The sequence below is a fragment of the Triturus cristatus genome, chromosome 12, assembly GCF_964204655.1.
Source record: "Triturus cristatus chromosome 12, aTriCri1.1, whole genome shotgun sequence".
Taxonomy (NCBI): domain Eukaryota; kingdom Metazoa; phylum Chordata; class Amphibia; order Caudata; family Salamandridae; genus Triturus; species Triturus cristatus.
Window position 1 is genome coordinate 506197813 of NC_140595.1, and position 72089 is coordinate 506269901.

Genomic DNA, 72089 nt, shown 5'->3' on the forward strand with positions numbered 1-72089 from the left:
TACCCTGCTACTCTCTAAATCCTGTCTGGGTAGGGTGGAAACAGTTATTGGTTTCCAAAAAACAAGAGAGGATGGAATTCACATACCTCTCAGCTATTTTACCTACTCCAGGTAACAGGGATATAGGGCGATAGTTTGCCAACTCCTCTGGATCCAAATTGGATTTTTTTAGGAGGGCTTTAACCATCGCTTGCTTCCAGGCAGGCGGGACAATTCCTGTCCGCAGTGAAGCATTAATTAAGTCCAGTATCACTGGGGAAACCAAAGCATTAGCTTGTTTTAATATAGAGGGTGGGACAGGGTCTAGAGGGGGACCGGATTTTAAACGGTCCAGGATACCCTGAAAGGACAACATATCCAAAGGGGGGAATTCTACCAATGAACCTGGTTGGATTGAAATAGTGGCGTCCATCATAAAATCCATCTCAGGGACTATATTCTGTGGGAAGGACGTATAAATCACTTGTATTTTATTTAAAAAGAAGTCTGCCAATTGACTACATCGAAGTTGAGTGTTCTCTGAGGTGTTAGGGGGAGTGACCAAAGCTTTGGCGATCTGAAATATTTCACGGGGGGAATTTGCTGCAGATGTAATCCTATCTTGATAGTATAGCGTTTGAGCGCTTTTTATTTCGACTTTATAAAGTTTAATTGCAGCTCTATAATACATTTTTTTGGAGGCCAAATAGCCCGTTCTCTAGCTCCTTTCCAATGTCTTACAAGCTTGTTTAATGTACCATGCATTTTTTTTTATTCCTGAGTAAGTGTTTTTGGAAGGACAGAATTTAGAGATGACTCGAGCCAATTGTTGAAATTATCATTGGCTATAACAGGGTCCGAGTCCAACATGGGCACACTATCTTCAAGGATAGCCACCCTCGAATTCAAAGGAAGTCATTGCGCTTTAAATACAGAAAAATATATTCCGCTTTAAATATAGAAAAATATATTCCAGAAGTGTGTTTAAAATATAATTTAGCCATTTCATATTTTTGAGTGAGGCACCATTTAATTAGAAATGGGTGCTGTTTTCTGTTTTCTCATTTACCCAATTCTGGCTTACTACCCCTTCCAATCAGAGACCCTCTGCAATCTTTCTGTCCTCATAGTATACGTGGACATTGCAGGTGTAACGTCAATTATATTTTTCCCAAATTTTAAATATCACAGTTTACCATCAAAAGGGTTAATTCCTGCTCTGGGGGTTTTCTGCCTCTGGTCAATTAGATCTTTGCCGTTTTTTAGAGAAGAAAGCAATACATCATATAAATTATCATCACAAGCATGTATCTAATTCTAGTCAATAAAGGGAGTTGATGTAAGTTTAAAGGGTTTTATTAATCAAATCTTTTAGTACATCATCTTTATTTGAAATCACAAGTTAATTCAATAGTTAATAAATAACAGAATTATAAAATAAATATTGTCTAATCAAACCATATAATAAATGCTTTCAAAAGTACTTTCCACAGAGGAAAGAATCCGTATTCTTAGAATCATGGAAACTGGAGTTAGTCAGAACCCATAAAGAGTTCTAGTTCGAAAGTGTGAGAGAAAAGCATAAAGCTTCAGCATTTAAATCAGCTCAAATAGATCAAAAGTTTCGTAGCAATGAACTTCGCATAAACAGAGGTTCATAAAACTGAGCAGAGTCTTAAGCAAAATGACATAGAGTCTGGGTATGGGTAAAATGGTTCTGGAAAGTGAGCAAAAAGGAGTGTGGAAGAGTGTCTGAAAAGTGTTAACCTTAGCTAGGAACACACACTTTTATAGACTACAAATTTTGCAAAGCTTTTGCAAAATGTTGCTCTTCTCATCTCCCATCAGCCTATAAGCATTGATGCTCTACTGGGAAAAGGGTTGTTCCTGATCTTTTCACACAAATGCAATATTTCTCAGATGACAATGTTACATTTTCAACTATTTTATAACAACTACGGACTCAATTGGGGTTCGCCTTGCTCAGGCTTATGTTCCCACATATTTCCTACATTTTCAACCTTCTAATTTCTAACTTTTAGACAATAGTCCATGTGGAAATTAAAACATCTATATTAATGAAAAATGAAAATATTTCGCAATATATCACCATTCAATGGGAAAAACAAGTAGGTTGGAAAGTCAAGTTCACATTTTAAACTCAGTGTTTCAATGAATATACTCTTCATTACCCAATTAAATGACAAAAATGTATCATGTATAAAACAGTGATCTCTGTATACGTAGATACATTCTGTGGAAATACTTGAATCTACAAAAGCAACTTATTAATTTTAACCAAACATGATCATTCAGAGGTCAGGAAACAAACTTTGTATGCCTGCTCAGCATTTTCTTTTCAAGCTTGCAATCAAGCAGTTTTCAAGCAGTGCTGCTTTAATAATTTTGAGGCCTAGTAAAAGCTTATAGTTTCATGCATTCTGAGTGCATTATTTTTCATGTAAGTTGCATGTGATCTCTGCATGTTGAATTCAAACCAGCGTTATTTTCTTGTTAACTATAAAACTATTACAGTACTAAAGGCCTGATTACGATGTCGTTTGGAAATTGTCCCAAACGAATTGGTTCGGGAATAGTTTCCAAACGAATCGGGTCCTGTGAGTCCGGATGATTGATTACGATGCTTTACAACATCGTTCGGTCGGACTCACATTGATTTCAATGGGAGCCTGTGTTCCGAACTAGAACATGGGCTCCCTTTGAAAAAAGGGGTATTTGGGGAAAACCGTGCACCCTGTGGGAGGCACCCCATGGTGCCTGCCACATTGTGCAAGGTTGGAAAGAGGGGTCCCTTGGATACCCCCACAGGCCCCATTTGAACACCTGGTGAAGAGGGGCCTGAAATGGGCCCATGACAGATTCCAGCAGCCGTTTCATCTCAGGTAAACTGAATCAGAACGGCTGTCCGAATCGGTCATCGTAATCGCTTGTCCGGAAACTGTGTCCATAGAGCTGTACAAATCGGCTCTGAAAGACACGGGCTGTCTGGATGCCTTTCAGAACCGATTCGGACTGCTCAGATGGTTTCCAGGCATTGTAATCAGTCGTTGGAAAATCTGTACAATTCGGTAGGAAAGAAAGGCTCTGAATCGGATTCTGCAAAACAGAATCCCATCTATAGCCTTTCCTAATGACATTACAATCGGCCCTTAAGAATTCATATTTTTTAATGCTGTTCAATCTGATTTGCTCAAAGTGAGCTAACCATGATTATGCCATGCTGAATATGCAGTTTTGATAACAGTTGATGCATAAATTGTATATAAAAGCCCGTGGTTTTAGGGATCAGGGGGTGACTTCTCATTTTACTCCTGAAACTCTGTCCAATCCTAGTGATGGTTTCCTTGCTTAGAATGCTGTCAGAACTCTTTACAAGTATGACATTTAAACACAGTGAATAACTATTTACTAGGATTATTATTTCTGATGATGATTTTGCATTTCTGTTACTGAGTCTTCATAATAATTTCTACTATATGTTCTGTATGGAGATTTCTCGTAATAAATCTTTCAAATGTATTTCTGATCTAGAACACAATTATTGAGTGGTCCCAGTCACTATTTGGTTGTACTGTTTCTACTCTGGTAATTGGAATGGGTTTAAGGAAAGAGGGAAGTTTCTCTAGGTGCTAGATCAACTGGATTGCACGTGCTGAGCTGCCAAGGTAATATCTGAGGTGTTTGAAATATTGGGGTTTATTTAATTATTGGGGCTCAAACCCAACACAAGTATGATTCTTTCTAAATTGTGTTGTGACATTTAGCAGCTCAGGACTCAATGGCCTTTCCATCTTTCATCAGGTGTCTGAGCGCTGGAATCCTTGTGGTAGGTAAAAGGGCTAAGCAGTCATCCAGGGTACTAGGAAAAGGAGGATGTCAAATCCCCTCTAAAAGAATATGTATGATCTCATTGTCTAGGGATAGGGATATAACATCTCTTCTCACTCAGAGCAGCAAATAGCCTTGCAAAATCTATGATCAAATGGTGAGAAGATGAATGATGCTTCTGAACAATAAAGCAGCACAAAAAGATGATGGATGGAATGCTGAACATTGTTAAACACTCAACCCCAGTCACAGATCTCGGTAAAATCCATGTTTTTTGTTGACCATCCACCTAGTTTGCACCCAGCCATATTCAAAACATTCTTGACCCTTGCGTCACAGTGGATGGGTGACTGTGTTGGTACTAGGCTGCCAAAACAGAGGTAGTGTAGGAGAAAAGACAGGAATGTGCTCTATTGCCTCTTAAATACGGCACATTCCTAACCGTTCCCTGTCATGGAGTGCAGTGCAGCAAGGTAACTTGCTGTGCTACACTGCATGACTTTCCTGTAAATGAGCCATAAAATACTCATCTTTTTGATATCGTACCACAGAACACTTGGTAATAATTTACTGTGCCTAAATATGGTAATGTAGTTTTCACTTACTGAATGCCAATTTCATTTACTGTGCCACTGAATAAATTCTTTTTGTCTAATTTCCATTTCTACCTCTCCTTCTTTCCCACTTTCTTTCTTCCTGTACTTCTCTTCCTTACATTTTGCCTTTTCATCTTACTTTCCTTTTTTACTGTCTCTCTTTAAATATACTCTAGCTCCTTCACTCAACACACTCTAATAAACCCTCCTTTTCATACATCCGAATAGTCTTACTTTTAATCTCCCTCACCATTACACCCTCTCTCTTCCTTAATAATGTTATGTCATTCACTGTGTTTGTTATTCTCATAGCCTCTCCTATTCATACTCTCAAACAGGCTTACTTCCAGTCTCCCATACCATCACACTCTCTCTCTCGCCTAATAATGTTACATCATCCACTGTGTTGGTTTCTCTCATACCCTCTCATTTTCATACACTGGAACGGTGTTATTGTCAGTCTCCCTCATCATCACACTCTCTCTTGCGTAAAAAACCCACTGTGTTTGTTACTCTCCCTGACTCAATCAATTCCACTACCTCCTACCTTTCTGAAATGGAGCATATAACATATATTTATATAGCACATAACACATATACATAACAGGGGTAGTGTTCTTAACCTCATCCTTACAGACGAGAATTATACTGCTTGCATTTCTAAATCTGGCCATTTCATGTTTCTTTCTGCAATCCTTCACCACCCCTCATTAAAAGTCCAAGAACCCCCCCCCCCCCCCCCCCTGACATCCTAGTCACTCTAGAGAAATGCCCTATCAGAAATGAAATGCTATGTAATGCAACTGGGCAAAACTGTCACATGGTCATTCACTAATTGCAACATAAAAGAACAAACCAGTATATGTATGCTTTATTCGATCAAAAGTATGATCATTTACATTGTAAAAAACAGTATATCATGATTAAAACAATTAATATTACGTTAAAAGAATGTGCTTTAAAATATCCAATAAAATGCAATGTTATAGGCCACTTAAAAACATAATGACCAGGATCAAACATGGAAGCAAGAAGAGCAAAAAAGGTGCAACGATGTTCAGAGACTGCTTAACACATTGTGATATCCTCCACCAGGTAAATAGAAGGATCTCGAAATAACAAACACCAGCCATCTTGTGGTATCTGATTTAAAGATGTGTGTGGCTTCCAAAGGGCACCTAATGGAAAGCATACGACAGACAGGAGCTATCCAGGTTCTTCTAAAATCAGCATAGGAGGGACAACAAAAAAGAAAGTGCTCAAGTGTCTCGGGAGCACTGTGGCAAGAAGGGCACATTGGATTGGCCAGCACATTACCCCAGCAACTTCTCCTTGCATTTAAGGGAATAGTTCCATATCTAAGTTGGGTATACAGTGTGCATGCCTGTTGTGGTTCAATATCGTCCAGGAAAGTTTCAAAGCCAAAACTATCTTTATCAATAAAAAACCTCACGGTTAAAGTGCCATGAGTAGTGCATTCTATATTTTCCAGAGCCATCAGTCCCCAGAACCTTTTTTTGACAAGGGGGGCCATAGATTTAATAATGGTCCCAGTTTCCTCCCAGAGCTGTCCCAGCCCTAGTTTAATGAACCACGCCTTGATCTTGTTGAACAACTTAATTCGATCTGTTTGCTTGTGCAGGGCAACAAACCAGTATCTTACTATCAGTGAAGAACACTTCATTCAAAATGTTAGTGCAAAAAAAAAGCCAACAGTGGTACACCAAGGCTCTTTATATGAAAAGGAGAGATTGATGCAAACCAGGAAATGTGTTGAGAAAAATATAGTCAACCATACTGCATGCCAAGGAAAAACTCTTCAAAAAGAATGCAGGTAACTGATTTCCCCCCAGGACCAACTGAGTACCATAATAAGAATCACTTTTACCAACCCAACCACAACATTATTTACTTATATCCATGCATGTGAAGCATCACACATCACTATAAATTAGAACCATTTTATCTCTTACTTTATTGGAATAATAAAGTCCATCAGAGAGAATGGTTGACCCAATAACAACAAATTGCCCTCCCCAACGCCACAAAAATATTGGGGATCTCTCTATCTCATGAACAGAGAAGAACTTTCCTTGGTCATAAAACAATTTAAACCCACCAATTACTAACTTGATAGGCTATCAATCAATACTGTAAAAATTAAAGTTCACCTATTTGATCCATCTTGAGTGATATAGTCAATTATCCAACTCTCCAAAGGCTTTTTAGCAGCACAGGTATACATTGGTTAAATCACACTAATTCTTAAAGAATAATGTCAATCAAACCATACTATCCAATTATTAAGCAGTCTCTCACCTAACATGTTCCAGGAAAAAAACTGAAAGTGTATTGTCAGTTAATTCATTCATCAGCAAAAATGGGCTTCCAACACTCTATGTATGTCATGGAAGAATGTGAGTCCTGTTTCCTTATCATCTTTGACAGCCTTTTGACAGTACTGTCCAGCAGAAGCTTATTTCCATCCTGAAGCACTATATGGTCTTTTGAGGACAAGTTCTATGGTGATCTGCTTTTATCACATCCAACCATTATCATAGTGTAAAAACTAGGAATTATAGCTTGCAGACAGCACACATATTTGAAAATGTCCTAATTTAATGATCTACTGATAGTTTACTCGAGCTCTAAATTTAGATATTGAATAACTTCCTGCTGCTAAATTCACAGAAATGTGAATAATTATTAATGATCGCGCCAAGGCACAAAATATATTTGATCTCTCACTTATAAATTATTTAAATGTTTATTGCTTCTTCCTCTCCATCTTACCTTCAGTAGAACATTTGGGTTTTACTCTTTAATGCACAATGAAACTAGACCCACAGGGCAACAATAAAGCCAAACCAGTCTTTTTTTCACCTTCATTCACTAATAAGGTTCCACACGTAATCTCTCTCACCCACTTCAAAAGAGCAGCACCCAATCATGTCCTTTAATGTCACAGTCTTGATAACACCAGGAAAGCAGCATTTTATGTAATGTATATTTGTAGAACTTGCTTTAACCAGTGGGGGTATCCTGAGCAGGTGTGTGTGCCTCATCTATCCAATGGCGGGGGATGATTCAAAAAGCCAGGTGTTCAGCTTCTTGCGGAAATCAATAAGGGAGGAGTAGGCTCTGATGTGAAGAAGTAAGTCATTTCCAGCTTTAAGAGCAATGTATGAGAAGGTGCAACCTCCATGCTTGATTCTGTAGATGCAGGAGATGTGCGCGAGTAGGAGTCCATCAGAGCGGAGGTGCCTGGGTGGTTGATGGAAGGAGGTGTGGCTGTTCAGGTAAGAGGGCGTTTGTTGTATAGTACTTTGAATGTGTGAATGAGTAGTTTGAACTGAGCACATTTGTGTATCAGTAGTCTGTGTATCTCCCTCCGGTGAGGTGTGAAGTGTGTCCTGATTGGGAGGGTGAGTCTTGCTGCAGAGTTATAGATGGTTTGTAGTCTTCTGGTGAGTTGTTTTGTGATGCTGGAATAGAGGGTGTTTCCATAGTTCAACTTTCTGGTGATTAGAGCATGAGTGACGGTTTTTCTGGTGTTACTTGGGAGCAATATGAAGGTTCCTTGCGTGGTACCTTGGGGTTGGTGTGGATACAAAGTTGGTGGGCCACCAGGGGAATCCCATTGCAAGCAGCCTACTGAATGAAGAGACTATTACCATCTAAATATGACCACATTTCACCTTTATTAAGAACATTACATCGACTAACTGTAGAAGCAGGAAAAGATTGAGATGGTGTTAGAAGTAATGTCTCGCATGCCTATTTATTATAACTAAGATGCCTTTTAGATTGCCTCACTTGTAGTTTTCTAAGGCACGTTCACACCATTGGCTCATCAGTGTTCTAGAAATCAATTAAATATATACGTTTAAATTTGCACCTTCTTAACTAGTCACTCTATCACAATCCTTCTCATTCACTGTCAGTGCCTGTTATTCACTCTTGTTTTGGCTCAGATATTATCTTACTCACCCCTCAGTATCTCTCTTTATTGATCCCTTTTCCTACCTCTTTAATGGTCACTATCTCTGAAATGCTCATTGTTCACTCGGTCACTTTCTCAGTCTCAAATATTCTTTTACACTTTAACCCTGACACTTTCCTGATTTACATGGGTGGCTGCTGACATTTAAAAGTGATGGAGAGTAAATGCCTGTCCTAAATTCCTTGTAGAGAGTGAGCCCAGTTCTTCCAATTGTGGGGGTCAAATAGTGGTCTTTGCAGCAGGGACAATAACACAGTGAACTACTTTAACGATAAGGGTCAGATACACATTTTTTTAAATAAAACAACTAGATATTTGTGCCCGGCAGCCAAAAAATAAATAACAAGGTTTGCTGTCATTTATCAACATATAAGAGTGGTAGACAGCACAAACCAAAGATTTGGGGCCATATGTAGGTAGCTAAATACCGGTCGGTAACGGCCGAAATTCGGTAAACATCCCGTTACCGACCGGTATTTAGGCATTTGAGATGTAGGAGGCATGATTTAAGGATTCGGTAATTTACCGAATCGGTAATGGATCGGTAAAATACCGAATCGGTAAAATACAGATTCGGTAAATTACCGAATCCTTAAATCATATGTAGGGAGCGCTCAAGTGAATGTTTTATTTAATTCAGGATTCGGTATTTACCACCAAATACAGGTTGGTGATAAATATCGAATACCTTTCAAAAATCTATTTTTTGCTGTTTTGACAGTGCCATGTGGCAGACATACATGCCCTTAGGGCATGCATGTGCGCCACATGTGCACACATGCACGATTCAGGGGTGCAACAGGGTGTCAATGTGACACCCTGTCACCCTTGAATATGCTCCCCCTATTACGGATTCGGTATTTACTGAATCGGTAATGGTGAATGGCTTCCCAGTGATTCCTATGGGCCTCCAGGCCCATAGGAATCAATGGGAAGGTATGCCTCATTACCGATTCGGTACATACCGAATCAGTAATACCGAATCGGTAAAATTTATTGATTTTTTACCTACATACTATTTACCGATTCTTAAATACCGAATCGGTAAAATTCGGTATTTATGAATCAGTAAATAGTATGTTACCTACATATGGCCCTTAATCTTTAAAAAATCTGGATATCTTTTATTAAACACAAAAGAGATCCTCAGATTCAGCAGCAGAAACCCTCACTTTGACCTTTTTAAAAAGAGTTTAATGTAGTTGTTGTGTAAATAAAAATAACTCAAAATTTGTGCTGCTTTTTTTATCACTTCCCATTTACAAAGCGGGTCTGCACAAACCTTGATGGATTTAATGATAAAGGAGGCAGTCTCCTGGTCACAGACATGTAACTGTACTTCATAAATACAAGAAATGAACAGTGCAATTTATCAAAGTCAACTATTTTATCGTATTTCAACTTCTGCTACAGTGGCTCCAAAGTATGGCCTGTTCATCATTGTTACCTTTCATCTAGTTAACATTTGGAAAAGACTCCATGCATCTACAGTCATCCACTGTGCAACTGCTGTTAGACCTGACAGCCTTAGGATGGTCTTCCTCCCAAACTTTTGCCTACCTCCTCCACTTTTGTGACCTTGTTTTTTCTGACTTTGGGACTCTATGCACTTTGCCACTGCTAAGCAGTGCTAAAGTGCTTGTTCTCTCTACCGTAAACATGGTAACATGGGTTCATTCCTAACTGGCATATTGACTTTACTTATAAGTCCCTACTAAAGTGGTATCCCCTGTACACAGGGTTTGTAAATTAAATGACTAGTGGGCCTGCAGCACTGATTGTGCCACCCACTGAAGTATCTCCTTAACCATGTCTCAGGCCAGCCACTGCAAATCCTGCATGTGCACTTTTAAACTGCCATGGCGACCTGGCAAAATAAGTCTTTTGTTTGCCCAAACCTTCCCATTTTTATACATATAAGTCACCCCTGAGGTAGGCCCTGGACAGCCCAGAGGGCAGGGTGCAATGTACTTAAAAGGCAGGATATGTACTTTTACGTTTTACATGTCCTGGTGTTGAAAAACTGGCAAAGTTGATTATCACTACTGCAAGGCCTATCTCTCTCATGGGATATCATGTATTTTGTGTTTTCAAAACTAAGTGTTGCCTTTGAGACATGCCTTAATGAAGAAAACATTTTTTTGAAAAAGAAAAAAACAAAAGTGAAATAGACCACAAGGGCTAATGAAATCAGAACATTAGTACCTTTATTTTTAAATAAATTAACAAATTTAGTAAATAGATACCTTGTTATTTTACACTTTTAGAAAGCTAACATTTTTTTACTTTAGCCATTTGGTGCCTGCTGCCTATCTCTGATACAAGTCTGGGAATGGGTATTACTGGGGGTTGTGTATTTCCCCATGACAGTCACACACAGAGGGGGGCGAGGTGTGACTTGATTGGCCATCCTGGCAGGATGGGAGGGATGAGCTGGACCCAGCCTCACTATTACCTGAATAGGCTGTGTTCTGTTTCCACCCAAATGGCTGTATACCCCCCTGTAGTGAGTCTAGTGCCAGGGCAGGAAGGGAGGACCTCTGTGCACTCCAAAGACCTGTGTTTGGAGTCTCCTCCATTTCAAAGGAACAACTGGGTATAAGTGCTGGACCTCTGACACCACCATTTTAGTATACTTCTGTATCAGGAAGAAGGACTGGACCTGCATCACTTGAACTCAAAGTGACTCCAAAGGCGGGGGGCGCTAGAGGGCACCAAGCAAGATGGCCGCACTTACGTGAGGCTCCTGCAGCTCGGGACACAATCCATCTGCCATCCTCCTCGATCCTTGTCCTACACACTCGAAAAACTGATGATGGAGTAGCGTATGCCACCTGCTACCTGCTGCTGGGAGAATATTATCGCAAAACACACCGTAGACTGAAAGGACTGCCTCCTTCTCCCCCTAGCCTTGCTGAACTTAAAATGGCGGCCGCGGGGAGTGCAGCCCCTTGAACTCATCGACACGGCGCTGTCTGCTGACTTCCCCTGACCCACTTACCCGCCTGTGCCAACTGCCGACCCCGGAACCTCTGTGGCTTGTGAAGCGAGGCCGCAATGCCTGCTGACTGGATGCCTGGGGAGCCTGCGGCTGTCTTTGCGGCTGGCTGTGCAGGCAGCTTCCCCTTGATCACCAAGCGGCCCTCGCTCTTGCTGTCTGCGGGAGTGTTTGCTGCCTGCGCTCTTCCTCGGCGCCTGCCTGCCCTGAGGATTCTGCACAGGGGGTGATCAGCGGAGGCCGCGCGGGCTGTGCTGGCACCGACCTGCAGGCTGGGGGCTCTGCTGCTGCTGCGGGTCTGGCGGAGGCCTGGGGAGCCCTGACCCAGTGCGACGCCCGCTGGCCCTGCTGAGAGACTGGAGGCCGGCACTGCCCCCTGGCTACATGCGGATGCTGACTGGCTCGACCACGCTGGCTGATCTGACACACTGCACCCGCCAGAGCTGGTGAGTTTGTGCTTAGCGCCCACCGCCCTCCTTTGCCGCCCCATGCCTGCAGGGACATTCAGCATCGCCCGCCTGCAGATGCCTTTCCTTCGGCTGCCCCTCCGTACTCGTGGAGCACCGCCTCACGGCTGGGGGACGCTGCTGGGCCTGCTCACTGCATCCCCTTGACGGTCCTCTCTCCCTGACGGAGGACCTGTACCACACTGGGACCTCTGGACTCCACGCAGCCTCGCGTGGGCCCCTCCCGCCTGCCGTTGGGATCGCTTTCCAGCTGCGGCCTGTCCAGCCTGAGGACTTCCGTACCTGTCCGGCATACCAGCACCCCTAGCCATCCCATTTCATCAATAAATGACCCTTAGGGGCCCATCTGGTCTCGCACCACGCCAGCCTGATTCTATTATCTGTCTTTCTGTACTGATTGGCAGGTTGAGGGGATAAGGACAACAGGCCAATACAGCCACTGTTCTTCGCCACCCCCCTCTCCCGCCGCCACCAGCGAGACCCTACAACACCTTCACCCGAGCTTAATACGGCCTCAGGCCATTGCGGCGACTAATCAGTGCCTGCACACCACCTGACATTTATGCCCCCCTGGGCTAATCCGCGCTACCACATCTCCCACTCCCTTCCCCAGGAGTACCAGCCTTTAAATCAGGGGACATTTCACCGCCTGCTCCCTCCTAACTGGCAGCCTCCACCATGGGCAAAACAGATGGCAAACAACCTAAACTTACCTTTGAAGCCCTTAAGTCAGCACAAATACAGGCGGAGGCAGATGGAGACCAACCCGGAGCCACCGCTCCTGACTCATCCACTATCGAGGAACTGAAAGAACTCCTTCTGGTCATGCAATCCAGCCTGACGTCCATTAAGTCCAAAATGGACGTGATGAATGCACGCATGGACACTCTCACACACAAGAGCGAACGCCACAAAGAACGGCTCAATGAAACGGAGCGCCGCATATCTGATCTGGAGGACACCTCTACCACGACCGTTGACAAAGCACTCGACATGGAAAAAGTCCTGAGGGTGATCACCGTGAAGAACGAAGATTTAGAAACCCGCTCAAGGCGAAACAACCTGCGAATACTAGGAGTGCCAGAATCTGCCACCACGAGAAAAATGGAGGACTATGTGGAACGTATGCTCATTGCGACCTTTGACAGAGAGGCCTTCTCACCGGTTTTCATCATTGAGCGTGCGCACAGGTCCCTTATCCCCTGCCCCATACCCGGTGCCCCCACTCGCCCTATCATCACGAGGGTCCTAAATTACAGGGATCGTGATGCTGCACTATGGCTCGCACAGGAACACGGCAAGTTGCACTTCGATGGGGTGGAGGTGTCATTATATCCGGACTTCACCATGGCCGTTCAGAAGGCACGCAGAAAATACCTCCAGATGAAGAAGAATCTCCAGCAACTGAATATAGCCTATGCCATGCTCTTTCCAGCGCACCTCAAGGTCACGTATCAGGGGAAGCAACATATCTTCACCAATCCCCAACACTTTCAGGCCTTTATAAAAACTCTGCCCAAGCCGAACGCAGGCCGTGCCTCCCCTTCTGATCGCTCTTCCGATACTGGGGGCATCTCAGATATCGAGTAGCGCGCTAGCCCCCCTGTGAGCACTATACTGCGCATTAAATTTGCATCTCCAACTGCCTTCCAGCCGCTTAGCCCATCGCTCGTTATGATGCACTCTCAATCGAAATTCCCATACCAAATACCTACTGTGCCCCGCTTGCGGGTATGATGGCCGCTACTCCACCTAAGAATGACATTGCTTGAACTCAGAACACGTTGAGACTTTTCATTGTCCTCTTCCCGAGCACCCTCACTGTTGCGATGCGTTTCTGGTTTTGCCCTCTGGTAGCTACCCACTCAGGGAATCCCTATTTTACTCTGGTTCCACAAGTTAAGGGCCTTGCATCCACCCACCCCTGCATGGAATGTATGACATTGGGGAAAAGTGGGTGGGCATCTTATCACAGCCGGATTGGGCTGCTGATGTGGGTGGGGGAGGGGAGAAATTTGTTTACTTCCACTTATCAACACTCTGTGACATTATGAACGACGCACATGACTCACCCATACATTAGCTGATACTCACCAGACCGCTCATGATCTGTTCCCGTGGAGACCTGCCCTAGCCCCCCTCAATACAACTTCCTGACCTCAAATGTGAGAGGCCTGGGGGACCCTCGCAAATGTTGTCACATACTTGTGTACCAGGACCGCCACAATATACACTGCGCTCTGCTCCAGGAGACACATCTAAGCCCCACAACCCCATCCTCATTCGCTGCCCGGTGGGCATCCTGTCGGTGCTTTTCCTCCTACTCTACCTACACATGGGGCATGGTTGTTCTGATCAAACACATGCTTCCTTTCACCCTTATGGGAATTCTCACTGACCCACAAGGCAGATACAGCATACTATGGGGCAGATTGGCAGCTCAGTCCATCACGCTTGTCTCTTGCTATGGCCCGAACACTGATGACCCCAAATTCTTCCGGGTCCTCCGGGGAAAGATACTAGATTTAGGATCGACACATGTGGCATGGGAGGAGACTTCAACGTCACCTTAGATCCATCGCTAGACCGGTCTCACCCTCATTCCCATCATTATTCTAATGCTCACAATGCTCTCAACCATATTGTGACAGACCATGGCCTTGTGGATGCATGGCTTAGCATGCCCCCGCTACATAAACAAGGCACCTGTTTTTCCACTGTCCGGTCCCGGATAGACAAATGGCTCATTTCCAGAGGCCTCACCCCGTGGCTGCTCAGCACCTTCCACTTGCCGCGCACCTACTCTGATCACTCTCCCGTTTTGATTACACTAGCACCCCCTCACATATACTCCCCATATCTATCTTGGTGCCTCCAAGTTCTGCTAGACCCTGTATTTAAAGCCGAGCTCGAACAAGAAATCGAAGATTTCTTCCCCCGCAATGAGAACTCGGTCATACAATACTCCACGATCTGGGAAGCCTTCAAAGACACCGTGCGCGGTATTTGCATCGCCAAAAGTGTGGGATTTTAAGGGACATTCGCTCCACACTCCGTAAATTAGAGGGTGAACTCAAACATTCCGAGAGCCGGATAAAAGACACACCTACCCCTAAGCTGCAAAGTCATCTACATGAACTCCTCATGGACTACCAGGAGACAGCTAAAGGGGAATGCCAATTTAGAGGGAAATATTTTCAAGCTCGCTGTTATGGAGAGGGGGAACGACAGGGCAAAGCTATTGCATCTCTGGTCTGTCCCCCGAGACTTTCCAACACTGTACTAGAAATTTCTGATGAAGATGGGCATATTCACAGGGACACATCCGACATAGCTCCTATATTCCAAAGATTTTGCAAAACACTGTATACCTCACACAGAACACACCCTGTAGACGTCACCCCTTTCTTTGATGACACTGCCATCGCCTGGCTAGGGGACAACCAGAGGGAGTTTCTCCTCATGCATCACGAGGACAACGAGATTATCACCGCCATAATGCAATTACAGTCCGGCAAGGCCCCTGGCCCGGACGCCCTCCCCGCTGAATTTTACAAAACCTTTGGCAACATACTTATCCCTGTTCTGCACCACGTCTATGAAGAGAGACAGGTATACTCCCCTGATCAATTAGAGAGGCACTAATAATTTCCTTACCTAAACCGGACAAACCTCCTGCACAATAAGACTCCTACAGGCCCCTCTCCCTCATTAATGTAGGCACTAATATATCAGCAAAACTAATTGCAAATCGCATCAGCCCCCTTATGACCGTCTTGGTCCTCCCCGACTAGTCAGGGTTCATACCTAGTAGAGGCACCTCTCATAACCTCCGGACCCTTTTCGACATGTTTCAAAATATTGATCCCGACATGAACGCGGTGGCTGTCTTTCTCAACGCCACCAAGGCGTTTGACTCCCTCAAATGGGATTATTTGGCATTTGTCCATCAGCGCATGGGCTTCCCCGTCCCCTTCCTGGCATGGATTAACCTACTTTACACAGGCCTGCAGGCCAGTGTACTAATTAACAGGACCAGGTCCTCCCCCTTCTCCATAGCCAGAGGCACCAGACAGGGATGCCCACTGTCCCCTATCCTTTTCGCCCTCGCCATCGAACCCCTGGCTGCTAAGGTCCACCAACATTATCGTGAACATGCCCTCATTTACCCTGAGCGACAGCTGCTAATCTCCCTGTACGCCGATGACCTCACCTTTTCTACGGCTGCTTATCCTCTTTGGACACCTTTCAGGTGTCAACATCAACTGGGGGAAGTCCCAAATCTTCCCTCTAACTGACACAATTTACTGCAGACTACCCCCTTGCATGGTGTAAAGACACAATCAAGTACCTGGGTATAATAGTCACACACGACCAAACCGCTTTGATGGCGACGAATTATGGGTGCACCTTAGACCTCCTCACCGATAAAATCACAAGATGGATTGCTATGCCCCTTTCCATGGCCAGGAGAGCCTCACTCATAAAGATGGTAAACCTGCCAAAATTGCTTTACCTCTTCACCAACATCCCCTATGCCCCCAGTAGACACTTCTCTCAAGCCCTCAAAACCCAACTCATTCGTCTCACCTGGGGAGGGAAACAAGCTGGACTATGCTGGGACACTCTCACAAGGCCCTTCAGCGAGGGAAGTTTTGAGATCCCGGATCTGGAGCTGTATTTCAGTTGTGCCCTGGCCCATTTTGCTGTATATTGGTTGGACCCCCCCCTCCATGCCCCTCTTAGCAATTGAGGACGGATACATGTCCCCAACCTCTTCCTCCACATACCTAAGTGCACCTGCTAAACCGCGTCGACTTGCTTCCTCTACTGTAGATTGCACCACTAGTGCTAGGCATGACTTGGCCCGCCGCCTCCACATCACTACACTACACTTCCCCTTGCTGCCTCTTCGAGGCGGGCTGGACCTTCTAGTCACGCATGAGGGTGGATTCTGTCAACTCCTCCACATGGGGTCAGTTATACACGACAGGCATCTTTCGCACTAGTGAGGAATTCTTTGGCACCACAATGCCCACTCCCCTAGAACGCTTTTACTATATTAGGCTGTAACAGGATATTTAGGACCCTCATCCAGTGCTTCCCACAGGAACCTCCTACACTTACTCCACTGCATAATCTCCTTCAGACGGATACCCCCGTGCATGCCATTTCAATGCTCTACCGCACCACCCAAAAAGACTGCATATATGATCCACTTCCAGCTAGAACTCGTTGGAAAGAAGACCTAGACTCCCCCATCACTAACAACCAGTGGTCATTCTGCTGCCAGCAAACCAGAAAAATATCTGCTAATAGTGGGCTATGCATCATTCACTATCATTACCTACACTGCCTCTACTTTACCCCCGCGCTCATGATGCACCTCCACCTCCGTGACACCGATCGCTGCAACCGCTGTGGGAGGGAAGGGGCTGACTTCAGACACCTGGCTTGAGACTGTCCCCCCATCCGAAGATATTGGACGGAGGTATTGGGTGCACTTGACCGCATGACTGGACTGCAAATCCCTGCGGACCCTCTAATTACACTACTAGGCTACACTGAAGCACTGACCACCTTGTTGCGGAAATACATCTCTCTGGCACTTCTGCTTGCCAAGCGAAGGGTAGCTTGCAGAGGGGGACGTGGGAGGGCGCCCACATTTAAAACATGGCTGTACGACCTAGTATATTGTCAAGAACAGCTAACTACATATGCTGAACTCCTCCCACCATCCTCCCGCCCTCGAGATATCTGGGCCCCCCTTCGGACATATCTCCTAGAGCAGGCCAATATTGCCGACACAGACGCAGAACGTTCCACGGCCAACTGACGCGGTCCAGAGGCGATGGATATGACACACCATTACACATCCCAATATGGTCCTTCAGATCGTACTTAAAGTGGTCAAACTTGTAAGAATCAGGTCAAACATGATACACCACTCAGAATGTGTCTTGTATTGTAGTGCTGGTCAATTTGCAATGCCAATGTATTAAGTGGAACTAGTTAATTGTGACTATTGTAATCTGTGCTGAAAAAACAATAAAGACATTTTCAACAAAAAAAAGTGACTCCAAGGGCTAGCTGGCTGGCCTCCCGAGCTGAAGTCTCAGGGACATAAAAGACTTCCAACTTTCCTTCTTCTGCAGCTGGACTCTCCCATATGTGAGTCTGCCCTGCCACCTCAGTCCTGGATCCTTGGAAGTAAGGCCTAAGGTGCTTGCTTCAGCAAAACAAATGCATCATCTTTAGAACCAATGCATCGGTTCCATTGTGTGGATCAGAACTAGCATATATTGCCCCTTTTCATGGATCGTAACCGGTGCTTCACTTCTGTTGAGTGGATCGTCACCAGGACATCACTCCTGTTGCATGATCAAAACTGGCACATCGTCTCTGCTGCATGGATTGGCTCAACACATCGCCTTCGCAACCACCACTGCACAAGCATCCTTGACAATCATGAATCTCCACATTACATTTCTTTGCTCAGCGTAGGCAACTCATTGCCTCTGCTGCACGGTTCAGGACCGTCACATTGCCCTCACGGTGTGGATTGACACCGACGCGTGGTTTCAGCTGTGGCCCGCATCCTCAACATTGACACAGCCAGGATCAAGGTATTTTTGAAAAGCGGGCCTCATTATGTCCCTTTATCTGGCCTGCACTCCATCGTGGTCAGCCTGAACTTTTGACTTTGTCCCGGTCCAGCTAAATCAGATGTCCAAAATACGTGCTCATTGCTTCTAAGCACTATTTTACAGTTTATTCTTAACAAATTCATATATTAAGTTCTCCTTATTGGATGTTTGTCATCTTAGTCTTGTTTTATTCATTATGTGAAGTGCTATTTTTCAACGGTGGTGTGGAATCTTTTTTTGGGGTGTTTTCAGTGTTATACTGTTTGAAGATTTGCACAAATACTTTACACATTCCCGATAAGTTACCTCTGACTCCTCTGTGCCAAGCTACCAGAGGGTGTGCACAGGTTAATTTAGGAATTTTCTGATTCTTACCCTGAGTAGGGTTGTCATTCTGCTTGACTAAGGTTCTGCTTAGCAGGTCCTCCTGCAATGATCATGCCACTTTGTTGTCACCCTGGCTCTAGACCTTTCCCTTCTCAGAGCCCCATTAGAGCTGCATACTATTCCACCAGCCCCGTGCGACATGCCACTTAGTCTAGTGGACTTTGATTTCTGTCCGCTCAGCCCAGCCAATCCCAACACTGCTTTTTAAAATACATAGTATTAGATTTTCATAATAGTGCATGAGAACAGCACTGTTATTGGTTTGAGCAGGGCTACCCAGTGCTCCACCGAACACAAGCGAATTGCAGCCTCCGTTCCTCAGGTTCTCTGTAACAGTGTGGGTTCAGAGGGCTTTAAAGTGTGCATGTCAGATTGGGCTCACCCCAGCTCTTGTTAAGCCTGACATACGCACTTTAATGTAAGGTAGCCATGCGATCTATAGGAATTACGGGAAAAGGGAAGAACACAAGTGGGTAGGAGGCTTGTCCAGAAAGTATAGAAGCAATTCTTGTTTTGTTTGTTAGAGCCTCACCAACCCGATTGAAGGTATGTTTCATCATCAGGTCTCATCCTGGTCCTTAAAAACCAGGATGCGCTCCACCATAACCCAGAGATAACTTTGGATAGTTTACTGCCGGTGTGTTAGAATAAAATTACCTCAGAACACCTAGGTATCTCTTTATTAGTGGTGTTCCTGGTATGATTAAAAGCAATACAAAAAGGGTGTGTGTTGGAAATAATGGTACTACACCCTACGTGGAATTGAAATGTTTCAGCCCTATACTACTTGTCCCTGGATTTCAGCAGAACTTTGGGGCATATTATCAAGAAACGGGGTTAAAATTATCGCCGCTTTAGCGGCAGAAAACTGCCGCTAAAGCGGCGATAATGGGCTTGATAATATGCCCTTGAGAATTCCCATAGAAGCCCATGTTCTGGTGTCAACATGGGCTTCTATTGGAATTCTCTGCGGCACATTATCAAGCCCATTATCGCCGCTTTAGCGGCAGTTTTCTGCCGCTAAAGCGGCAATAATTTTAACGCCGTGCTTGATAATATGCCCCTTAGAAAGTATATTACCTCAGAATTTAAGTCTAGTGTAAGTATGTGAGCTAGCCTAACCAGATTCAGTCAGGAAAAGCACAAAATATGTAAACATAAAACATGCAACATACAAAAGGCTCAATCACCCTTCTTCAATTACATTTTTTACCTGGGCTCTGTAAAGAAATAATAATACACTAGTATAGGTATCAAGTAATCCATGTATGTCTGTAGTGCTCAATTGTAGCACACCCCATTCAGTGATCACATAACACCCTAAAAAAATGTGCTTGCTAATGTTGGGTAAACACAGAAAGACAGAACAAAGGATATACTATGGTCCTGTAAGTTAAAACATAGGCGTGATGGCTAACCTGTCGCACTGCAAGTTGTGAATTAAATGGTCAGGCAGTAATATATGCATTTAAGTCCGATCAAACACCTACCCTCAATTGTAGGGAAAGGTATCACACATAGGAGTAGTGGGGACATGTCCCTGTGGTTACACACTGTGGTATCATGTAAAAACATGTTGTAATATCCAGAGAGGTCCATCAGGGATCCAACAAAGTACGTGTATGTGAGAGAACAATAAAGTAAGGACAGTAAGCATTCAAGTGTGTCGCTCTCCCTCCTGCTGCTCCTACCTAGCTAGCTTTCCCTGATTGGAACTGCGCTTGAATCCTCACAGCCGCAGGTTTGATCCCGCTACCTGGTCGGGTTTCAATTTTCATTGCATTTGTGGGAATTAATTACATTTTATTTACCCCTGTTCAGTAGCTTTAATTTTTCTGTCTATTCAAACCCTTTTGCTGGATTGAGTCACATTTATTTCCTGGGTTTTCTTTGGTTTGTTTATGTCCTCACTCACCTCTCTGCTTGTTCCAGCCATTTTTCTCCGTCCCCAATCGCTGTTCCTGCTCCTTGTCCTCCCACCTCCTTGGTCTCGCACTGATATTCGTGCCTAAGGCCAAATCAACAGGAAAGAAGTGAGAATGGAACAGAGAAGGCACAGCCAATGCTATGCCACGACTCCCGAGCATACCAATGAACTAATATACAAGCAAAGCTACCTGGGACATTTTTGAATGGTAGTTTTGATTAGCGAATAACTAAGGAGGAGACTCTTTGAGAAATAAAACTCATACAGACTCTGAAGTATGTACGTACATATGCATCTCACAAGTACCAAACTTCTGGTTATACTACTTTTTTAACCCCCAGAAATCTCATGGTTGGTGTCTTCCATGACTCACAAAACTGCTGATTTATTAATTCAGGAATCAGGAATTGTTCACTGTTTTGCTTTCCACTATCAGTTTCACATAGTCATAGCTTGAAACTATTTCAGTGGCCATCACGTAACTGTTTTGTATAATGTGATTTAAAAAATACACAAAACGCAGCATTTTTTCCCTTATTTTGGAGGGTTTTCTAACAAAGGGGACAATAGCTGAATTACAGGCATGTTGTACAAACACTGAGACACAGAATCGTGTCTTCTGGGTATTTACAAACTATACATCAAAAATAGCAAAGGGCTGTACAGGAGTCATAACGTGGCCACTTTGGGGAAAGGCTTTGCGTGCTGCTGCTCCCCAACAAGACATGTGACTACGAAGTCTGTCCCTGCAATTTCTTGATTACACCAGTTGCCTTTGGTGTGTTAAGAAACTCATTCATCTCTGGAAGTGAGTTCCCTCGAATCCAGCAGCTGTGATTTGTACACACTCGCCATCCGCCACACTGATCGACAACCTCGCCAACTTCGGCCTCAGACAACTCATCACCGAACCCACCCATGCCGCCAGCCATACGCTTGACCCCCTCTTCTCCACAAGCACCCACGTTGCCTTCAACCACACCACCGAACTCCACTGGAATGACCACTGATGTATCCATTTCACCTTCAAGAAACCAACCACGCACCACCGCACCCAACAACTGCCTCGCCGCTGCTGGAGTAAAGTCACCGAAGACCAGCTGCCTCCACCCTCGCCCAGACCCCACCCACCGACCCCACCGACCCAGATGCCGCCGTCGCCCCGCTCAAGAAACCCTCCAACAGCCACACCAGCAAGAAAGCCACCTGGTTCACCGAAGAGCTCCAGACCTCCAAACGTACATGCCGGAAACTGGAGAAGAAATGGCTCCACGATCGTACACCGGACAGCCATGCAGCCCACAAGGACGCCACCCGCAGGCAACACCAACTCATCAGAACAGCCAAGAGATCTTCCTTCAAAACCCGCCTGGACAACAACGCACACAACAGCAAAGAGCTATTCAGCATAGTGAAGGAACTCTCCAACCCCAGCGCCAACACCAACGACATCCCGCCCTCGCAAGACCTGTGCGACTCACTGGCCACCTTGTTCCATTGCAAGATAGCCGACATCCACGACAGCTTCAACAACTCGACAGCCCCGACTATGGCAGACCCCATCCCCCCCGCGAACACCACCTGCACCAACCCTCTGACCTCTCAACGATGACGAGACGCGCAAAGTCATGAACTACATTCACTCAGGATCACCATCAGACCCCTGCCCACACCACGTATTCAACAAAGCAGACGCAGCCATCGCACCCCAACTATGGAAGGTCATCAACATCTCCGAGACAGCGACATTCACGGAGAGCTGGAAGCACGCCGAAATCAACGCCCTCCTCAAGAAGCCCAAGGCGAACCCCAAGGACCTCAAGAACTTCCGGCCCATCTCCCTGATCCCTTTCCCGGTGAAGGTCATCGAGAAAATCACCAACATGCAACTGGCCCGCCACCTCGAGGACAACAACATCTTAGATCCGTCCCAATCCGGATTCAGACGAAATTACAGCACCGAGACAGCCCTCATCGCTGCCACTTACGACATCAGGCGCCAACTAGACAACGGCGAAACTTCAGCCCTCATCCTCCCAGACCTGTCAGCCGCCTTCGACACAGTCTGCCACCGCACACTAAGGACACGCCTCCAAGAAGCCGGAATCCAGGAGAAGGCCCTGGACTGGACCACGTCTTTCCTCTCCGGCAGAACCCAGAGAGTCAGCCTCCCACCGTTCCGATCCAAAGCCACCAACATTATCTGCGGCATACCCCAGGGCTCATCCCTCAGCCCGACCCTGTTCAACAATTGTCCGCCCTTGCACAAGTGGCCCACCAGCACGACCTGAACATCATCTTCTACGGTGACGACACCCACCATGGACCCACACACTGCCAAAACCAACCTCCATGAAGGAATGAAGGCCGTCGCCAAGTGGATGAGGAGCAGCCGCCTGAAACTGAACTCGAACAAGATGGAGGTCCTCATCCTCGGGCCCAACCCCTCTGCCTGGGACGACTCTTGGTGGCCGACCACACTGGGAACAGCACCGACGCCCACGGACCACGCACGCAACCTAGGATTCACCCTTGACTCCTCCCTCTCCATGTCGAAGCAGGTCAACACCATCTCCTCCTTCTGCTACAACACCCTCCGCATGCTCCGCAGAAGCTACAAGTGGATCCCGACCGAAACCAGAAGAACGGTGACCCAAGCCCTCGTCAGCAGCAGGCTGGACTATGGCAACGCACTCTACGCAGGAATCCCGGCCAAAACCTACAACGACTGCAACGCATCCAAAATGCCTCCGCCTGCCGGATCCTCAACATCCCCCGCCACAGCCACATCACCCCCCACCTAAGAGACCTGCACTGGCTCCCCGTCAACAAGAGGATCACCTTCAAGCTCCTCACCCACGCACACAGAGCACTCCACAACACCGGACCAGCCTACCTGAATAGCAGACTCAGCTTCTACACCCCCACCCGCCCGCTCCGCTCCACCAGCCTCGCCCTCGCCGCCGTCCCCAGCATCCCACGAACGACCTCCGGTGGCAGATCCTTCTCCTTCCTCGCCGCCAAGACCTGGAACACCCTCCCGACCCATCTGCGGCAGACAAAAGACAAAAGACCTGCTCACCTTCAGAAGACTCCTCAAGACCTTCGGGCAGTAGCAGCACCCCCTCCCCTCAGCGCCTTGAGACCCTCACGGGTAAGTAGTGCGCTTTACAAGTAACTGATTGATTGATTGATTGATTGATTGATTGATTGATTGATTGATTGATTGATTGATTGATTGATTGACTGAAAGCAATGGTGGGTCACATGAATGTGATAGAGACCCTGCTTTGGTCTGACATCTTCCACTAAATGCAAACACCCACAACCCCTCGATTATGGGTCTCACAGCTCTAGCTTGCAGGAAAATGTAAATCCTTTGGAAGTACACTTGGCCACAAAGAAGTTACAGTCTCAAGATTCCAGTCATTGCCTTTAAGGCAGCGGCCTGGATCCCTTCACACTCATTGCTGGCCAGATAATGACAGCCAGAACGAGGAAAATGAAACCTTGCTTTTTCTTTAGAAGGGGACTGTGTGTACCTAGTCCATACTTTAATTGTGTATTGATGTAAACAGTTTGGGTGAGTGGCTTGCACTGGTGAACTTTACTCCGCTGGCAGTTGGCAGAGTTATTCTGTCAAGCTCTGCGCTCCAAACAGAGAGTGGAGTGCAAAAACTCTGCGAACTCCACCACCATAGCAGAGTTGACCACCCACCCCTACATGACACCTGTCACTTCGACTTCGGAAATGCTCTTTATTCTGGAATTTCCAACCAGCTCCTTAGAAGACTGCAGACCATACAAAACACCACACCCAGACTCATCCTGGACCTCCACAAATGGACCCGCATCACCCCGACCTCAGACAATTTCACTAGCTCCAAATCCAGGTGAGATACCAGTTCTTGATCCTCACGCATGCATAGAATTTCTAAATTATCAATGACTGTCCTGCATCAAGCATCAAATGAAATTCTGTCTGTTTGCAAGACATGCACTCCACCTCACTGCCCTCGCACACATTCCCCGCACCATTTGCAGCTGCATCAGGTGCTGCTCCTTCTCCTACATCACAGCCAAGACCTGGAATGACCTCCACCTCTGAACAGCTCCATCACTGGCGGACTTCAGAAAGATACTCACGACCTGGTTATGGAACGGAAAAATAGCAGCCTCGGCACCCAGATACCCGTAGACTGATTGAGTGATTGATAATCAAAATAGATGGCCATGGGCTTACTTACTCAAAGATGCCATGTCTCCTTCCATACATAAGTTTGCTCCATCTCCTCCTGGATGGTAAATGGGAGAAATAACGCTATTTCTTTTATACGGAGCAGTCAGCAAAAGCGGACTTTCCTGGGGCAAGTGGACAAGGTAACAGTGTCACTACCTGCCTTAGATACCAGCGCATAGTGCAACGCAGTGCTATTTCGCTATTTTAGAATTTCCCGTTTTACATTATTTTTTCTTCATAATCCTTTACCCCTGGTTTTATTAGAGTCGCGGTCCTCTTACCTGCACTGTAAATTGTCTTAGCACCGCTGTTTGGCGGGTCCTGTCCTCGGGGGGGGAAGCGTGGGGGATCTATGGGCGCCATCTTGGCTTGGGGAATTGCTGGGCCATTGTCGGGCACCATATTGGGGGAGTAGGCGCGCAGCCTATGCACGGGCGGCGTATTTAAGCCGGGCAATTGCACGGGTCAGCTGGACAAGGTAACAGAGTCACTACCTGCCTTAGATACCAGCGCACAGTGCAACGCAGCGCTTTTTCGCTATTTTAGAATTTCCCGTTTTACATTATTTTTTCTTCATAATCCTTTACCCCTGGTTTTATTAGAGTCGCGGTCCTCTTACCTGCACTGTAAATTGTCTTAGCACCGCTGTTTGGCTGGTCCTGTCCTCGGGGGGAAGCGTGGGGAATCTATGGGCGCCATCTTGGCTTGGGGAATTGCTGGGCCATTGTCGGGCGCCATATTGGGAGAGTAGGCGCGCAGCCTATGCACGGACGGCGTATTTAAGCCGGGCAATTGCACGGGTCAGCTGGACAAGGTAACAGAGTCACTACCTACCTTAGATACCAGCGCACAGTGCAACGCAGCGCAGCGCTATTTCGCTATTTTAGAATTTCCCGTTTTACATTATTTTTTCTTCATAATCCTTTACCCCTGGTTTTATTAGAGTCGCGGTCCTCTTACCTGCACTGTAAATTGTTTTAGCACCGCTGTTTGGCGGGTCCTGTCCTCGGGGGGAAGCGTGGGGGATCTATGGGCGCCATCTTGGCTTGGGGAATTGCTGGGCCATTGTCGGGCGCCATATTGGGGGAGTAGGCGCACAGCCTATGCGCGGACGGCGTATTTAACCCAGCCATTTGAACGCGCAGCGGTGACGCGCAGTGGTGGGCGCCCTCCCTGCGCCGGAGTCGCGCCAGAGTCCTGCCCGTCTGCGCTCGTCCGCGCTTCGGACGCGCTGGGCGCTGCGGGGTCTCTCTGGTACTACTTACTTTGGTGCTGGGATGATCACCTATTCCAATGAGACTTGCGGTCCATTGGATTGACCTTCCCGAAGTGTGATCAGGCACCTATCCACCCTTTAAGTGGCCCATACAGGTGTGCCTGCAAGAGATGGGCACTTACCTCTTCCGCTCACATCCGCCGGAGGCCTTCCACCACTACCTCTTGGAGCAGTGGCTCGGCACACGTACTTCGAATACTTAGCCTGAATGTCAGGTCCTTGGTGCAACACCATCAAGCCGTCTTGGACCTTTTACAGGATGAGACCCCAGATATATTTGCCATCACGGAAACCTGGTTGCAGGAGGACGATGCAGCCATTATTAACTTGGCATCCCCCCCTGAGTACTCCATCTACACTCTAAACCATCCAACTAGAGGTGGGGGTATTGCCCTTGCTGTTAAATCTAGATACTCCTGCCGCTGGAATGTTTTAAATATCGCTGGATGCGAAAGCGCCTCTTTTAAGATCTTGATTACTCCCCAGTTTTCTATCTCGGGGATGGTGGTATATCGACCCCCAGGCAGTGACGTTGCATTCAGAGAAGCTTTCCCTGACGCCGTCAGCTCTCTGGCAATTGGCTGTGCCAATTTTTCCATCCTGGGAGATCTCAACCTTCACTTTGACAACCGGAGTGTGCCGGCTGTCATCAACATTCTAGCTGACCTCGAGGCCCTTCAACAGTTTCAAAAGGTAGTACAACCCACCCACGTAGGAGGGCATACACTGGACCCTTTTTTTACTAATCTTATGGAAGCTACAGTCTCCTCCATTTCACCCCTAGGGTGGACGGACCACTTTTTAGTGGCCATCCGGGCCCCTTTGCCTGAGATCCCTTCTACTCCCCCAGCTAGACTAGTCCCTAGAAGGCACTGGAATAAACTTAGGTTAGAGGACCTACATGAAGTCTTGGTTGTAGATCCGCTAGGACCCTGGGACAATGTAGAAACGGGTTATGATCAGTTCTGCCAGTGGATTACCAAGGCGCTCGACTCATTGATTCCCATTATGGCTAGCAAACTTAGTTCCAGAGAGTCTAGCCCCTGGTATGACAGCGCCCTTCGTGCTTTGAAACGGAGCTGAGGCGGGCCGAGAGAGAGTGGCGGAGGTCTTATGATACTGCCAAGAAAGTGTTATATTTGGCTTCCGTTAAGGTATATCATCGCGCCATCTGTAGAGCCCGAGCGGCGTTCTACTCGGCAGAATTCCGCAACAGCACTAACCCGTCCAAATCCATTTTTAAAGCCCTTAAAGATCTTTTTGCAAAAAGAATCTCTTCCCCGGCAACGGCCTCTACCTCTCACTGTGAGGCTTTGGCATCTTTCTTTCTGGAGAAAGTGCAGGGCATCTATCGCGCTTTTCCCTGTAAGGGGCCACCATCGGGGGCCCTGAATATTATCTCGGGCCTCCCCACTATGGACTCTTTTCCCCTGCTTCCATCTGAGAGTTTTGATAAGTTGGCCCAGAAAATTAAATCTGGATCACCTTTGGACCCGTTAAGACCTGCCCTCTTTAGGGACCAGTCTTTTTTGGGACGCTCCATGGTGTGCTCTCTGATTAATCTCTCGCTGGCGACGGGCATGGTTCCAGCTAAATGGAAGCGGGCAGTGGTCTCTCCTATCCTGAAGAAACCCTCATTGGATCCTTTAAAACCTGAGAACTACCGGCCCATTTCCTTGCTCCCTTGGCCGGCAAAAGTCACGGAGGCCCACTTCAAACAGGCTCTTTCTGACCATCTTACCCGAGCCAACATCCTGGATGCTACCCAGAACGGGTTCCGTGCTGGGCACAGCACTGACACAGCCCTTCTCGCCATGATCGAACATCTGCGCATGGTGCTGGATGTGGGACAGACGGCAGCGCTAGTATTATTAGATCTGAGCGCCGCCTTCGATACGGTCTCACACCGCATCCTTCTGCAGCGCCTGGAGGAGATTGGCATTGATGGGCTTGCTCTACAGTGGTTCTGTTCCTTCCTCGACGACCGCTCCTTCTGCGTTGCCATACCACCATACCAGTCCAAATTCCATCCTCTGGGCCTGGGGGTACCGCAGGGATCCTCGCTGAGTCCCACGTTATTCAATCTCTACGTGAGACCGCTGGCTGATGTCGTCAAGCAGTGGGGCATGACCATGGTCTCTTATGCTGACGACACTCAGCTAGCGGTTACTATCAGCGGGGATGTTGAGCAGGATGCCCCTAGGTTCCAGAGTGGACTGAGGGCGGTGGCGAGTTGGATGAATGGCAACTGCCTCCAGCTCAACGCCAAGAAGACTGAGGTTATGGTTGTCGGGAAGGGTAAGGAGCTCTGGGGGGATAGATGGTGGCCTCCGGAGCTTGGGCCGTCTCCAATTCCGGTAGCGGAGTTGAAAAACTTGGGAGTGTGGTTGGATCCTGCTCTTAGCTTCGTGGGGCACTCTAAGAAAACTGCGGCCTGTTGTTTTGGGGTCCTTCGGGGCTTAAGACCTGTCCTGAAGTTTTTTGACCCCCCTACCAGGCAGCTGGTAGTCCAGGCTACAGTAATATCCCGTCTGGATTATGCCAGCTCGCTCCTGTTAGGGACAAACCAGGCAGAAATCATCCGCCTTCAACGTGTCCAAAACGCCGCGGCTAGAGCCATAGTCGGCTTGCCCAGGTCCTGCTCTGTCTCTAGTACCCTTCGATCTCTGCACTGGCTACCGGTTAAAGCAAGAATCCATTTTAAAGTATTATGTCTGGCTTTTAAGATCTTGAAGGGATCAGCCCCCCAGATACTCTCGAATCTTTTGTCTTGCTATGTTCCGACCCGCTCTTTAAGATCACTGGGACAAGCACTTGCTGTGGTCCCGAGGTTTAAGCTTAGCAGAGTTGGTGGCTGGTCCTTTCGGGTAAAAGCAGCGGTGCTTTGGAACTCTCTCCCGAATGAGATTCGCCTGATGGAAGATCTTCTTTCGTTCCGCAAAGCTATAAAAACCTTCTTGTTTTAATTTTCCCCTCTTCTTGCTGTGCCCTCTCTTTTCCCTCCGTTTCTATGTTCAGTGTTAGTGTTGTGTACCTTGTCATGCGCCAGGACGCCCCTTAGCTGGGGCAGCTGTGCGCACTACAAATGCTCCTAACATAACATAACATAACATAACAATTTGTATGTCAAGGAGTGGAGCGTGTATTCATGAATGCATATTAGAATAGTAGAGCCTCCTGGAAGTTGTGTGCTTGAAGGACTACTAAGAAACCCCGGGTAAAAGAAACTGATTTGGATATTTGTGCTAATCAAGAGGGCTTACTGAGGTAGCGGTTTGGACAATGGCAAATCTGCCATCAGTTTTTAGCCACAAAGGCAATGTTTGAATTATTAATTCTTCCCTGGTTACCTTGCACATGTAGATAATAACAGGGTAAAGTCTTGGGGTAAAAAATAATTGAGGTTGATGGCACTTCCATTTTGATCCACAACCCTACTTGAGTCTCCAGACTCCTTGAAAAGTTTTAAAGGAAAGTAAAGCTGCATTGTTGAAATGGTTAGCTATCACACCTTTATACAAATTGGTCCCTGTTTCTGTCTTGGTACATTTCCTTTCTATGGTGAGTACTGAGTTGCTGTCACTGATAATCAAGGAGCTTCTCCATGTCGAAGCAGGTCAACACCATCTCCTCCTTCTGCTACAACACCCTCCGCATGCTCCGCAGAAGCTACAAGTGGATCCCGACCGAAACCAGAAGAACGGTGACCCAAGCCCTCATCAGCAGCAGGCTGGACTACGGCAACGCACTCTACGCAGGAATCCCGGCCAAAACCTACAACGACTCCAACGCATCCAAAATGCCTCCGCCTGCCGGATCCTCAACATCCCCCGCCACAGCCACATCACCCCCCACCTAAGAGACCTGCACTGGCTCCCCGTCAACAAGAGTATCACCTTCAAGCTCCTCACCCACGCACACAGAGCACTCCACAACACCGGACCAGCCTACCTGAATAGCAGACTCAGCTTCTACACCCCCACCTGCCCGCTCCGCTCCGCCAGCCTCGCCCTCGCCGCCGTCCCCCGCATCCAACGAACGACCTCCGGTGGCAGATCCTTCTCCTTCCTCGCCCCCAAGACCTGGAACACCTTCCCGACCCATCTGCGGCAGACAAAAGACCTGCTCACCTTCAGAAGACTCCTCAAGACCTGCCCCTTCGGGCAGTAGCAGCACCCCCTCCCCTCAGCGCCTTGAGACCCTCACGGGTAAGTAGTGCGCTTTACAAGTAACTGATTGATTGATTGATTGATTGATTGATTGATTGATTGATTGATTGATTGATTGATTGACTGAAAGCAATGGTGGGTCACGTGAATGTGATAGAGACCCTGCTATGGTCTGACATCTTCCACTAAATGCAAACACCCACAACCCCTCGATTATGGGTATCACAGCTCTAGCTTGCAGGAAAATGTAAATCCTTTGGGTTCTCCATTAGGAAAAAAAATCCGTCCCATCACATAAAAAACAGAAACATCAAAGAGTAAAAGAGGAAATGGCATTTTCTTTGTGGGAAAAATATCAGAAAACTGAATTATCCCTAAAACATTCTATCGGAAGGGAAAGGCTTTAACAATTCACCAGCAACTAAAAGAATGTAATGCCCAAGAAGATGACAATTTTTAATACACTGGTCTATTACTTTAGAGATGGTGCCACTATTGTATTCTCTAATAGCCTTTTGTTAGAGCTAAAGCCGGACACGCCAAATAGTTGGATACATGGATCATTTTCTTCATGTTGTGTCAGTAAGACTTCTTCTGGAACATCATGTTCCTTTCCTTTATCTTCCTTAGCAATGCTTCTTTTTTTAACTCTTTTTTTTATTTGTCAAAAAGGGAGAAAACATTACATTTTGACCATTGTCATGTGGCATCACAGAAAATCAAATAATGATATATGTGGATCACATAGGTCTCATGAAGTAGAACAATAACAGTGCTACTCATACACTCTTTATATCAATACCTACACATTTCTACTAACACTTATCTATTTTTCCCTCCTAGCCCCCCCTAAAGTTCATGTATGGGTGTAAATCTGCCCCATAGAGAATCACATTTCTTCAGAAACCTTACCCCTCTGACTTTAGCCAAAGCCCTCTCCCTTTAATGGGTTTCCCTCACAATCGCTCACCATTCTGTCATACAAGGAGGTTTTGGTGAGATCCAAGCCCTAGCTATGGAAAGTTGTGCGGACACCAATATGACTGAGAACAGGGACGTAAAATATATAATATAATCTAACCCCAGGCGTATATTCATGGTATATCTTATATGGTGCCAGAAAGTCTCCGACTCAGGACAAGTAGCAAACATGTGGACAATATTAGCAGCATACAAAATTCATTTTGGGCAATTGTCCTGATTGCCACCCCGCCTTCCCCTTTTATGGGCCCAGCTAGCAGTCTTCTCTAGAGTATAATATAGCAAGCTAATCTTGAAAAACTGTTGCACCTTTAAACTAACAGAATATATTGATCTGTCTAGGGTTTCTAATGCCTGAGTAACTGCTGTGCAATCAGTGTCTGAGGCCAGGATCTTGCTCTATTTTACCTCCAGATGTTCACAGCCATCAGTCCTAAACTTACACAAGCATCGGTACATAGTACTAATCGCAGATTTTCGAGTATCCCCATGCAAGCATGTCCACACCTCAGAGCTGGCCGCTTTCTTTAAAGCCTGAGATCCTGAAAAATAATCCCTAAGCTGTAAATATTTAAAGAACATCTGGCGTGGGAGATCAAAAGAAGGCTGTTAATTTTCAAAATGACCGGGACACATTATGATCATATAGGACCCCCAGACAATCAATCCCATAGCTAGCCCATTGTCTACCAATTGTATCCTGAAAGACCTCCGGTAGCATTGGGTTATCACATAGTGGAAGATTATCATGCATGAGAGACAGAGAGCATTTAGACATAATTTCACGCCATATGTATACTGTGTCCCTGATAGTCTTAAAAAAACTCATTTAACATAATTAGGATTGTTGGTTCTGTATAAAAACAATCTGCAATCGCTGCCTAACACAAGGCGATGACACAAATCTTGTTTATCTGAGGTCAGGAGGCTATGGATATGGCCGGCAAATGCAGCCCAATAATACATTTTAACATCGGGCAAATCTAACACCCCTCGGTAATACAGGAGTTTCAGAAGTCCAATTGCTCGTCGTACCTTCTTGAAGCCCAAAATTAAGCTACTTAGAACCCCCTCTAGCTTCCCAAAAAAAAAGTTACGGACACGTAAGAGAATAGAACAGAATAGATATAAAAACTTTGGGAGTACTTTCATTTTTTTGATGTTACATTTTCCCAATATTCCTATTAGTAATTTATGCCAACTGCGAAGTTTCTTAGTTATGGATTGCAGCAATTAATCATAATTTAGTGCTAATATATGTTCAATATATGTTCAATCTGTGGAGAGGTATAAACCCAAAGATAGATGGCTGTAGGACAAGCACCCAGGACAAATATAGCAGGTTGGAAATTAAGAAACACTTGCGTCTTGTTAACATTTAACTTGTATCCTGAGAATGAGCCAAATGTACTAGCTCCAAGTTCAATGGATGGCATCTATTGCAGATATAGGATCTGTAGTACAGACTGCTATATCGTTGGCATAGGCAATAACGTTCAGCTGGCACGTTCCGGAAGTCAAAGGTAAAATCAGAGTATTATTATGCAGCATCCGGATGAATGGCTTGATATATAAGGTGAAAAGTTGAGGGGACCATAGTACCACAGCGTGTTGGAAAAGACGATGCAAGAGGCATACAGTAGTTTTGCATGTGGGTTATTGTACAAAGCTTGTATCCATTTAATATATTTTACACCCAGGCCAAATGTTGAAAGGGTTGCCCATAGATAGCCCCGGGCCACCCTGTCAAATGCCTTTTCGGCATCCAGCAAGAATATCAATGTATGACTTGTTGCCTTCCTAGCCAAATCAAAGGCCATGTCTGCAGTGTTGACAAAGGCCATAGTATCCCTTTCTTGGATAAAGGAATCTTGTTGTCTGTATACTAATCCTGTCATCCTAGGTGCAAGTCGAGTAGCCAAGATTTTAGCAAAAATCTGGGCATTTGTATTTATGAGAGACAATGGTCGGTATGAACTGAATTCCTTTGGTGGCCTATCCTTTTTTGATAATAAAACAATATTCGTCATATTCCATTACTCAGGGGCCCTACCATTAGCTGCAATATCCTGTATGACCTCCTTCAAAAGTGGGATGATAATGCTCCTAAATGTATTGTAGAACTTAGCTTTACCAGAGGGTAAGATAGACAAAGCTTCAGAGATTTCCTCCTTGGAAATCTCTGGATCAAGTAAGGCTCAGTCCTCTTTACTCAAAGTGGGACAATTGTTTTTATTTAAGTAATTCTGGAGCCCATACTGATCTACCAAAAGCGTTTGTGTATAGAGTTTCTGGTAAAACAAAGAGAACTGTTCAACGATAGCCTGCGATTTGGTATATACTAAACCTTTCTCACCTTTGATAACCTTGATTTGATTTTTAGCTCTGTTTTTAGCGAGCTAATGAGCCAGCACCCTCCCAATATCTTCACCATATTCATAATGCAGAGAACGCTGCTTATTGTAGCTCACAGCAATTTTTTCATAATAGTCCTGCTCAGAGCGAGACGTTCATCTTTTAATAAAGTAGATAACTGCTCCAGCTCTTGAGACCCTTGTCTAATTGCATCTGCATGAAGAAGTTCCATTGTTAAAAGTGCTTGGCAAGAAGCTCTAGTCACACGATCGCTATCTTTCTTTTGCTGCCAGATAAACTTCTGGGTAATTCACCTCAAGTACGCCTCCATTGCATCCTATAGTGCAAAAGAAGAGGCAGTCCCCACATTATGTTTTAAGAAGGTTTTTATGTATAAATGTTAGATACCGGTTATCAGCTAATAAATAGCGAGGAAACGAGAAAGATCGAGGCCCATTTTTAGTAATATGTGGCTAAAAAGAAACCATAATAGGATTGTTGTCCAAGGTAATCCTTGGGCATACTTTAATATCCGCTTTTGTCAGTATACCATGTGAAGCCCAGGCCATATCAATTCAAGAATAGTGTTTATTTTACACTGAGTAATATGTATAGCCGGTTGAAGTAGGATAGAGATCCTGCCATACGTCCCTTAGGAAATGCAACCGACCCAGCTTGAGAATGAGGCCCTGACCTTCACCATTCTGGGGGTTGCAGCGTGGTCAGTGGAGTCATTAGCATAGTTAATGACACCGTTAAAATCCCCCATAAATAGACATTCCCCATGTCATTGGACCAGCTCTAGATGTAGAAAATCAAAAACCTCAGGATCATCGACGTTGGGTCCGTGTAGTGTACAGAGCACATACTTAGTGCCATTAATCTCTAGTTGCACAATTGCCCATCTACCTTGTCAGTCAGCGCTACTTTAAGAATTTTATACTCAAATGCCTTAGGGGCCGATTAGGATGGCGGAAGGCTTGCCACCCCCATCCCGGTGGTGGCGGTCCTTTCGCCATCAGACAGCGAATTACCCACTGCCCAATTAGGATGGCGATGGGTACCACGGCGGTCGTAAAGTCCGTCCACCACTTCACCGCCAGAGGCAATTGTACCGATTGCCTGGCGGACAGTGCAGGGTGCCTAAAATGGTGGCGGTGCCTAGCACGCACTGTCCACCAAATTAGGATGTGGGTTACAAAAGGCCTTTCTATGGTGGTGATGCCACCATGGAAAGGCTGGCGGGAATTGGGTTTGGGGGCCCGTTGCGGGCCCCCCTTGTTTTGAGGGGAGGTGTTGCTGTACTGGGGGGTACCCAAGGTACCCCCCTGCATTTCCCTGCACTGCATGGCAGACACTGCGTGGTGCCTGCCACATAGTGCAGGGAAATGCACAGCATCACATTTTAACATTGTGGACGGTGCTGCAGCCAGCAGCACCGTCCGCAATGTTAAATGCCCTGAATGCGCCCACCAGTATGGTGGGCGCATCCTAATTGCAGTGGTGGGACCACCGCATGTCTGGCCCCTTAATCCCTAATTTGGCAACCACTCTTATAGAAGCAGTATGAAAAGTGCAAACAATTATTTGATAACCAACCTGCTTAAAGAGCTCCTGATCCTTGTAAGCCAAGTGGGTATCTGTAAGAAGCACAATATGGGTCAGATACATTTTGAGTTCCTCCCACACTAACGGTCATTTGTTTCTATTATTCAGGCCTGTTGCATTACAGGCCATACATCAATTAGCCCCATGGAGGTCCGCGTTTATAACATAGCCAAGTAATTGAAGGCCAGCCCACGCATCCTAAACAAACCATATTTACTAGAGTGCCTACCTATCATTTATCTCCACCCGTATTCTCCAATACAACGCTGTTTGTCCACTTATTAGCCCCCTTTTGAGCATTTTCTCCACCCACCTCTCCCATCCCCCACCTTAAATTCCACCCCGCCCCGTACCATGGAAAAGGAATCACCCCCTAAATGCTGTCAGAAGACAGGGCAGCTTTCAGGAGGCAGAACAGCCAGAGTGCACCCCCATCCCCCGCCCCATCCAAAAAGAGAAAAGGTGAAAAAAGGGGGGGAGGGGGGAAAGAGAGAAAAGCTGTGAGCATGTAGCAAAATATATAAGGAGCTTGATCTCATATAGTAGACCCATATATCTAATCTAGGCTACTAAGTCTTCTTAGCAGCTGCCAGGTGCAATTGACTAAGCAATGCTTCTTTTTTAGAAAAAAAGTGATAAATGGAAAGCTTGAATTAAACTCTGGTAATCACTTGGTCCGCATCCCAGTCCATCATTATTTTGTACACAATACCACCTCAGTTTGGACGAGCCATATTAAAATCAGCCTTGATCCTGCTTTAGTGGGGACAGTACAGCCCGAACTTCCAGGTCAGGATGTCCCTGAACCAGAACGCAAGCAACTAGGACTGGTTTTGCCCTAGTTATGCCTCATCAGCCAGGTATAGCTTAATTCTAGTTACAGAGTGTACATGTGGCATACATCTGGACTTACCGGTCTCACTTAAGAGGACACACTGAAGTATACAAACAAGTGATGGATAAAATGCTTGAATTAATCTCAACCACTTGTAGTCACTCTGGCTGCATCCCAGTCCACATTATTTTGCACACCATGACAACTCAGTTTCGACCCAGCCATATGGAAATCAGCCTTGACCCTGCTCCAGTGGAAACAGTCCAACTCAAACTGCCTGACCAGGCCCTTCCTGAACCAGAACACAAGAAATATAGAAGCGGATTCACCCTAGTTTGTGCTCATATAGATTCCTCTCCTCCTGGTGAGAATGTATCTGTTGTCTTATCAGTATACCATGGTTCCAGTGACAGTGTCCATGGGGCCCATGTCTGGGCATACCCACCCCCCTTAGGATAATACACTCAAATATAAAGAGATGGATGGAATGCTTGAATTAACCTCAACCACTTGTAATCACTCAGAGCCGCATCACAGTACATCATTATTTTGCACACCATACCACTGAAAGAGCACATTTTATGTGCAAAGCCTATGTTTAAATAGCACATTCACTACATGTAAAAGTTTGTATTGGATAATCATACTTGAAAGTTATAAGTCTGCAAGTGAAGTACATAAGTGCGTATTTAAGTTAGCTTAATATTCAAAGGCCTGTTTTTCACTTTGAATCATTCTTTTCCACAAGATGTTTTTCTTCTGTTTTGCTGCAGATGTACGTTTCTGGAAGCCTTCTATTCGTTAGTGAATAGACATTTGTTTTGCGTTAGACAACTGATAAGTCCTTGCCAAGAGGAGAGGATGCAAAAGAAGTATGATTCATGAGACCCAAAGAACGTGAACTATGTTTCCTCTCAAGGTTTAAAGACTATGGGCCATTGTATGACTAAGAGAAAATGGAGAGTTTGCTTTTTCAGAGCAATTTGCTGAAACATTATTTGAGGATCAAGAAAGCAAAAGAAAATATGTTGTCACTTAGAATATTGTGTGTTTACTTTTGCGCGTGTTCCTGGAGCAGCAGCTAGATTTTCCTTCCCCGACTCTCTGACAGGAGACTCATCTATGACTTTCTTATCTCTCTCTTCATGGGAGATTGATTAGCCTATTTTCTTTGAATGTCTCCTGATTTATAGCTGAAAATACTTCTCTGCTTGACATGCAAAGGTTTTATGCTTATGGATTAATTATCTCATCAGAACTCTTTATTGAGTATCTGAACTGAAACCTTATTCTTACCTTATTCCAATATATCGAAATTAGGTAATTTCTTGCGGTAGTATTATAATTTTTGTTATAATCTTGACTAACATTCTATTTTATCTTATATTGAAATATCAATTATGAGATTATGTTTATTATTAATGCTGAGGCTTTAGAGATTAATCCTAGCTACATATGTGATTAAATATTAAAGAACTGATAGTAAAACCCTTTAACTCACACAAATTATCTTTATTGACTACTAAAAGCAATTAATAATTTAACATGTTATTGGATGGCTCCATTTTATTTTTTCCTTGGCAATGAATGAAGATCCATAGTGGGGGGTTATTTAATGATTACATTTTAAGATTGAGATATAGAAAACATTGCTTTCTAAAGTGGTAGTGAGAGGCCAGTTTATATCACAGGAGAAAAGGATCTAAAATGTTTTGCCCAAGTTTAGACTTGCCCATGTCCCTTAATCCAAAGCTCCAACTTGAAACTAAAGGTATTTGTGATTTCTAAGGTGGTTGCAGTGGTGGAGGTGTGAGCATGAATGGGTTTATGTATCACAATTGTCTAATCAAGAGTTTGTCATACGTAATAGTTTGTGATTACTAAATAGCAGATTTTTGTGATTCACGGTTTGGTAATCACAAACACCCATGTACAAATGTGTGGTTTACACATTTTGTGATTCCCAGTGGGTCGCAAATAGACCTAACTCATGAATATTAATCAGATGGGTCTCGGTTTGCAGCCCATTGGGAATTGCCAAAAACCATAGGGATGGTGGCTTGCTGGGATCAGCAGACCACCATATCTGTGATTGCTTGTAAATATAGCAAAAAATTGTTTTTAAAATGCAGCCAATGTTCCTTAAAGGAAAAGGGATGCATTTCTAAAAGTAAACTGAAAAGTTTTCTTTTCATTTTTTAAAAGTAGACAGTGGTCCATGGTACCACTGCCTGCTCCTAAAAAATGTTTTTGTAAGCATTCACAAAGGAGAAGGTGTCCTAGGGGGTCTCCTTCCCATTTGCGAAAGGGTTATCACCTACTTGAAGTAGGCAGCAAAATGTCAATGTTTTGCAAATGCGTTTCGATGGCAAAACATTCACACATACCACTGCGATTTGAAATGCAACCCCTATTTGCAATGAGATAATATGTTACTGAATCTCTCTTACAGACTAGTACAATTATAATAGCCTTTTTGAATTTGCAACCAGCATGATTCTGCGAATCAGCCCATTTGCAAACAGAAAAACACTGTACAGCTGGTGCTATGTGCTTTGTCTTATGGTAAAGTCAATAGACTATTTGTCTTTACTCTTAAATGATGAGCAGTTGAAGTTGTTATTGGACTCAAAGTTCTCCAAGATCCTGGAATAGTTAATAATAGTTAAGAAAGAATAAGTTGTGGTGATATGTGTCTCCTAATGTTTTGTGGTGCAGATTTGTGAGGTACCATTGACTGTACAATTTAGATAGGGACTGTAACAAACTGTAGTGAGTGTACTAATATTGCTCGGTATTCATGGAACCAATTGCTTAAAGGGGAAACTATATCAGCCAGGGTGAGAAATAATAAGTTGTGGTGATGCGTGTCTGCTAATGTTTTGCGGTGCAAATTTGTGAGGTACCATTGACTGTACAATTAAGATAGTGACTGTAACAAACTGTAGTGTGTGTACTAATATTGATTGGTATTCATGGAACCAATTGCGCCAAGAGATAACTATATCAGCCAGTGTGATTTTCCAGTGGCTGAGATTTCATTTTGTGTGTGTGCTTGTGTGTGTTGGGTAAGGAAGTCAGAGGACATTAAAACCATACTATCGATTGTATCTTGTGTAAATGAACTACTTTGAGTTCTTTAATGAAGTGGACACAAGTTATTTGCTTATTGTGCCTGCTTAGAGTTGCAGAATTTGCATAGAATAAAATTCTAAAGTGGGGTAAACTGTTGTAAGGAGTGAAGAAATATGTCAGAGTGTAGTGTGCTGGCATAGGTCAGTTGGTGTGAAATGCAGTACTGGGATTGGTTGACAAGTCATCAAGTATTAGGCTGAGATAGGATTATATAAAGAAATTGTGACAGATAAATAGGAAGGTATTGACGTATACGGAAATGTATACTGAACAACATCATTGAAATTTTCTGAATTTGATCATTGTTAGATCTTTGCTGAATCTTTGTAAAAATTAAATGTTTTGTGCTTCTTAATTGAATTGTAGTATTTCTGCACCAGAAAATTGAAAAGGAGGGTGAACGGCTGTAAGGAGCGAAGAACTACATCAGAGTATGCCACGCTGGCATAGGTCAGTTGGTGTGAAGTGCAGCACTGGAATTGGTTGATAAGTCATCAAGTAATAGGCTGAGATAGGTTTATAAAAAGAAATTGTGACAGGATTGGAGGAAGGTATTGACACATACGGAATTGTAAACTGAACAAAAACGTTGTCATTATCTGAATTTGATCATTGTTCAAACATTGTTGAATCTTTGCGATCAATACATGTTTTAAATCTCTTAGAGATTTGATGAGAGGCGATGTGCGAGTCTGATTTCTGGAAGGTGAAGAGGCTCCATCAGAATGTACGCCAGATCATTATATGGTGACAAATGTAGGGCTTAATACATGTTTGTGGCTTCGTCAATGGTGCAAATGGTGCATGATAACTGAAACAAGGGACCATTCAGATTTCTACAATAGGGCACTTTAGATTTGAAGATTATTGATCATTTAAGAGAAAAAATAAATGAAATGCAGCCACCTTCTAGACCTACAAAGTATGAAGCATTAAATGCTTAGGAGCAAGCAGCTCATGCTGAAGAGAAAGAAAGGTATCAGAATACAGCAAAGAGAGCAGTGAGAAATTATGTATATGTACAATGGGCTGAAGGACAGGAGAAAATGTGTAGTTGAGGGAGCTAGACTGTACCCAGCAATAGCAAAAGAAAGGACTAAAAAGACCCAAAAGCAAGGAAATGATGATGAGCAGCAAGAAAACTCACTCTAATAGCAATTCAGGAGATGATATTATATTTAAGATGCCTTATTATTCTCAAGTCCACAGCCACATGTGAATCCCACAACAAATACAGAGGGTTTTACAACCACGAGTGTTACAGTGGCCCCTGTAGATTCAACTATATCTCAGATTTAAAGACCACTTCCCGTACTTCCGAATAGAACTGCACCTGTTGAAGGGGCTCCTACGGTAATAGCTCCAGGTGTTACTGCTTCTATTGTGACTGTTCCTGCACCAGTGTCACAGATTGTATCAGCTCCGACATTGGCTGTGCCTGTTGCAACTGTACCAATGGTTATTGTTTGGAATACTATTGTTCCAGGTGCTTTTGGAAGAGTAGCCACAACAGGGTCAATTCTGACATCGCGAAACTCATAAATTGTTACCTGGACACCACCATAAAATGTTCAATCATCGAGAGAAAGGAGGAGGATTGTCTTCACAACACTTATTGAACAAGGAGAGTCAGGACCATTTGACGATGAGATTTTTCCCTCATGGTTTGAAGAAACTACAGAAAATTAAAGGAGGCGAGAAACAGACTATCTATTAGCTAGGAAAGGGTAAGACCTCTAGATGTGTCAGAATTGAATTTGGAATCAGAAGAAATTATCAGAGGATGTCTAGATATTTTACTTTTGACTCAATATCAAGAAATTGAGTTGATAAATTTGAGTAAAGAAATCCCTAGACGAGCAGCTGCCACTCAAAAAAAATTAACTGAGTTGGCAGGAAAATTATCGGTGACTCTCTCTAAGAGTGTTCATTTCAAGAAACGTTTCAGGGCACAGTTAGATGATGAAGCTATTGTGACAATGTGGTCTTCAAGAATGAGACTACACATTGTGGAGTTGGTAAACTACATCAATAAGTGGAGCGAGTTTGACAAGTTAGAGAGCAAATCGGCAAAGAAACAGGGAAAGAAAAAGACACAATCTGACACTACAAAAGTAAAGGGTAAGCCACCACCAGTACCCCAGATGAAGATGAGGCTGTAACTTTTCTTATAAGGCAGATGCCAGATATGTTCAGGCACCATGGAGTATAGGTAATCTTGCAACATTCACAAACAACTTTATGTTCATGCACCATGGAGTATAGGTGATCTTGCAACATTCACAAACAACTTTACTAAACTAAGAGAATATCCTGACAGTAGTGTACACAGTTTGACAGGTTTGTAAAGAGGTCAAAGGTTTTGTAGACAGACTTGAATACTTTCTTTGATATTGTGTTACCAAGTGATATGTGGACTGAATTTAAGATACATGTGAAATGACAAGGTACTGAGCCCCCAAGAGATACAGTACTCATGCACTTTTATCTGTGGTGATGACGAAGTATGACGAAGTGTTGGAAAGTGAATTATTGGTAGAGTCAAATGTAAATCTGCCACTGGCACTTTGCTCAACCCTTGGAAGCTTGGCTGAGAGCAGGCAGGCTTAACTTTAAAGACAGGTATGTAAAGTATTCAAAAACACAATTTCAGTAAATAATTAAGACACAATGTACAATAAAAATACAACATCAATTTATAATAATAGCTAATAATTTCATCTTGAACATGAGACCAAAATGACAAAAATCCAATGTATGGAAGCGGAGATATGAATGTTGAAAGATTTAGCAATTTCTTACACTTAGAAACCTAAGGCGCCTTATCGGGCCATCTGGTCCTGATAGATTGGGTCAAAGACAAAATTTCAGGCTGACTGCAGTGAAGCCCTGGGTGGCTACCTCTCGCCGTAGGTCTCGGTCAAAGTTTTTACCTTCTGACTTAGAAACTTTTCTGGAGCTTTTCTTACCGGGATCTCTCAAAGCTCTCAACCAGTCCAGATTCAGTGAGGGTTCACCAGATTGCCTTGCAACGAGCTCCCGGTCAAACTTATGTAAGTCCGACCTCCGGAGCGTTCCAGTGGAGTACACCAAGGATCCAGGCAAACATGCATTTGAAGACAGGCGGCTTGGCTTTTGCGGTTGCTCCTGGTCACCTTTTCTTCGTTCGGATTTAGAAACTTTTACGGAGCTTTTTCTTGCGGGATCCCTTGAGGCTCTTCACCAGGCCGGATTCAGTGAGGGTTCGCCTGCCTCGGATTTCAACTACTCCCGGTCGAACTCTGGAAGTAGGACCTACAGAGCTTTTCAGTGGGACAAACCTGGACAGCAGGCCAGCTCACGGTTGAAGGCAGGTGGCTTAGCTGGCCAGACTTAGTAAGGCCCCTTATGGAGCTTTTTTTCAAAGTTGATCCAAAGTTCTCCAAACTTTTGGGACTTCTTCCTGAAGTTCCCCAAAGGGGCCCAAACTGTCTCAAACTCACTCCAAGGGTCTGGAAGCTCCAAGATGGTCCTTGAAATTTGAGGACTTCAGTTCCCACAATCCATTTGGACAAAACCCTTGCAAATCCACTTGTAGTTCTCCAGGTTGAGGATCATTAGTGGTGATGTCCAGGTGAGCTCTGTTAACATGTAGCTTGCAGGGAGTCCACTCTTTAGTCCTTTTACAGCAAGGTAATTCACAGGCTGTAGTTTCAGATGGTGCAGAAGGTGCAGTCTTCAGATTGTAGGCCTTAGGATATGCACATCAAACTTCCAGCATGGCCCGCCTTGCTTTCTTAGGTTTCAAGCAGCAGATCTAAGGGCCTCTGCCCTTCTCATATACTTATTCCAATTTCTCTGGGTCAAGCAGGAGGTCACTCCTGTCCAATGGGCTGTAGGGTACCACCCGAAGGTCTGACCACTTCCTGCAGAGTGTGGCACTATTGTGTCCCAGAATGCACCAATTCTTCCAAATTCAAAATGGCTGATTTTCCAGCAGGGAGAGAAGAGCTGGCTAAACACATCCCTAGGAGGGCTAATCTCCATAGTCTCTCCCCCTTGCATCTGCTCATTCCTTCCTTAATCCTAGCATCTGGCTGGGGTCAAATAAGTGGAGTTGTAAACGACACTGGTGTCTTCCCCTTCCCTTGAAGTCCATTGTTTATGATTCCTCCCCCTGCTCTGGCATTCCTGTGTAACAGAACACTGCCCTCCAAGCAGAGCTGGTCAACCACAGGGGCTCTTTATCACCTCTTCAAAGCAGCCTGGCTAATCCACTTAACTCTGACCAATCAGGACAGATGTAGTGCTTGTAATGTTTCACAATAGCACACACCTAAGCCCTGCACTCCCAAGAGGAGGCAAAAACACTACTGCACCTTTAAATAACACACGTTAAAGAGCACTCCCAAAAGACGAGACGATAAAACAAGACCCAGCACTCTCTTAAGGCAAGGCAAGAAAACAAAGTCAGGTGCATTTAAAGTGACACACACATGTTTATTAATTCAATATTTTAGAAGGGAAGGCAAAATATATCAGTTAATGCAGACTCCCAAATATCAAGTAACTCAAGTGCAAAACCAGAATAAAATGTAGCATATATACATGTAGCAAAGAGCAAAGAAACTTAGAAATTTTGTACATAAAGTAAGGAACACCTCACCGATCGATCATGCAACATCCTTGCCAACTCAAGCTGGAGGAGCCCTTTGACAGCCGAGGAAGGAGTTCGATCGGGACCCAAGTTCCGTCTGTTTCACAGCAGTACATCTACTCTGTGAATGAGCTCCTACCCGCCCCTCCAAAGACTTCCAGCTTTAATACCTTTAATCAATGTGAAGCGAAGGTTCTGGAAACCTCGCTCCCTTTCCTCTGTTGCAAAAACCGAGCTGGCCGTACTGGTCTGTGTCAAGGTCAAGACAGAAGCTGGCTAGGCTCCTGTATTTTGACTCCAAGACAGAGCTGTACATTCAGCAAATTCCGCACATTCCCTGAAAGGTACCAAACACGCATCCCACACAACATGTTCCAGTTCACTCTGATCGGTAAAGAGCAAAAACAAGTGAAGAGTGAAAACATGCCCTCCCCACTTTGCAGCTACGTGCGAGCACAGGAAAGGGAGTCTGTTGCACAAGATGGAATCAGCACAGAAAATGGAGTCAATTATGCCAAATGGAGCCAATGGTCAATATATCATTCTTAATATCAGTACAACAGACCACTGGAAGGCTGAATCTGGGCTTATGAACAAGAAAGTCTTAGAACTTCTTGTATGTACATTTTAGGAGAAATTCAACAATATCATATTATTGAGTTGATTAATACCATTCTGGGAAGTCTTTAAATGGCTCTTTTAGCCTTCTCCTATCACAAGTTATTGGTTAATAACGTCCTGCCATGTTAACCTATGTGGCAGGAGCTTTGCAATGAAAGAAATGACTTGGGCCATTCTTCCAGCACCAGGGCTTATGTAAACATATTTTAAAAGTATTATACATATATCTACAGGACCCCCACCCCAAGAACACCTAGGGGAGACTTTAGAGGTTAAGAATATGTAAACATATTGCAGATTCTCCCTCCACCATGCACTTATCACCAAAGTCGATTTTGGGCAGTACTTTATCACAATGTGGAGAGTGAAATGTGCAACTTCACTCACCCAGGGCATATAAAACTCATTTTATAAGGGTCCTCCTTAGAAATACCTGATCCCCCACCCATGGGACACCTAGGGGAGACCCTGGGGGTACCTAATACACCCAAATATTGTAGGTTAACCATTTTTAAGTGCCCCAAATACCAAAGTCAAGTTTGGGCACAATTTACTTTTTCAAAGCAGTTCTGCTACGCAGAACTACATTTACACGGACCTCAGGCTTCAGCAGTGCACATATGTAAGTGCAAAAAGGGCTGCGGGCCTCTAAACTGCAATGCCCTATTATATACTAGGGACTAATAGGTAGTTTCAATCTCCTTGCCCCATTATTTACTAGGGATTTATAGGGTAGGTCATGCCAAACACAGGGGTACCCCAACCCCTAGTGTACCCTGGTGTATGTAGGTGTTTTCACTGTATTCTAAATGTGTCTCTTTCAGCATAGCACTGGCCCTGGGCCTAGTTAGGCAGAGCCCAGGGTCAGTCAGAGTCTGTCACCACCGGTACCGGTCAACAAAATGTTGGGGGGTGCCCGGGGCACAGGATGACTTTCCAACACGAGGTGATTACTTTTCTAAAAGGAAATGTTCCAGCGAGGGATGTTGATCAGTTAAAAATCAATATAACTACTCAAGACGCTAAAGAATCAGTGCATACTTGTTATGAACGAATGTTACAGGTGTTTAAACAGCACGGTCGACAAGAAAATCCCAAAAAAGGGAGATATGGGGAGTTTTGTGTCACAGTTCACTCTCGGGTTGCAACCAGAGATCAGCATGCACAACAGAATGTGATTTGTTAGCAGATGAAACCTTTAGATGAGGTTCTAAGGTATGCAAAATATCGCAGTATTGACCAGAAATGAAGCAGAAGAGACTAAGAGAGAAATTTATGTTGGCTTAGACTCAGCTGTCTCAAAAGGGATTCCAGAATCAATCACATTGGGGAATGTTGGTGGAATGAAAGGTGTTGGATTTGAGGATGGAGGTCAAAATTCACAGGGTGGAGTTGGTGGTCTGTAGGATAGACGTTGAGGTGGTCCAGTTGATCCAAATTCTGGGTTCGAAATTGCAATATTGAATAAATCAACTCATTGTCACTATTGTAACAGGCTCGAGCATTGGGAGAGAGAGTGTAGACAGAATCCAAATCGAGTGGTGATTGAAAAATTCAAGGGTTAAATCAAACATAAATGCAAAATGTTCCGATTTATGTTCCAGTCCAACAGATGCAGATGCCAACGCAGTCACAAATTCCTAGGATGCAGGTCTCATATGCTTCTATGGTTCAACAGATTATGAGTGATCCTAGATTCAATATAAATCAAGTACCAAGAGCTAATTCAAATCCATTCCAAAATCAGAACCCATTTCAACAGGAACCATGTTGGAAAATAAGAACTTTTATTCTGACAATTCCTACTGATGGTGCCTAAGGGGGGAAGAAGTTTGCATTCTTGGTGCAGTCTTAGAGGTAGACCAAAGCAGACCATTTGCAGAAGGAGAGGTTAATTGCCACCTGGTGTCACTTCTTATCAACACAGGAGCTACCCTTTCCCACTGATAGAACAGCGGTAGTCTCAGACCCACACCTCTTGAGAAAGAAGCTCCAAGTTGTGGGTGCCACAAATAAAGAAATAACTAAACCTGTTTAAAAGAAAGTGCCTGTAAAAATTGGTTAATTTGAGGAGGATGACCAATTTGTGGTATGTGATTCAAGTCCTGCAAATCTGTGAGGAAGGAATATTTAATGCAAGCTAAATTGCAACATTTACTGCACTCCACATGATGTTGAATTTCAAAAACGTGATGAAGATGTTGAATTTAAAATGACCTGACAACACTCAGCTGTAAGATTATATCCTGTAAAAAAGGTAAAGGATTTGCCTCCCGATTTATGAAATACTGTAAAATTAGAAGTATGGGATCTTTTGGGGAAAGATATTAGACTAATTAAAGGTGTAGAACCAGTCTAAATCACAATAAAGCCAAATGCAAGTTTCCAGAGAACTCTACCACCATATAGTTAAACACCTGCAACAGTGGCTGGAATAACTCCAATGCTTGAAAGCTTGCTAAAACAAGAGATCTTGAAATAGATTTTCAGAGGTCCTTACAATTTCCCAACATGTTGTCCGTGGTACCGAATCTAGAGATAGATAGCCCATTCAGTCTTTGATCAGATCTTGAGGTTCTGTAGCGATCCGAACCCGTGAATTCGGTATCGTAGTACTGACACGATTTCGGTACCAATGAACCGCAAATGATCCATTATATGCACGACAGTGTTTTCGCTACGCAACTAGCATGAATTCACTGAGAAATATGGCATTCTGTTGTAAAGTCATGGCATCCATTTTAGTTACGGCATCCATTTTGTTTCTTGCCCTCACATAGTCAATGAACGGACGATGACCCCGGCAGAGTCACCTTGTTAAGGACACGTAAGCTCGAGCCCCGAGAAAGGCTGACGCTGCATGACTAGGCAGAATCAAGCTGCCTCCCTTGCCTGAGGCCAGTCCTGCTATACTGGTTCTCGTGTCCGTTGTCCTTACTGAAAGGCCGAAGACAGTAGCCATGCCCGTTTATGATCCATAAACACCTCTTATCCTACTTTTCAATCCTTTGCACCTGGCTCTGCTCCTCTCCTTCTGGGCTTTTACAATGGGGAGGTTACGATTTTTATGATGGGGAGGATCGGGCAAAGAATGGAAAACTGTCGAGGGGACCTGATCGAATACCGAAAACCTACGACAAATTATTGTTTGATGTCTCAATTTACTGTTTGTTTGGGATACTGGGTTGGGCATGAGAAATATTCGTGTAATGTTGCCTAAAGACATTTTGCGTGTATTTAAAGAACAACCCACTTAATGCAATTTGACCAGTCTCGTAGATTCTGCCTCTGTGTGGTTCCTATGACTTCTGTGTCCCTGCAGTGAATAAATCTTGGTCTCTGACGCCACCATCGAGAAACCCGCGTCTCTGTTTATTTGTGCACCGAGACAGGAAGGAACTCAGGGGTCTTCGGGTGTTGTTTCCCTGACACCTCTGGACTCTTGATAAAGACACTTAAGACTTTGCAGATGCCTTGCAATTCGTTTCTTGAGTAGTAAACTGAACTCTATTGCTCTTTTAAGTTATCTAGCTGAGAACATACACAAAGTGTCCCTGAGCAAATTACAATACTGTCAAGAAGAAGTCCTCTATTTGGTGCATCTCAGGGAATGAGATTGGTGTCACAGGAGAGAATTGAGAGACTACTGAAAATGAATCCACCAAGAGCTCGGAAAGAAGTTGGGATGTTCCTGGTAATGAATGAGTACTGTAGACAGTAGATACCAAACTTTTCTCTAGAGGTCAAGCCTTTACTGAGGCTGACACACAAAGGTGTGCCTGACCCACTACCATGGGACAACGATTGCTTGAAAGCATTCCCAGAGCTGAGAGAAAGTGTGCGTCATTCCCCAGCACTGGGAATGCCTGATTACAGTTAAATGTTCACATTGTTTCGCAGTGAGAGGGAGGGCTGAGCTCTCTCAGTGCTTACTCGGTGGCATGAGATTCCTGAAGACCTGTGTCATATTTTTCAACTAATCGCGACCCTATGTCTGCAGGACTGCCTAGCTGCCTTATAGCAGTTGCAGCAGTTGGTGTCAATATTGAGAGATGTAAGAACATAGTGATGGGACACTCTCTTACAGTGATGGTCCCTCACCCAGTGGACGTTTTGCTCACCCTTACCAAAACACTGTACTTGACAAACAGCAGACCTGCAAAATTTGAACATCTAATACTTGATGCGGACAATGTTGTTCTTAAGAGGTGCCCACACTCAATCCAGCTACATTGTTAAAGTTGCCTAAAAATGAAATTGATGAATATGAAGTTGAACATGACTGCTTGGATGTAACAGATTTATGCGCCAAGCCAAGACCATACATTAAGGATGAGACTCTCGATGTTGTAATGTTTGTGGATGGCTCCTATTTACTAGAAAATTAGGTAACTTAGAGAGTTCAAGAAGTAGTAGTAGCCTTCTGGTTTTGAGGTGTTACCTCTACACAAGTGGCAGAATTAATTGCCCTTACAAGAGCAGCTCAATTTAGAGTATTTATTTAGAGATAGTCAAGGCCTGATTCTCAAAAGTAAACTTAGACTTAGATCTAAGTTTACTACTTTTTTGTATTCACAAAGGTAAGTTATTACTAGTAATTATACTTTAACATGGTAGGAAATAGCTTAGTTCACTTTAGATTGCAAATGCAACACTTTACTCTCAAAGTACCTTGGATGCGTAATGCAAAACAAACAAAAGGGTCGCAGGGAAGGTGATGCGTCGGTTCCTTACACTCAGGAGAGTGGATGCGTCGGTTCCTTACTGCTGCGCAGGGGAGTTGATGCTCGCTTCCTTACTGTGTGGGGAGCTGATGCATCAGTTTCTTACTGCTCTCCAGTATGATGCGACAAGATGGCGCCTCGATGCGATGATCCGGTGAGATGCGAGTAAATGGATTCTTAATTACGATGCGACAACGTAGATGCGATGAGTGCACCCCTGACGGCTGTGCGGCAGCCCGCTGATTTTCTGAGTCGTGACACGCTTCTCCGGTGATGCGATGGTGACCTCTGCGGCGGTGGCACGCTTCTCCAGTGATGCAATGCGCTTTGGCGTTGCGATGGTGGCAGCGGCGACACACTTGCTCGGCGATGTGACGCGAACTGCTGTGGCGGCGACACGCTTCTCGTCATTGAGTCGCGCTTTCAGTCTCTCAGAAGGCCCAGCACAACAGCTGGCACTTCAATTCCCAGCAAGGGAATTCAGGGGGGAGCTGGTGCTAAAGTCTTGTATCCCTGAGACTTCAGGCAGGAGGCAAGCTCAAAGTTCAAGCCCTTGGAGATCTTCTACAAGATGATGAAAAGCACACTCAGTCCTCTTCTCCTTTCTTTGGCAATGAAGCAGCTACTGCATGCCAACCCCCAGACACACAGCACAGGGGTAGTCTCCTCCTGCAGCTTCCTGGTTCTCCTCCTCAGCAAAGGTTCGTCTTGATTCCCAGAAGTGATCTAAAGTTCTGGGGTCTGGGTCTCCCTTTTTATATCTACAAATCCTTTATCTCTGAAGGCAGAGAGTGTCTGTACCTAGTCCAAAACAGTTCTGGGTGCATTCTGCCAGTGCACAACTTCTTCCTTTGTCAGTGTGGGCCAGCGTCATTAGACGCACCACAGCTGGTGGAGCCAGCATTGTGGAAGGCAGGCACAGCCCTATTTAGGCCTAGGTGCTACTCCTCCCACCACTACCAATGCAGATAGGTCTATTCAGCCTTGTGCTGACTCACCCTGTCTCCTGGAGCCACCCCAGCCCCTGTTACTCACAAACCAGACATGGAATACACAACCTAGCAGAGGCAGGCTGGATGGTTAGGCAAGAAAATACAAATACCTACTTTCTAAAAGTGGTATTTTCAAACACAGAGGTGCCGATTCCGATCCGGTAAAAATAAATACCGTATGACTCGTATCCGTATTTTTTTACGTACGAGTCGTACAAGTACCGTACAAACGGCCAAGTACGATCCGTACGCGAAAGATTTCTACGAATAGCATCGGGAAAAGTCTACGAGAGGGCGCCGGAAATTTTTTACGTCCGAATATCGTCGGGAAAAGTGTACGAGAGTGAGCCGGACATTTGTACATGCACATCGTAAAACACAAGTCCGAACGCGCAAGTACGATCCCGACCGTCTGTCCGAATACACAATCGCACAGAAAAAGGCCCGTACGGAGCTAATGCAGTAGCATACATGTACATGGGTAAACCTATGCTGGTGTACAAGCCGTACAGCCCCCCCACCCCCAATTCTGTCAGCACCGTACACCACCCTGTCCGCACTGTACCCCAGCCCCGCAACTGTACGCGCCGTCCCCCCCTGTCCGCGCATCACCCCCACATGTACGTGCCGTACCTCTGCATGTATGCACCGTACCCCCTGCCCCCCACCGCAGGTACGCACCAGACCCGAGCACTGCCTTTACGCACCTTACCCCCTGCCTCCCCACCGCATGTACGCACCGTACCCCCTGCCCCTCACCGCATGTACGCACTGTACCCCAGCACCGCATGTACGGACCGTACCCCAGCACCGCATGTACGCACCGAACCCCCGCCCTCCCACCGCATGTACGCACCGTACCCCCTGCCCACCACCGCTGCACGCACCAAACCCGAGCACCGCCTGTACGCACCTTACCCCCTTCCTCCCCACCGCATGTACGCACCGTACCCCCTGCCCCTCCACCGCATGTACGCACTGCACCCCCCATGTACGCGCCATCCCCCCCTGTACGCGCAGTACCACTGCATGCACGTGCCATACCCCAGGTCCGCCCGTGTACACACCGTACCCCCACCGCATGTATGCGCCGCACTCCAACACCGTACCCCAGCACCCACACCCAGCATCGCATATGTACGGATCGCACCTACGCGAAAAAGACTCATACAGAACCAGGACACTGTAAATCAGCACAAGGAGGGTCAATTCGACTCGCACAACACCACCAAACACATCCACACGACAAAATACATCTCAATGACTGACCTGGCACATCCAAACAGCCAAACAGAGGCCCCAAATCACAACCACCTCTTATAACACACCCACCAAAATTCAAACACAGCCACACCCAAAAATGGTCCAATAAAAAGGGCCCACACACACAACCCATGAGCCTTTGCAACAGACCCCCTGCTGTCAGACCCCACACACAAACAACTCCACATCACTCATACCTTCACTACACCTTCACTCACACACCTTCACACAACCTCCACCACAAACATCCCCCTCTTCACATTCACACACACACACACTCACATACACACCCACACACCCACAACCATCCACACCCACATCCACACCCCACACCATGCCCACAGACAAGAATCCAAAGTTCACTACGGCGGAGCTGGAGCTCCTTGTCAACGAAGTCATCAGAGTCGAGCAACAGCTGTTTGGAACATTGGTCAGACAGACCAGCATTTCTGCAAAATCTGCCATGTGGCAGAGGATTGTCGACAAGGTGAGTGCTGTTGCGCCCGTCCGAAGGACCAGGCATGAATGCCAAGCCAGGTGGTACGATCTGCGCCGGGCGGTCAAGAGGAAAATGAATGAAGAATATGCCCAGACTAACATCACTGGAGGTGGGCCGCCATGCAGACCCATACACTACCATCCGTGGGAGGAGTGGAAGGAGTCGCAGAGCCTGGTGAGTACACAAACAACTTACGTAACATGGGGGCAATGGGGTCCACACAACATATACACCAAATGCACGCAACTTTCCCCAAGCACTCACCGCACACAACCACACTCACAAACCACGCTCATGCCACTAACGTCTCCATGCACCCTTCACAAATCAAGGCAAGGCCGTGTCCAAGGCTACAACAACCACAAACACAAGACTGGATGTCCGGGAGGCTGGGAGGGTGGGCCCACACAACACATTGTGGAAATGAGACGCAGACAACAATGCCCTCAGCCCATATGGCAGATGTACATACCCATGCACAATGCACAGGGACTGGCAAACTACTGACAAGGTAGCTGACACTGGGCCCTGCTGTATGCACACAAGGCCATCCTGGGACCACTGTACACTCAAACTCCAACTCCACAAGCACAGATATCTAGCACAGGAACTCACACTCACTGTCATGCCAGCATGCACCATGAGGGGACAGACACATCACCTGGGAGACCCAATGACAACTCACACTACACACGACAGCACGCCCGGTCACACCCCCCCCCTAACACAAGAACACACCTCCGGGGCGGGCAACGGATTTACACACTCCCACAATGGACATGTGACACAACTACACCAATCCAGAGCCAAATAAGCATCAGAGCCACCAATCTACAGGTCAAACACTCAGGAGAACATCCCAATATGTCCCCCGCAACATACCCATACTCAAGTGGACATTGAGAGGAATGCTAGGGACAACCAACTACCTGGAGGAACTGTGTCAACTTGAATATGTATGAAACATAGATGTGGCAGGAAACACCATTGACATTGTGTCTCTCTCACACACAGGGCAACGTCATCGATCTCCCCCCAACACTGGGGGGGAAGAATCACTGTCCCAGGCTCCGCGTGAAGACGATCCCACCGGCAGCGACGACTCTCACCACTCCGTGGATGACCCTGACCAACCTGGCCCCTCTGGGGTCCCAAACACCTGCAGCACCTACGTCAGGTACATCTGTGCCAACCACCACCCCCATTCCTGCCACATACCAGGACACACCCAGGAGCCCTGCTCGCACTAAACAACAGAGCCAGTCTGACCAGGAGGGACAAGGTTCTCCGGGCACCCAGGAGGAGGCAGGCAACCCTGCAAATGCCATCCCTCAGGGGTCCCGTAGACCCGATGTGCCCACAAGGGTAGGCCAGGCTCAAGTGGGCAGGGGTGGTGGGAATGGAGGCAGGCGGAGGCACGAACCTGACCAGCCAGCTCAGGACCCCGGTGTGTCACACATATGCAACATCCTGAACTCATACCGGCGTGACACCAGAGGCATCGACCAGGTCGTGTCCAGACTTTCCGGGATGCAGGGGACCCTCGATGAGATTAAGAACCTGCAGGTCGAGCATCATGCCAGTCATCAACAACACCAAGGACGGATGGAGGCAAGACTGGCTGAGCTCCTGGCGGTGCACAGGGACGTGAGCCAATCACTCCGTCAGATCGCCCAAAGCCTGGCAAACCCTCCCTGTACCACCAGGCGTAGACCTGCACCAGACACAGGGAGGGACAAGGAGGAGGAGGATTCATCTGACGGAGCGTCCCTAACAGCGTCAAGGCCTGCATCTGAGGGTCCCCGGAGGAAGGTGGGTCGTCCACGTAAAAGACCGTGAGAGTCAGCGGACCATCCCCATCTCCCAGGTCACCTGGCCTGGCACCTGGCCCTCTGGTGCAACAGCAGCACCTCACCCAATGACATTCTCTGCCACATGGACTTGCTGGTCACAGTCTGACCAATGATGACCAACACTGTGGTCTGGACTCTGATGACTTCAACTGACAAGGATGCCATCTCCCCCTGTGAACTTTGGATTCTATTCCCCCGGTAGTGCACCTTAGCACATCTACCAAAAGACTCACCCCAACAAAAATAAAATCTTATTTTTCTGCACATGAGATGTTGCTGTCATTTGGCATTATTCAACGACATATGTGTGTGGAAATGTCTAACTATGCCTGAGTGTTGAACTAACTCCAGCCATCCATACCCCGAGATCAGAATCTGGTACAGGACACACATGGGTCACAAGGTATCATACAATGTAGGCATGGAGCACAGCATTCACCTGTGATGGCCTCTGGCTGCTGAGGGGGTGCTTGCTAAACTGTGCGGAGAGACCTATTTGGGAGATTATGATCAAGGCGTAGGGGTCATGGCTCATGTGGAGGTACCCGGGGAGGGAGTCCCAGGTATGTGTGGCCAGGTGGGAGAACAATGTCCTGTATGCTGGAGTACGGTGGATGTGAAGAACGGTGCCCAGGGCAAGGTTAGATGCACGGAGATGGCCCAACGGGATCTAGGATGACAGACGTACAAGGTTGGTGTGGGGTCGGGTTTGTGGACTGCCTCCTGAGTGTGGGTGGGGAGTGTGGAGGTCATCCTGCAGCAGACAGTGATCCATTGCAGCTATCTATGCTGGACGGTGAGGTGGCTGGGGTGCAGGGTGTTGAAGCTGAGGTGTGCAGATGCCCCCTGGAAGTGGACCAGTTTCCTGGGAGTTTGGATGTACTTGCTCCGTAGAGGGCAGGGCAGTATTTGACACGGATGTTGCCATGGACCTGGGGGATGGTCTGTCTTTACTTGGAGTAGATCCATCTGTGGATCAAGTGCATAATGCAGAGGGCGTTGCAGCAAGAGGTACAGATGCTGTGGACTAGCATGGCTTATGTGAGCCAGCCAAACATGATGCACACCATCTTGTGTGTGTGGCCACTGGGTGCTTGTGCAGGGCCCGCAGCAGCAGGCGCCATCTCCCTTCAATATGCCACATTTTGTACACAAAGACTAGGATGTCAGAAGGACAACTGCAACAGGCGCGGGTGTAAAGTAAGGAGTGTCCAGTGTCACATGGCACACCCAGAGACAATGCATGCACAATCACCCAAGAGCCATTACACCGGATCAGGAAACTGAAGGCCGACCTACGCACAGGAGACACACCCTCAGCAGCTGTTGATGGCCCATTGTGTGGTTGACCTAGCAAAAAAACATATACGACCATGTACTACATGCTCAATCGGAAGCCTAATCCATGAGCAACTGCATGCATGTGGCTAAACTACACATGGACTCCTATGCATTATGTACAACAAGTATGCCAGATATGCCACATGCTAAGTGGCAGGAGACCTGCATTGACAGTGATGAGGCACCTTGGAGTGTTACGAACACCTTTATTACTCAGCCTCACACTAATGGAAATGCAACCATTGGAACAGACTCACAGGTCATTTGGCTGAACATGTGTGACCTACACTGGACACCCCCTTCAACACACAGATGTGGTAAATCCTACAGAGCTGGCACACAAGTGAAGGGTTTGAGCCTAACACCCCTTGCTGCACACGGAGAGTGTGCAATTCCCCATTGAGGCTGTCATGGGGATGTCCCACACCATGTCCACCATTAGCATCCTGTATGTTCCTGAGGGACGTTATACACACATTGATGCCTTCATCAGAATCCACAATCCATGACAGATGACTGTCAGGAAGGGTGACTATCAATTCATGGGAGCCATGCAACACGTCATGTGGCCCATGGTGAGTCGACATGTATGCATGGTAACACAACATGCACAGGAGCAGTCCCCACAAATCACAAACACGTACCACCCACAAAACGCCTTGCTGCACTCCTTACCCCAAATGAATGTTCACCATGTCTGTGCATGTCACTCTGATCCAGCACACGTTGCAATACTCATGAGGAATAACAGGACGGCAATGATGACATGAGCAGACAACAGCCGCAGGAACCTGGGGAGGACAGACACACAACAAGTCAGCTAAGAGCTAGTAATCCGCAGACATGTACATGTACTCTACAGGAATGATGCCGTCACCATGCTATTAATGATTTTTGTGTTCCCGCAAAAATGTGTGGATTGACATCATCACTTGAATGACACATCAGAACACACCTCCAAGTCACTCAGCACACAGTCAGCTCGACACACACATTGCAACACATGCCACATAAGGCTCTAAGCGTGCACACTCAGACACAGGGACTCACCATCATGAGAAGAAGTTGCGGATAAGCTGACTCCAGATGTCCTCATCCTCATCCTCATCCTCACTTGCCCCGTGCCCAAGCCCTTCATCCCCACGGGTGGATGATCCTGCTCATCGGGATCCAGGATGAGTGGCACGGCCTTCTCCACTGCCATGTTGTGCAGCATGCAGCACACAAGGAAGATTTTGCAGACCTTCACCGGGGCATATGGGAGGGCGCCGCCGGTCTTGTGGAGGCACCGGAATCTGCTCTTCAGGAGGCCAAACGTCCTCTCAATAACGCGCCTCGTCTGCCCATGGGTGTCGTTATACCGGTGTTCTGCGGCAGTTCTGGGGTTGCGGAGAGGCGTCATCAGCCATCGCATGTTGGGATAGCCAGAGTCCCCTACATGGAAACATCATGGGCAGAAGTGGGTCAGGAGAAGCAGTAAGATATTGAGATACCGCAAAAACACTGGACTAACAGAGTATACCCACCAACAAGACATGCACGTTCATTGCGCAGCTGCAGCATCATTTCAGGCACCCTGCTACGCCTCATGATGTAGGCATCGTCTACTGATCCTGGAAAACGGGCACAGACATGAGATATCAGCATGTTAGCAAGACATACCACAAGGGCATTGATGGAGTGGTAATGCTTGCGGTTACGAAAGGCTACCTCCTGTGCCTGTGGTGGTACCAAAGCCACATGTGTCCCATCAATGGCCCCAATGACATGGGGCATTCCTCCCAGGGCATAGAACTCACCCTTGACACCTGTCAACTGCTCACGAGTTGTAAAATATATAAATTCATCCAGGTGTAACAACATGGCCTCTAACACATCATGCAGGACACGGCTGAACATGGTCTGGGACATGCCACCTACATCAGCTATGGTCAATTGAAACGTACCCGTGGCAAAGAAATGTAGGGCTGCCAACACCTTCATCTTGGGTGTCAGTGCAGTAGGATACCTGTGTAGCGGTTGGAGGTGTGGTGCCAGCCTTGCGGTCAAGTTGTCAATCAACGGTTGTGAGAAGCGGTAGCGGCGTATACAGTCACGTTCCCTCATGGCAGCCAAGTCTGGCATTGGTCGGGGGAGAGGCGGTGCCCTGCAGAAATTTGGAAGGAATAACGAAGATTGAGTACATCACTACACAAATGTCAATGAACAGAGCACATGTCCAACAGCTAATACACATATACTACATACAGAGTCTGTTCTGTGCAATGCATCCAGGCCACGTATGGCAGCCAGGTGATACTCCTACCAAGAGTCAGCTACACACGTGGGTGCTCAAGGTCAACACGACATGCCATGAAACTAGCTGTGGGCCAGCGTAAGTGAAAAGCCAGACGCATTACAGGAGTGACAGACATCCACATATCAGCATTTGAAGGATGTCATCTCATACAGACAGCTGGCGGGAGTCTAGACGCACAGGTCACATGTAATCTTGAAAAGGACAGACAACACACATTACCATGAAGGGGTACATGTCAAAAACTGATGACACAGACATTGAGAGAATGCAGATATTGCCTCATGTCAGGGAGTCATCTTCGAACCATCATGACACATGTAACGTGTGAGTCCACATGTGGCATGGTGTGCATATATGTGTGTCATGCACATATGCACACAGACACATGTTGGATGCTGCAACAGCAGATGGATTTGACGGAACACCAACGGAAAGCTCATGGGAACACATGACACACACTTGACATAGTCACATGGGGTCACGCTGGGAGTCACATGTGAGGTGTAATTATCCGTGTACCTGGCATCAGGGGACAGTTGCGGGTGTTGCTGACTGTGCCATACCAGTGATGCAGTGCTTGACACGTGTGTCCTACATGCACACATGTGCAAAGTGTGAATGGGAAGTGTGCCACGTAGTGCCCCATCACACATGACATGTGTAAACAGCTCATCACACATCTATTGTGCCACAACTAGGCCTGGGCGAAGCACTACGCTACGCTCGCGTAGTTTGCGAAGTTCGCGCTACTTCGCACTACGCGAACTGCACGTAGCACAGTGCGAACACGCGTAGCGTAGGGTTGCGTAGTGCTGCGGTCATTTTTTGCTTGCTCGCGGTCCTCAACAACAAGTTGGCGACCGCGAGCAAGCAAAATGACATCCCGGCGAGACTTTTTCCTTGTTCGCGATCGCGAGCATGGAAAATAAACCTCCCGGCGAGATTCCCAACGCGAGGAGTTTAGGTTTCTCATTGCGAGTGGTCGCGTATGCTCGCGACCGCTCGCGATGAGAAACTACCAGTTCGCGTTGAGAAAGCTGCCGCTCGAGTAAAAATCTACTCGAGCAGCAGAAAACTACAGCTCGCACTGTGCGAGATGCCATTTTCAATGATTGCACAGTGCCGGTTGCTTGTCCGCACTGTGCAATCATTGAAAACAACATCTTGCACAGTGCGAACATGTTACTACGCAGTTCGCGAAGTGCTACGCGTAGCTCGCGTAGTGCGAACTTCACTTTGTGTAGCTTCGCGAAGTGCTACTTCGCGAACTACGCCCACTCTTAGCCACAACATGAGGAGACATGTGCCACATCACTGCCTGACACACCTAGGCCCTGCACATGAAGGACTGCACTGACAATGACTTGATGTACAGCCTTGTGCGAGTCTGACGCCTCCATTCCTTTCGTGTGCGCCTCCTATCACCAGTGTAAGCTGTGAAAGGCAGTACACATGCTCTGAGGGCGTGTGTAGGGCCTGTACTCACGTGTGTACGGGCCGCACACGCGTGAGTACGTGCCTATCACTAGGACCTACGGTACCCCCAACTATAGTGATACGGGCCGTACTGACGCGTGTACTGGCCGTACACGCGTGAGTACGTGCCTATCACTAGGACCTACGGTACCCCCAACTATAGTGATACGGGCCGTACTGGCGCGTGTACGGGCCGTACACGCGTGAGTATGTGCCTATCACTAGGACCTACGGTACCCCCAACTATAGTGATACGGGCCGTAATGACGCGTGTACGGGCCGTACACGCGTGAGTACGTGCCTATCACTAGGACCTACGGTACTCCCAACTATAGTGATACGGGCCGTACTGACGCATGTACGGGCCGTACACGCGTGAGTACGTGCCTATCACTAGGACCTACGGTACCCCCAACTATAGTGATACGGGCCATACTGGCGCGTGTACTGGCCGTACACGCATGAGTACGTGCCTATCACTAGGACCTACGGTACCCCCAACTATAGTGATACGGGCCGTACTGACGCTTGTACGGGCCGTACACGCGTGAGTACGTGCCTATCACTAGGACCTACGGTACCCCCAACTATAGAGATACGGGCCGTACTGACGCGTGTACGGGCCGGACACGCGTGAGTACGTGCCTATCACTAGGACCTACGGTACCCCCAACTATAGTGATACGGGCCATACTCACGCGTGTACGGGCCGTATACGTGTGAGTACGGTCCGTATCACTATAGTTGGGGGCACCGTAGGTCCTAGTGATAGGCACGTACTCACGCGTGTACAGCCCGTACACGCGTCAGTATGGCCCGTATCACTGTAGTGATGGTGCCCTAGGGGTACATGCGAAACGCGCCGTACCTGTGTGGGGAGTTAAGAATTACAATGGGGACACATGAGGGACAAGTATTAGGGCCTAAATGCATGCAGGTTGTCATGGATACCGAGTTTCATGTTCAAAATTGAACATCATGTGGTCTGGAAAAATCAGTTGGCCACATTTAACAATGTTGCAAAGTGGTTGTTGACTTGACATCATGCTGCAAAGTCGAAAGATGCAAAGGCTGTCACTGGTGTCTGTTTAAAGGGATTGGAGGAAACGTAGGATGCAAATGAGTCTGACCAATCACTCTGTCCTCCTTTAAATGAAATAGGCCAGCAAGGCAGATATAAGGCAGCCAGAACCCATGAGAGGGCACTTGCCTGCACAACATGTCAGTCGATACCACTGCTGCTGTATTGTCTCCCTCTGGCACCATGTCAAGGACTGTGGAGAGGGCCCAGCCTTTCACCCAGGAGGAGAACGAGGCCCTGCTGGATGTGATCCTCCCACAGTACCCCATGCTGTATGGTCGACCAGGGGAGCAGGTGAGTGCTGACTCCACTACCTTTGCCTGTGCACCTTTCTTGTGTCTGTCACTTCTGGCATTGTGGCCAGGTGTCACAGACATGCAATGTTGGTTGGAGTGGGTCCCAGGGAGGGGGGGGGCTTTTGTCTCTCATGCAGTGCTTGATGTAGTTCATGTGTGCACTCCTCACTTGCATTGTGCTTACTGTGACATTCACTGCATAGTGCATGGCACATTCCGCCAGCCTAATCCTCTTGGGCATTCTTGTTCTATTGTCCTGCGGTGATTCAGTGGTCACCCCGGTGTGACAGGTGACTGCACCCACAGATGTGTGTGAGAGTTGAGTGGAGCTGTGGTGAGAGTGGTGAGAGTGTCCAAATGATGTGTACGCCCCCTGGACATTGATGTGTGTGAATGTTCCTTGTCATGTGGGTGAGTGTCCATGTGGAGTGTTGCACCACAGCTGCATGGAGGAGGCAACTGCTCAATCCATATGATGTGTGAAGTAAGCCGTGTTGTGTGTCTGACTTGCTGAGGTAGCACCACACCTGTGACCCCCCCTGGCAAGTGGCACATGTGCAGAGTGAGGTGTGCATCCGCAGTTGGCAATGGCAGGTGATTGATGTGTGCCTGTGTGTGTCTGTGTACTCTGCTGAGGTTTTGTCAGTGGCCTGGGGTATGTGACTGATTTTCGGTGCTGTCCATCAGCCTTCCGTTGCTTGGGATGCACAGTGTGTGCCATGATCAGGGATTGTTTCGCACCCCTCATGCCACCTGTGCACTTACTATGCCATGTTGTCCATTGTTGCGCCCACAGTGGAAAAAGGCCCTATGACTAAGGTGCTATTACTTGCCAGCATACTATGCCCTCTTCAACAGATCAAAGATGTTCAAATGTGTGTCTCTGTGACATGGTGCAGGTGTAGTGATGTTGTCCCACTTTGTCATCCACACAGGTATCCACCTACCACAAGGGGAAGATCTGGAAGGATGCCGTCAAGGCCATGCAATCGGTGGAGGGTCGCAGGCGGAGCCTGCCACAAGTGAGGAAGAGATGGCAGGACATCCGGTGCTGGACCCGGAGGATCGCCCGGGTCATGCTGAAGCAGGAGGAGCCTCGCAAGCATGGCGGGCGCCGGCGCCTGACCCACCAGATGCGGCGTGTCCTGGCGGTGGTCTTCCCTGACCTGGATAGGCGGATACGAGAGTTACAGCAGCAGGAAGGGGGTAGGTACATGTGTGTTTGTTGTGTGTCGCCAGCTTTTTGATCTGCTCAGTCGCCTGGATACACTGCCAGGCTATATAAGTGCAATGCATATCCAGTTCCCCAAAGTCAACCTGTGCTCTTCTTCCACCCTTCCCCTCCTTGACATGTGTTACCTGGTCTGTGTGCCATCACTATTGCACATGGTCATCTAGGCTGCCAGTTTATCAAGGTGCACACTGCTTTCAGCATCATGTGTGGGGGTGGTCTGCCTGTGCCCTGTCCTGTTTGGTCATTTTGGGGTGCTTCATTGTTGGCACTGATGCTGAGTCTCAACATAGAAGTGTGAGGGTTCAAATGAACAGACTTGCAGCATGCATTACCAATGTTGTGGCCTCAGACATGATGTGCATGAGTGGGACATATGCTTAGTGCCGGGACAGTTGCTCCTGCGACAATCAGCTCATTCCAGGACCATGGAGCAGTGTGCACGCTACAGTCCCCTGACACAGCCTGCCCTCCTACTCATGTGTGTCATCCAACACTGTGCACATTCACTGTGGGTACATCATGGCTCTGCCTCTGTGGCATTGTTCCCTGCCCTAGGTTGTATTTTTCACATGTGTGATACATTTGTCCACTGGACAGGGATACACCAGTTTGCTTGTGCATACTCACACTGGGCAGTGCCTGTGTGGCTATTCACAACAATCTGTTGATGTTTGTTTCAGACCAATATGTTTTGCCAGCCCTACAAGGTGATTATTAATGATCTAGTTTTCAAGCACAGTTATTGTAACCCTGAATAAGAGGTGTCACTTCTTGATCGGTATCAGTCACATTGACTCAGGTATGGGTGGGTTTGTGCGGGAGGGGCGTACATGTTCAACCCTGATGTTTCATTGCCAGTTCTGACTTGTGTGTGATGAGTCGTAGTACAGACAGTCATCGTGCAGTGCCCCGTGATGTTGGCCAGTGTTTAATGTTCGTGCGTCATTGCCAGTGTCAGTTTTTGACAATCATGTATCCTGGTTGTACATTTATGCCACCTGTGTGTGGTTCAGATGCTACACAGTTGTGACTTTGTGTGCTGACATCTGTGGGTACATTCTGGCTTGCCATGAGGGGGAACCCACAGTACAGCTAGGCTTTTTTGCTACACAATTGCAATTATGCATTGTCCCGGGTGTGGACATGTGTGCCACTCCAGATGACAGTCAGTAGGTCATATGTGTAGCCAACTGTGTGATCAGGTGACGGATAGCCATGTGACAAATGACATGATTCAAGTTGTTACACAGAGAAAATGTCCATTGGCACTCACTACACCTGTCAACATGTCTCAATGTTTCATATGCGTGACCTTGTTGTTTTGTTGTGAAGGACAATGATGTGCCTGCATGCCAGATGTCTCCCAAGGAAGTGCACAAGACATCACCTTTACACTTTCCAGGGGCACGCTGGCACATTTTACAGTAAGGCACAGTTTGAACAAAACTTGTTTGGAGTTCATACATATACATCTTCCGACAGTGTGCTAGCAATTGGGTTCATCCTTGGTTGTTGCTGATACCAACTTACGAGTGTCAAGTCATCCAGACCACCCTGGTGCCATGTATATGTACTTACTGATACGCCATTTCTGCCTAACAGTGGCTGATTTGAATGAGTCTGGCAGCTCAGACAATGACTGTGTACATGTAGTTTGGTGTGCACCTCATTGTGTGACTTCTGCTATACAGACACATGTGTGTTGTGTTCGCAGAGTGCCACATTCACACATGCTAGACATGTCCATTATGTAAAGGGTTGTGAACCTCCAGGAGTGACAATGTATTGCTTTGGGGTGTCAAAAGTACTCACAGGTCTCTGAGTGTGGGGACACCTTCTGCATTGGCATGTGGTCTTTTGCCTTCATTGCAACAATACGGTTAGTTTCACAGTGAACAAGAGGTGGCATGCCTTCATAGTCTTGCTGTGCTCAACTGATCCTAGACACTAGCTTCTCATGATCTTGTGATTTCAAGTTATTTGCTGTTGTGTCCTAATTTTATTTTCATCCAACTGGGAAGTGCAGGGCTTACATATGTGGGGAGTATCCTAGATGTTACTCATGATGCCTTTCCTGATATGCAGTGTTGCCTATTTTGTTTGGACTCATGTGTCAGATGTATACAGGTGACTGATTTTTTTCCTGTCTCTTCACCTTGCCCACAGCATCATCTGAGGACACCGAGGGAGACACCGGCACGGACGTCGAGGAGGGATCGAGCAGTGGTGCCACCACTGCTGAGGAGTCGGTGAAATCCAGTGGCATGGAGGGCGAGGGGAGTGAGGCGGAGGACCTGCCCAGTACCAACACAGACTACGAGGAAGACGGGTCCGAGGCTGAGTTCCCAGAGGGGACGGAGGCTTTTCCCACAGCTGAAAGCAGCAGTACATCTCTCGCCGCCCCCTCCATTCCCATCACCACCCTCCCACTTGCTCGGGTCCCTTCTGTCCGTGCTAGGCACCCACATGTCTCCTTCATGCCAGGCACCGCACCCCCTACCCCTGTCCCCCCTACTGCCCTCGCTGCCGAGTCTGTGGACATTCAGCGGCAGTTGCAAGTTGGGCAGACATCGATCCTGACTGTCCTCCATGGCCACACCAGACTGCTGACACAGATGGTGTCGTACATGGAGGGCATGTCATCAGCGATGTCTGCCCAACTGAGGTTGCTGAGGTCCATGAACTCAACACTGACGGCAGTAGCAAATCACCTGCAGCGCTGCAACCCCCCTACCCCTGCCCCATCCACAAGTCCCACAATCATGCCTGTCCCAGTCACACCAAGACATCCACACACACGCACCCCACCAGACCGTAGCAGCACAGCAGCACATAAGGGCAAGCGCACACCTCCTGACACGCACACTCAGGGGGAAGCAGGCACACCCACTGGGTCTGGGGCACACAGGCAGGCACGCAGCCACAGTCCTCGTCCACATGACTCACTCCCCAGTCCCTCCGATGTCACTCCCCTTGGCTCCCCTGCCCCAGATTCGGAGAAGGAGGCCTACTTTGCTGGGCTGGGCCTCCATGGTAGGGGAGTTAAGTCCCTCAGCCTGTCCACCACCTCCCCCAGTAGTGCTGCAACCCATCCCTCCGACCCCCCCCCTCCTTGGGGCCTGTTGTTTCTCCGGGTGCAGGGGAGACGCTTGAAGAACTGGCAGAAGTGTGCAGCGCAGAGCTCGCCTCCACCTTTGGTGGAGTCGTCCGTCCCTGCACCCACCACTCCTACCCTTCCCCCTCCTGTCCCTGCGGTGCCTGGTCCTTCCCCACATGATGCCCGCCCCCAGTCGACGACACAGTCATGTGATGTACAGGCAAGCTAGAGGAGACGCATGGCCATGTGGCCCCCCCAGGACTGATGTAATGGACTGGCCATTGGCCTTTGTGAATAGTCTTGTTTACACATTATTATTTTGCTGCTGAATAAAGCCTTTTCTTTTTCGTTTGGAAAGTCTTGCATTTCAGGTATTGATGTTGATGCTGATGCTACAGGAGTTGGGGTTGTGGGCATGTGTTATGTTTCAGGGACATGTTGTACTCTGCTGCTCATGGGGTGGAACCTAGTATCTGCGTGCCATCACAAGGTCTCAGCAAAGATTACTTGTCGTGTCTGCTCTTTGTGTTTGGAGACATTGTCCCAAGGAGTGTTCTTTCCTCTGTGTCACCTGCCATCTCCCCTGCAGAGAGTTGCACAATTGTTGTGTTGCCCTGTGTCTACATATCCTTGGCTGGTGATGGATCCCTTCAACTCTGGCCATGCCTGCTCAGCAATGTGTCCGGCTGCATAGTCTGTGCCATCCTTGGTACTCACTGTACTCATGTATAGAGTGTTTTGCTATGCCTTCACGGAGACATTTTCCCTTTTCCGCACAATGCATGTGTGTAATCCCAGCCTAGTACACATATGGTACTTGTCCTGCTGGGTATTTGAACACCTGACTCACAATTGTGGCCTTTGTATCTGTGGGAACTCCACCCGATTCCTTCCGTGACAGACAACATCTTGGTGGCTAGGCCAGCACCTGAACATTCCTATCAGTCCTGGGATGTGCGTGTCAGTGTGTGTTCTCTTTGGCTCTCTTAGTTTATTAGGCAGTGGCATGACTATACAGTCTTGTGGCATGATCTCAGTGTGTGTATTGTGCTGCATCTGCCAGGGGTGGTTATGCATGTGCTATTTGTCCTCACACCCACATGTGGTGTGTCATGCAGTGGGGGAATTACATCCATCCTCCTGGGAGTGGGACACTGCTGTCCGTGATGTGTTGCTATGGCACTATCATCATTGTCCTAAGTTATAGATACGTACATTGACCCATGGAGCTGTGGTCATCTGATAATGATGTACACCCCCCATATCTCTGGCCACGGCTGGGACTCCTCTGCACCCACCCCCATGGCTCTGTCCACTGCTGGGAGTCCTCTGCACCCACCCCTCATATGTCTGGGCACTGCTGGGAGTGATATGCACCCACCCCTCATATGTCTGGGCACTGCTGGGAGTCCTCTGCACCCACCCCTCATATGTCTGGGCACTGCTGGGAGTGATAGGCACCCATCCCTCATATGTCTGGGCACTGCTGGGAGTGATAGGCACCCACCCCTCACGTGTCTGGGCACTGCTGGGAGTCCTCTGCACCCACCCCTCATATGTCTGGGCACTGCTGGGAGTGATAGGCACCCACCCCTCATATGTCTGGGCACTGCTGGGAGTGATAGGCACCCACCCCTCATATGTCTGGGCACTGCTGGGAGTCCTCTGCACCCACCCCTCATATGTCTGGGCACTGCTGGGAGTCATAGGCACCCACCCCTCATATGTCTGGGCACTGCTGGGAGTGATATGCACCCACCCCTCATATGTCTGGGCACTGCTGGGAGTGATAGGCACCCACCCCTCATGTGTCTGGGCACTGCTGGGAGTCCTCTGCACCCACCCCTCATATGTCTGGGCACTGCTGGGAGTGATATGCACCCACCCCTCATATGTCTGGGCACTGCTGGGTGTCCTCTGCACCCACCCCTCATATGTCTGGGCACTGCTGGGAGTGATAGGCACCCACCCCTCATATGTCTGGGCACTGCTGGGAGTGATATGCACCCACCCCTCATATGTCTGGGCACTGCTGGGAGTCCTCTGCACCCACCCCTCATATGTCTGTGCACTGCTGGGAGTGATAGGCACCCACCTCTCATGTGTCTGGGCACGGCTGGGAGTGATAGGCACCCACCCCTCATATGTCTGGGCACTGCTGGGAGTGATATGCACCCACCCCTCATATGTCTGGGCACTGCTGGGAGTCCTCTGCACCCACCCCTCATATGTCTGGGCACTGCTGGGAGTCATAGCCACCCACCCCTCATATGTCTGGGCACTGCTGGGAGTGATATGCACCCACACCTCATATGTCTGGGCACTGCTGGGAGTCATAGGCACCCACCCCTCATATGTCTGGGCACTGCTGGGAGTGATATGCACCCACCCCTCATATGTCTGGGCACTGCTGGGTGTCCTCTGCACCCACCCCTCATATGTCTGGGCACTGCTGGGAGTGATAGGCACCCACCCCTCATATGTCTGGGCACTGCTGGGAGTGATATGCACCCACCCCTCATATGTCTGGGCACTGCTGGGAGTCCTCTGCACCCACCCCTCATATGTCTGGGCACTGCTGGGAGTGATAGGCACCCACCCCTCATATGTCTGGGCACTGCTGGGAGTCATAGCCACCCACCCCTCATATGTCTAGGCACTGCTGGGAGTGATATGCACCCACCCCTCATATGTCTGGGCACTGCTGGGAGTCATATGTACCCACCCCTCATATGTATGGGCACTGCTGGGAGTGATATGCACCCACCCCTCATATGTCTGGGCACTGGTGGTAGTGATAGGCACCCACCCCTCATGTGTCTTGGCACTGCTGGGAGTCCTCTGCACCCACCCCTCATATGTCTGGGCACTGCTGGGAGTAAGATGCACCCACCCCTCATATGTCTGGGCACTGCTGGGAGTGATAGGCACCCACCCACCCACTTGCGCCCTTGCTGTGGTACACTGCTGTCCTGGCCATACACCACCCCCAATTTACAGCTGATGTGCTGCACCAAGCCGTACGCCTGCATCCGTGGCGTGTGAACGCCTTGTGTCCATCATGTAATGGGGCTGTAGGGGTACGTGTGTACGGACCGTACCCACGCTCTGGGGGCGTGGGTACGGTCCGTACACGCATACCCCTACATCACCACTACTATGGTGGTACGGACCGTACCCACGCTCTGGGGGCGTGGGTACGGGCCATACCACCATTGCAGTGGTGATGTAGGGGTAAGCGTGGTACGGACCGTACCCACGCTGTGAGGGCGTGGGTACGGTCCGTACCACCATTGCAGTGGTGATGTAGGGGTATGCGTGGTATGGACCGTACCCACGCTATGAGGGCGTGGGTACGGTCCGTACCACCATTGCAGTGGTGATGTAGGGGTATGCGTGGTACGGACCGTACTCGCGCCCTCATAGCGCGGGTACGGTCCGTACACGCGTACCCCTACATCACCACTACAATGGTGGTACAGACCGTACCCACGCCCCCAGAGCGTGGGTACGGTCCATAGACGCGTACCCCTACATCACCACTACAATGGTGGTACGGCCCGTACCCACACCCGCAGAGCATGGGTACGGTCCATACCACCATAGTAGTGGTGATGTAGGGGTATGCGTGTACGGACCGTACCCACGCCCCCAGAGCGAGGGTACGGTCCGTAGACGCGTACCCCTACATCACCACTACAATGGTGGTACGGCCCGTACCCACACCCGCAGAGTGTGGGTACGGTCCGTACCACCATAGTAGTGGTGATGTAGGGGTATGCGTGTACGGCCGTACCCACACCCCCAGAGCGTGGGTACAGTCCGTACACACGTACCCCTACATCACCACTACTATGGTGGTATGGACCGTACCCACGCTCTGGGGGCGTGGGTACGGGCCGTACACGGGTACCCCTACATCACCACTACTATGGTGGTACGGACCGTACCCACGCCCCAGAGCATGGGTACGGTCCGTGCACGCGTACCCCTACATCACCACTACAATGGTGGTACGGCCCGTACCCACGCCCCCAGAGCGTGGGTACAGTCCGTACCACCATAGTAGTGGTGATGTAGGGGTACGCGTGTACGGACCGTACCCACGCCCCCAGAGCGTGGGTACGGTCCGTACTCGCGTACCCCTACAGTACCACTACTATGGTGGTACGGACCGTACCCACGCTCTGGGGGCGTGTGTATGGTCCGTACACGCGTACCCCTACTTCACCACTACTATGGTGGTACGGACCGTACCCACACTCTGGGGGCTTGGGTATGGGCCGTACCACCATTGTAGTGGTGATGTAGGGGTACGCGTGTACGGACCGTACCCACGCTCTGGGGGCGTGGGTACGTCCCGTAACACCATTATGGTGGTGATGGGTACGTGTCCACGTCCACTTCCGTTGTGGCGGGACGTGGGATTGGTGGACACGCCCCCCGAAGTGACCAGACCATGGAGGTAATTATTGTGCAGGTTGTATTTGTATTTTGTGGGGTTTGGGTTATGTTTCCTGCCCCTTGCACCCCACCCCCCCCTTTGCCCCGGGGGGTTGTTCTGACCTTCTGCGGCGTCTGCGTCGGTTTCTGTACACGAGGTGGTAGGCTATGAGGGCCAGGATGACGCGTAGGTTGGGGTCCATCGCTGTCCGTCGCGTACCGGTGCTCCTTGTTCACGTCGTCCTCAATTTCCCGGTAGTTTTTGGCTCCCGTAAAAAATGCTACGTGCGGAGTGATGTAGCCACGAATCGTACTTGCTGGTCTGTAAAACGCTGCCTGACTTCGTCCGAACTTCGCGTCTGCGCCGTCCAGACTAAGATTTGTATGTATTTTTTTGCAGGTCGGTGTTTTTTACGACTCGTACGGAAATGGTGTTTCTATACGAATCGTACTTGCGAGTTTGTAAGGTGTTTTTCCCGGGTACGAGTCGGACGGAGAAAACGCTCCGTACGACCATTTGTACCCGGGTTTTACCGGATCGGAATCGGCACCAGAATGTTAAAACTAACTTCACTAAAAGATGGATTTTATCATAATGAGTTCAGGCATACTAAACTCGAATTTCTACCTAGTTTCCTGAGTCAGTTAGGATTATAAGATGTTGTAATCAAACTGCCCATTCTGGCCTATGGGAACAGGTGGCCTTGCAATACTGAAAAATGGAATTGGCTGTAATTCACTATCAGGACATGCCACACACATCAGGGCATGTCCTACCTTTTACATACAATGCACCCTGCCCTTGGGCCTACTACAGGGGTGTCTGATATGTAGACAAGGGAAGGTGTGGGGACTGGCAAGTGGGTGTACTTAACCAGTCAACATGACAGCCTGAGCCACAAGTTACAAGCTGCTCCGGTGGGTGGCACAATCAGTGCTGCAAGCCTACCAGCAGCATTTGATTTACAAGCACTGGGCAGACACGGTGCACTGTACTAGGGTCTGACAAGTAAACCAAATAAGCCAATCATGGAGTCACTAATCCATTACAACAATTTACAATAGAGAGCATATGCACTTTAGCACTGATCCGCAGGGGTAAAGTGCCCAGAGTCATGAAACCACCAACAACAGGTCGGAAAGAATACAGGAGGAAGGCAAAAAGTTCAGGAATGACCCTGTAAAAAGGGCCAAGTCCAACACAACCCCCTTCCAGCCAAAACGCAGGGGAGACCAATCACTACCCTGATGGGCTTCTCTGCTTTGGGCGATAGAACATGGACCCTGGCCCACAACAGTAGGGGCACCTTCCAGTTCTATGCCAATCTGAACCCAGTTGGATCCCTCTGTCCATACTCTCAGGGACCATGAAGCTAACCCATGGGCACCCTTCTCCTAACCTGTGGACACCCTCTGTGCAGCACCTAACCTTAGCTTGCTCACAGGTGTGTCCCAACAGAAAGACAGTAGGCCACAGTGGTCACTGACAGTGGTCAGTGATGAGAACCAGGCCTTATGCCTCTCAGGGCTCTCAAACCTCTGTGGTATCAGAGAGCGGGGGCGGTAGCCCCAGGCACCTGGCACCCTTTGTCCACTCTCCCTCCCGTTACATCAGGTATGACATCCTGACACTGAACCCCAGCCCCGGGCCTCTACCTGGTGGCTGGACAGTAGACTGGGGTAGGCTTTCCCACACCCAGTCCTCCTCCTTGGAGCTCTGCACCCTCCCACATAGATCGGTGCCCCCTTTCAGAATTGTCATGGCACCTGTGGCAGGTGTCCTGCCCAATTCACCCACCAGTTCAGGGGTTCTATCCTGCAACTGGTATCCCAGCATAAGGTCTGTACCCTTAGACTGGGCAGAGGTCAGGGGTGAGGCTGCCCTCTCCTCGCCCCCCTTACTGAGGTCCTGCACCCTCCCACCTGGAGAGGTGCCCCCAAAAGACAAACCGGTAGGGGCACTGTTAGCAGTTGCTCCTTCATCCAGGTCAGGGGGGACACCCTGAACCTGGCCCTCCAACCCAGGGTCTGTACCTCTAGACTGGACCTGTGCCCGGCAACACAGGACTTCTGGGGAAGTACACCAACCCCCCCAAGGGAAACACACTCCTCTAGAGTGGAACAAGAATCTGCCTGGCGCACCAGGACTTCCTTGGGAGCACACATGGCCCCCCAAGGGTAACACATAACTCATGTGTTGTGTGACAGTCTGCCTGGTGCAGATCTCCCACCCCCTTTCCATCTGACAGCATGCAAAGATCCCCCAGGTCAGAAGTGGTGTCGCCATGGTCACTCCTATGGGTTTCAGTCCTTCTTGCTGGCCCTTGACCCACTGGTTCTCCTGCTGGGGACTCTCTTACCTCTCACCTCTCAATCTGGACTTCTGCACCCTCCACTTAGGACTGGCACTGCCAGACACCAGAACTGATGGAGGTCTGGTTACAGATACTCCCAGTTCTCCTGACACTAGGAGATCCCCTCTGGATTACTAGTACAGTCTAGACTTCCTACCTGGTGTTCCCTTATGGAACCATCCAGGTCCTGAGACCAGGTTTCGGGCACCTTGGGACGCACAGTCCCACACACCCTCCTTCTCCACTGAGACAGTACGTAAGCCCCTACACCCCTCCCAGTACAACAGGACCTAGCTGGGCTACTCTGAACCTCTCCCACCACTCTTGGCTGGAAGATACCTGAGCCACTCCTCTTAGGGTCACTCCCACATGCCTCTTCAGACCCTCTGGAATCCACCAAAAGGTCTGCCTCCAATGTGAGTTCCCTG